The 72,089-nt window shown below is 33.7% G+C and overlaps 3 protein-coding genes and 1 long non-coding RNA gene across 8 annotated transcripts in view; 3 read left to right on the top strand and 1 right to left on the bottom strand.

Annotated features, from left to right (window-relative positions):
- LOC108662215 lies at positions 12,713 to 14,342 on the top strand. The gene is made up of 3 exons (XR_001928020.1): positions 12,713 to 12,752; positions 13,411 to 13,484; positions 14,305 to 14,342. It is a non-coding gene; the product is annotated as an uncharacterized LOC108662215 (long non-coding RNA).
- On the top strand, positions 21,308 to 31,202 carry LOC18598791 (condensin complex subunit 1). 2 transcript variants are annotated; one of them, XM_007028471.2, is made up of 17 exons: positions 21,311 to 21,587; positions 22,054 to 22,379; positions 22,470 to 22,630; positions 22,724 to 23,909; positions 24,066 to 24,257; positions 24,793 to 25,434; positions 25,573 to 25,749; positions 26,163 to 26,230; positions 26,328 to 26,550; positions 26,653 to 26,752; positions 26,840 to 26,955; positions 27,036 to 27,093; positions 27,868 to 28,019; positions 28,103 to 28,289; positions 29,254 to 29,427; positions 29,504 to 29,600; positions 30,949 to 31,202. In XM_007028471.2, the coding sequence occupies exons 1-17, from the start codon at positions 21,443 to 21,445 to the stop codon at positions 30,950 to 30,952; spliced, it is 4,008 nt and encodes a 1,335-aa protein (XP_007028533.2). In that variant the 5' UTR covers positions 21,311 to 21,442; the 3' UTR covers positions 30,953 to 31,202. The 2 variants fall into 2 exon arrangements, with proteins under 2 accessions (XP_017977201.1, XP_007028533.2); XM_018121712.1 differs by lacking the exons at positions 27,868 to 28,019; positions 29,254 to 29,427; positions 29,504 to 29,600; positions 30,949 to 31,202 and having other exon boundaries at positions 21,308 to 21,587; positions 28,103 to 28,190.
- Positions 32,453 to 36,691, bottom strand: LOC18598790 (eukaryotic translation initiation factor 2 subunit beta). Its single transcript, XM_007028469.2, has 10 exons — positions 36,537 to 36,691; positions 36,335 to 36,385; positions 35,856 to 35,964; positions 35,719 to 35,768; positions 35,585 to 35,639; positions 35,357 to 35,448; positions 34,752 to 34,897; positions 34,169 to 34,311; positions 33,976 to 34,061; positions 32,453 to 32,739 (listed from the first exon to the last, which is right to left on the bottom strand). Exons 2-10 carry the CDS (start codon positions 36,368 to 36,370, stop codon positions 32,662 to 32,664), a joined length of 795 nt encoding a protein of 264 aa, XP_007028531.1. The 5' UTR covers positions 36,371 to 36,385; positions 36,537 to 36,691; the 3' UTR covers positions 32,453 to 32,661.
- Positions 69,306 to 72,089, top strand: part of LOC18598784 (pyruvate kinase 2, cytosolic) — an 8,213-nt gene continuing 5,429 nt past the window's right edge. Inside the window, exons 1-5 of one of the 4 annotated variants that reach the window (XM_018121453.1) lie at positions 69,315 to 69,627; positions 70,575 to 70,672; positions 70,767 to 70,863; positions 70,955 to 71,052; positions 71,565 to 71,720. In XM_018121453.1, coding sequence (XP_017976942.1) covers positions 70,613 to 70,672; positions 70,767 to 70,863; positions 70,955 to 71,052; positions 71,565 to 71,720 — 411 coding nt within the window. In that variant the 5' untranslated portion in view covers positions 69,315 to 69,627; positions 70,575 to 70,612. Of the gene's footprint in view, positions 69,628 to 70,574; positions 70,678 to 70,766; positions 70,864 to 70,954; positions 71,053 to 71,564; positions 71,721 to 72,089 lie in introns of all 4 variants that reach the window. The other 3 variants (XM_018121454.1, XM_018121455.1, XM_007028462.2) reach the window with 3 other exon arrangements.

Below are 72,089 nucleotides of genomic sequence, written 5' to 3'. Positions count from 1 at the left end.
GAAAGCTTAGGGAAGATAGAAATTAGAAGAATTTTAGGAGAAAGTAAAAGTGATTTAGGAGTAATTTAGGAATCTAAATCTGACTCTGACGATATTGGGATGTTTATGTTATTTTGTGTGCTGATGGTTGAAAATTGGATGCTGATAACTTATTTTTATGGTTGTTCTACTGAATTGTGAATGAAAACTGTTTTAAAATGAAAATGGATGTTGCTTATGCTTTTATGATATATGATATTTCTGTTGGATGGTTAATGGCATTTATTTTTGGAATAGATATGATTTGTTAAAAATATGTTGATGACAGTGAATGATATTTCTATCACCTATAGCTAATTGTTCTGTAAGGCTATATAAAAATATTCTGCTAAATGGTTGAATCTATACCTGTTATTTTCTTTAAGAGATAGATAAAAACTTACTGAAGTGAATAATAAAATCATGCATACTCTAAGGAGGAGCACACACTCAAGGGGAGAAAATCCTCGTTTTGTGCAGAACAAAAAAGAACTAATAAACACTATGCTGTTAATCAAGGAATGTTTTGTCATCATCAAAAAGAGGGAGATTGTTGGCTCTATTAGTTTTTGATGATAACAAAACATTCCCACTCATTTATGTCCAACTTTACTACTTGAGTGTGCAAGATAAAAATGTATGTCATTAATAAATTAATCAGTAAAAAGCAAATATCAAAACTCATAAGATTGGGAAGCTACAATTGAGCCACAAAACAGAAGCCTCTTAGTCGGATAATCAAGGGAGTTAGTCAGCTAAAACTCAAAAATGAAAATGGCCGGTTCAGAGATAGAGATGACTTAATCAACCAATAAGCATAGCTAGTCAACTAAGAACTTACTGCCAAAAACTATGTTCAGAAACAGAGACGACTTAATCGACTAAGAAGCATAGTTAGTCGACTAAGAGCATTTTGTCTGAAGATTTGAATTTGAATACTAGAAGATAAATTAACGACTAGAACTGACTCCAAACTGTTTCCCAACTATCAGAAACTGTCAAACATCCATCGGAGTTGATTTTTCAGTATAAAAACCCTCCCCAACGATAAGAACAAGATTAGATGCTTCCAAGATCAAAAAGAGTTCAAAAATAGCAAAAACTCTTTGCATACTTTTTGCACTTCACTCCTATCCTTGTAATAGAGTTAAACACTTCATCTTGTACCATTCATATCAGGTTAGTGATCATAGGTACATCTTTATTTCTATTCTCTAGTCACTCTAAGGGGATTAATCAAGCGTGGGTTACTAGAGTGGTTGTATAGGTTCTAATTCAGCCTAGAAAAGTTAGTTTTGGGTTTTGGTTGATCCTGGGAAAAATCATTGTTAAAGGTTGTGACTGAGCCTGTGAAAAGCCATTGTAAAAGCTTGGTGGGAGCTTGAGAATTCCACCGAACCACTATAAATCTTTATGTATTGTCTGCTTTGTTTTATTTTTCATTTTCATTCTTTCTTAAATCATCCCTTCATCTTACATCAAATTTCTCATCATTGACCTTCAATTTGCCCTTAATTAGAAATCAAGTTTAGTGAGAGCCAAAAAATACTATTCACCCATTTTCTAGCACATTTATTTAGGACTAACAAAAGAGAATCAGGTTCAAGATAATTATCGTGTCATTGGCGTATTGTAAGTGGGTGACTTTAACTTCTAACGAACCAACATCAACACCTTTGATGAGTTGCTAATCATCAGCCTTGTACATTAGTGAACTAAAAACCTCAACCACAATGTTAAAAAGTAAAAGAGAGAGCAGACAATCTTATCGTATTCCTCTTTCTATATGCATTTCTTTAGTAGAGGAGCCATTGATAAAGACAGACATTGTGGCAGTAGTAACACAAGATCTTACCTTCATGTGTCAATTATCACCAAATCCCATGACTTTCATAGATAAGTCCAGAAATTCCCAAGAGAAGTTATCAAATGCCTTCTCAAAATTCACTTTAAGAAAGATTCCGCCTATGCTATTCTTCTTCATAATGTCAATCATTTCATTGGTAATGAAGGAATAGTCAAGGAGTTGTCTACCTTGAATGAAGGTAAATTAATTAATGCCCACAACTTCATTAGTCACCGTTTGTAACTGAAGGGCAAAAGAGAAACACAAAACCCATTATCATGTCCTCTTGTTCCCTTTATTGTGAGGTTCACACTCCATTTGCCGTTGACTTACCCATCCATCATTCTCACATTATGTATCTACTTATCTCTTTAGAATCAACCCTTTGTAAAGTCCTCCCTATGTGCTACATTACAACTCAAATCCTGCTCAATCTTGTATTCTAGCTTTAATTAATATTAAATTTCAAATCATATTAGTTAGTAAAACAAAGTAAAACATGAGTAAATCCTTAACCTATTCCCAACATACTTACACAAGTCCTTCTAATTTTGACATTGTTGATTTTAAGCCTTTAAATCACCCAATAACCATAGAGAAATTTTAAGAGTACACTTGTAACAGTTTCGAGGATTTTTGAGCACCCTTATTTGCAAGCATATTGTTGGGAACGGCATGAGGGAGTATTGAACGAATCATACATACGCAATAGAATAAATAAAATTAAAACAAACATAAAATGTTCATGCTGTGGTCCATGGATTACCTTGGTGTTTTAATACAATCATAACATTAAAATGAGTAAACTAAAAATTTTATTACCTTGCTAAGTGATGTAGTAACCATGATGGCACCCTCTTCTTTGTTGTAAATCATGCCAAACCATAAAAAAATGAAAGAACCTAAGCCACTCAAATGTTTGGCCTCTAATTGCACACACAGTTGTAATGAAACCTTCACCAAGGAAGGAGCTTTTCAACTATGCCTTTATGCTAGGAAAGTGGACAACAATTTGTCCTCTCCACACCTCACTTTCTAATGGCCAAATACCATAAGGAGAATTTCTTTTTAAAGAATTTTCTCAATAGACGACTAAAGAGTGTTTCTAGGTTATGTGTTGTTTAACATCACTTTTACAATATGATAACTCTAAGTTATAGAGTTATTTGGTCATGATTTTTAATATATTTTCTCTAAGTTCTTAAGATTTAGTTTAAATATTAATTATTTTTATTTGTTTTTAATTATTTATTTTATTTTAGTTAACTATTATGGGTTCAATTGTATTAGGCTAGTTTATGTTATTTTATTTAAGTTAAGTTTTATGTTTTTGTAAGTGTGCTTTGAAAGGAAAGCCAAATTTGTGAAGGAGGTGCATTTCAGGTGAAGACTTCATTTGCACGTGTTGCGATATTTCAAGCATACCTCTCACTACAAAAGTCCAAATGACGTGATTCTTAGATCATTGGAAATCTAAGAGGCAAAGTTACAACTTTCATATTTACCACTTCACCATTCAACCTGAAAGGTGGTCAAAAATCATGTTGAAGTTGGAGCATTGCAATAGAGCTTAAACGAGCAAAGAAGAGACTTAAGTGTCGTGGCCATGGAAGAGCCAACATCGCAACACCTTGATTAGAGAATGACACCTCAGCTAATAAAGGGCCTAGGTGCTGTAAAATGCCTAGCACTAGCTGCCCAAAAAGAAAACAAGAAAAAAAATAAGAAAAGCCACGACTCTGAGACACCCAAAAAAGCACGGTCGCGGTGCCCACCATGAAAGGGAGAATTATAGTGTAATCAGACTTCTATTTTGCACTTCTTCCTTGAAACAACTTCGAGCCCTATTTAATTCTACCTTCAAAACACGTTTTAGGCATCATCAACATTAATTAGCCATTAATTTAGAGTTTTCAAAGAGTTTTGTTCTAAAGAAAATAGAGGCATTGAGGCTAACAAGAGAGCATGAGAATTCAAAAGAAGAATTGTAGATCGAAGAATTAACAACTCTCAAGATTTTTTTCTTTTTTAGTTTTCTTTATACTTTCTTGTTTGATTTTAATGTTTGAGCTTTTTTGGATGATGTCTTTATTTATCATGTTGAATTAATTTTATTTATCTAGAATCATGATTGAACCCAATGCGTAGTCTGAGTTTTTAATATTCTTTCTTACTTATGATTGATAGTGTTTGAGTTGTTTATTTATCTTGTTCTTAATGCTTCTTATTGCCTAATCACCAATTAGATTAATTTGGAAACACTAAACTCCATGAAAAATGAAGTTTAGTGTAGGCTTTGGATAAAATAGCATATGTTCAATATCAATTGCATAAGATGATTGATTTGATTCACGTGTAAGGTAGACATATACTTACATGTCATGTGTAGCCAAAATTAAAGTATGTTCTTAATGAATCTTTCTTAATTTCAATCTGCAGAGACATATAGTAAATTAGTTAAGATAGATATTTTTATAAGAAACTCAACAAAGGCTTATAAATAAATGAGAACTCTAGGTTAAAAACTTAGGCCTATCTAGTAAATAAATAGAGAATAAAAGAAATTCAGATCAAACATTTTGGGGTTATCATGGTTCTAGGCTTTTAATTAATTGATTTAAGTTAAAATTTGTTATTTTGCTTTAATATTTAGCTTTAATTTTAAAGTTCTTTAATTTTTTAGTAATTTTAAATTTGCTTATTTGAATAAGATTAAATTATGTCAATTTTAAAACCTAGCAAAAATAGTCATAAATTAAGTCAATTTTCTATTGGATTGACACTCTACCTTTCCATCATATTGCTTGTTTACAATAGATGCACTTGCATGATAAAATCAACAACACAATCACTTGTGTAAAGTTAGTTGCAAATGATTTTTATACCTAGGTTAAAATTAACTATTATTTCATAATTAAGGCCTCAATATTATAACTATTTATAATATTGACTTCATCCTTAATTAAGCCTTTGGAGGATAAAAACCTAATGTCTGATTTAAGTCTATCCTAAATCATCACACTCCCAATTTAATCCATAATGCAACTTATTATGTGTGACACATTAGGTTCTTAACATATTGGCAATGGACTTGAATTATAACCCTAATGAATTAGATTTAAAAAATCATAAACATTATTAATACCAAATTGATTAATTCAATTCCATAGACCAAGATTGGCATCTAGCAATGCATCATGGTCACCAAATTGTTACAAAAGTAAAAAGTTCTTCGATAATCTTTTAGTGTACAACTATCAGTGTAATTCATTCTCTAATCATATATCTCAAAAATGATAAAAACATGGTGCAGTTTCTACTCTTATAGATCTCCATAATCATTCTTGCAAATAGATCATTAGCTTTATAGAGACTTACGAAACTCATTTCATAATCTCCAAGCTAATATCAATTAAGAAAAATTAAGATATGTTTCCTAAATGACTTAGGGTAATGATTCCTTTCTTGACCACCCATTTGCTTTCCCATACTTCATGTTATACCCAATAACATCTTGTTTTGGCATCCTTGGTTGAACCCGAAGGGACGAAATCAAAATATAGCATTCCACATATCAAACAACTTAGTGTCTCAAGTTCAAAGAGTACTTATGAAATACCCCATACTTTGATATGGTGATAAATAAAGTTGATCAGATGCAAATTGAGGTCAATTAAAATGTTTAAAAGTAATAAAAGGCGATTCAGAAGTCAAGTGACGCATAATAAGGTATTTTGGGTACCAAGGAGACAAGATAAAATTTTTAAAATAAAATAATATTTTATTAATAAAATAATATTAAAATATTAATATTTAGCCTGATGTCGAAATCAGTCATGAAGAAGGATCATATGGTTGATCCAAGTGGGGGAGAAGATGACAAGCCCGACTTTATAAAATATTTGTCATGACATACATGTGATGGATAGCATGTTTGCATGCTAAGAGAGTCTCGAAAAATTTACAAAAGTCGGTATTGTACCTAGACGTACAACAAAGTTGATTTAAGCCTTGAACTAGATCAAATAGAGAATTCACGAGGAAATTAAGAATTTTAAAGTCCCAAAATGGTTTAATATGGTGATTCAGAGTTCGAGGATCAATTTGGAGTCAAATTGAAATTTTCGCTATGAAGGGGTAAAATGGTCATTTGCCACCTGAGGACAAAATGGGAATTTTTAAAAAATATTTTTGGCCCCATTTGACTTATTGGAGTATGATTTGAGGTTTAGAAGTGAAAAAAATTTAATTCCGGTATAATTTAGAGAATAGGGGTAAAATGGTAATTTTACCACCCTAGGGCCAAACTAGTAATTTTCCACCACCAGGACATTTTTTCAGCACATGGTCATCTCTTATCCTCATTTTGACCATTGACTAATTGTGTGGTGGAGATAAAAATGATTAAAATTTTTAAAGTTTTAAAAACAAGCCAATGACATGATGCCACGTGTCATGCCTTTATTAATTTATTATTTTCTTTTTTAAAAGGTACAAAAATCAGCCCATCTTCCACCCCATGGCCGGCCAAACCAGCAAGAAGAGAGAGAAAATAAAAACAAAACCCTAGAGAGAGAAAATCAAAGAAAAAGTGTGAATTTTCAAGGAAATTAAGTGAAAAAGGTGAGATTTTTTCTATTAAGCTTGAGTTTTCTTATTCCCTAGCATTTCTCTTTATATTCCATGATTAAATTACATGCTTTCATGATGAATTGATGGCTGATCAAATGGGTTAGGAGAGAGAAAGTTGTTAGATTAATTTGATTTTAAGTTATGTTAGTGTTTTTAGTTAGTTTATCATATTTAGGAACAAAACAACAAGAAAAGAATTTATTTTCCTCCATTACCATTATTGGCCAAATTTTCTAGGGGAATATTGGCTGATAATCTTGATGTCTATTTGAGGAATTATGATGAATAATGATGAATTATGAGCCTAGAAAAATAATGGAAATTTTCGAAGCAAAAATACGAATTTTTACCCACTAGGGGTATTTTAGTAATTTGCTATCGAGACTGATAAATTGAATCTCATTCATAGTCACTAAGGTAATTTAAGTATAATTGGAGTGTAGAAAGTGAGAAAAATTGATTTGGAGTTAAATTGAAGATAATAGGCCGAATTAGGTTAGCACCGCATTTAAACGATAGTCTGATAAGTTGTATATCATATCATGTATATATACCGAGCCTGAATTGATTTTATAATGATCAAGCATTGATGTGATGAATTATGTATTGTACATTGTGGATAGGTAGTGGGCAAAGTACATTAGTAAAAGTACAGAAATTGTGCTTGGAGACTGAGATTAAGAGTATATCAACTCCTAGAACTGTGAGTGAACTTATTATCGTCTTAATTATCTAGAGTAGTTTTATACAATTGTGTGATTTTATGGAAAATGGGTTTAAATGGTAAATTGCTATGTTTTAAGAGAAATTGTGATTTTATAAAATAATTTTATAAATTTTTTGAAAATTTGAATACTGGTTTTGAAATAGAGTAATTGGAGACTGTCTGCTTGTGTTGTAAATTTATGGTTTTAAATTGAATGGCTTATGACAATATATGAGCATGAATGGCTAAACTGATTTTGGTTTAGAATTATTTGTACTGAGTATTCAGCCTTAAGAGGTTAGGTTGCGATAAATTGCCATGTCATGCTAGAATGAATTTTGTTGATTGGTGGAGTATATATTAATTATTCACTGCATAGGGGGTTCCGTGGACCAGCCTATTAGAGGGGCACGGTAAACTCCAGTATATTCTTACCCCGAACGGAGAGGCGCGTAAGGTATCTCCTGGGGTAAAGCTTAGAGTTCACTTCACGCTAAACCACCACGTGAAGGGGAACTCAGCCAACGTCAAGGAACGGCTGTATTTTCTCAAACTAAAAATATATTTTAAGTGTATACGAAATTTTAATAGCCTTGGCGGGCTCAGTTGGATGCCCTGCGTAAGGTATCACCGAGTATCAGTTTTAGCACGAGCCAAAGTTTTAAGGAATTCATAAGCCAAGTTGATTACTCGATTTATGTGGATTGATTTTATTTAGTTGAAATGAGTTGAAAGGTAATGAAATTACAGTATGATGACTTATTTTAATTGTCTCCATTTACTCGACTTTAGATAGTTTAGATGGTATCTGTTTACTCACTGAGATTCTATAATCTCACCACCCTCATTTTCTCACATTTCAGGCTCGAAAAATTTCATAGTTAGCTGACTTTGACAAAGACCTTCATTTGGACTCGAATCGGTAAAAGTTGTAGGTTTCCAGCTTCCGATGCATTTTGGTTAGATGTGGGCCCACGTGTCACTGTAAAAGAAATTTTATGCTTTGGTTATTTGCTTTATAGTATATATGAATATAATTAACTTTTACGCTATAAGAATTATGTACCGATAGTTTTATGAAAATTATTTTACAAGAAAATAGTTTATTTTATTGAATATTTGTATTATATTTAAATGGTCAAATTTTTACTTCAAATGAACGTTTTAGATACTTTATTTGTTTTTAAATTATTAAATATATATTTTCTGCTTACCTACTACATTTTTAGCAAGTTTTGAGATTTTCAAAAGAAAATGACGAAAATGCCCCTATGAGCCAGAAAACAATATGTTATGTTCTGATTTGGAAATGATTTGTAATCCTTCGAATTTTGATATTTGATAACTATTGCTCATCGGGGAAGTGCGGAAGCTGATACGAGAGCCTTGCGAGGTTTCGATCGACATTCAGGATGAAGAATGTTTGTTGAGGCCTCGTGGCGGTTGTCACGAGCTCGATGGGGAGTTCCGAGTCGTGACAGCTTACATGACTAACACATGAGAAGTATTGCATAGACACTAGAGTGAGTTACCAAATGCACTTTTCATGTCAAGTCATATTCAGTGAACTTGCTCTCTAAGGCAAGCGCCCACATGCTAGTTCTAAGTATCCCTATATTTCAACCAATGAGATCGGTTGCTTAGTTCACAAGTAAGGAACATAACACGTGCTGATCTTTAAGCATTATCGATACCCTATCTCGATATTACAATGATCAAGAACTCTTTAGGAATAATGCTTTGATGCATAAGGATCTCATAATTGTATCTTTATATAATTTCTTTATAAAGCATATATAGTTCCTTAGGCTTTATCTACGTAAACATAAATAATGATTAAACTATAAACTTATGGATAAAAAACTATCTCTATGTTATTATAAGTAACAAAATGTTATACATGAAGATCTTGACTTGTAGTTTTCGTAAAGCCAACGATTGGCTTGTAGGGTTCATATTAACAATCTCCCACTAGCATTAAAGTCAATGACCTATATAGCTAATACCAATGTTCTCAACATGGAAATCATGTTTCTGCTGGGTTAGTGCCTTAGTGAGATGATCAACAACATTGTTTTCAATGGGTACACCCTCTATACAAATGTCTTTTTTCCTAATGATCTCTTTGATCACATGGTACAGCCACAATACATGTTTGGATTTTTTATAAGACCTTGGTTCTTTTGCTTGCAGAATGGCTTTATTGTTATCGCAATATAAAAGTGTTGGATCAACAATACTAGGAACCACACCTAATTCAATAATGAACTTCTTGATCCAAACAACCTCTTTCATTGCCTCAAATGTATAGATGTATTTAATCTCGGTTGTAGAATCTGTAATCGTCCTTTATTTGGAACTCTTCCAACTAATTGCACCTCCATTGAGAGTGAATGCATAACCACTTTGTGACTTGCAATCATCTTTGTCAGTTTGAAAGCTTGTATTCGCATAACCCCTAACTTGGAACCTGATCTTCCATAAACTAGAAATACATCTTTCGTTCTTTGTAACTATTTTAGGATATTTTTCACAATTATCTAGTGACACTAACTAGGATTGCCTTGGTATTTGCTCATGACAGTTAGAGCATAAAATACATCTGGTCTAGTTCAAATCAATGATACATGATAGATTCTATTGCCAAAACATACGGGATCTTATCCATGTGGTCACTTTCTTCTTTATTTAGACATATGTCCTTGGAGAGATAGATACCTTGAACCATAGGCAAGTGCCCCTTTTTGGACTCCTTTATGTTAAACCTCTTTAGCACCTTGTCTATGTACATGGATTAGAAGAGACCAAGCAACCTCTTAAATCTATCTCTATAGATCTTTATCCCTAATATGTAGGTCACTTCTCATAAGTCATTCATGGAGAATTGTTTGGACAACCAAATCTTAGTTGATTACAACAAAGGTATATCATGACCTATGAGCAATATGTCATTAACATAGAGCACTAGGAAAACAATGATGCTCTTACTAACCTTCTTATAGACATATGATTCATCCTCACTCTTGATGAAGTCAAACCCTTTTATAGTTTCATCAAAACGAATGTTCCAACCTCCTAAGGCTTGCATAAGCCCATAAATGGACTTTTGAAGCTTATATACCTTATTGGCATGCTCCTTGGATGTTAACTCATCATGTTGTTTCATATACACTTCCTCTTGCAAATTGTCGTTGAGGAATGCAGTCTTCACATCCATTTGCCATATCTCATAGTCATGGTATGCAGCAAATGCAAGCAAAATCCTAATGGATTTAAGCATTGCCATTGGTGAAAAGATTTCCTTGAAGTCAACACTTTGTCTTTTATTTGTAACCCTTTGCCACTAGTTTAGCTTCAAAGGTTTGTACCTTGCCATCCACGTCAATCTTCTCTTAAAAACTCACTTACACCCAATGGACTTTATCCTTGCGTATGGATCCACCAAAGTCCATACTTGGTTAATATCCATGGCATCCATTTTAAATCTCATGGCTTCTAGCCATTTCTCAGAATTGATGTCCTACATTGTTTCTTTATAGGTTGTTGGCTCATTATTTATGAGCAATAGGTCCCTATCCTAAAGAAATCCATATCTCTTTGGAACTTGATGTATCATATTAGACCTTCTAACTGGTTGTGCCTATTGAGCTTGTGGTTGTACTTTTACATCAGATGTCACAACCTCAGGCTCTAGTTCCATAAAAATGTCAATTTATGGTTTTTGAACCTCTTCAAGTACAATCTTGCTCTCACTAGCCCTTTCACTTAAGAACTCTTTCTCAAGGAAAATGATATGCCTCAAGACAAACACCTTTTTCTTAGTTGTGATTCTTTAGGATATCTCACAAATTTGTAATTTTTTTATCTCGCTTTAAGCTTATTAGACATTGTATGTTTCACATAAGTAATACATCCCTAAATCTTAGTATAAGACATGTTGGTTTTTTTTCACTCCATATCTCATATGGCGTTTTATCAACAGATTTGGTAGGAACCTTGTTTAGTATATGAGCAGCACCCAAAAAAATATAGGAAAATCTGCATGACTCATCATGGATCGAACCATGCTCAACAAGGTTCGATTCTTTCCCTCAAACACCCATTGTGTTTTAGAGTTCCCAGAGGAGTCCATTGTGTGAGAATCTCATTCGGATCTACGTGTGAGAATACTTTTCACAATTTATTTCTCTACCTCTATTTTAAACTCCTTGAACTTTTCAAAGGATTCAAACTTAAACCTTACCGAATATACAAAACTAAAGTAAGACTGGGTTTTCGTAAAAGTGATTAAATAGGAAAATCCTCCTCTAGTATTTATGTACATAAGACCACATATATCCAAATGCATAAGTTCTAGCAACACCCCAGCTTGTTCACCCTTCTTGGTGAAAGGCGAATTTGTCAACTTACCAAGGAGATAACACTCACACGTTTCATAAGATTCATAATCAAATGGATCGAAATAACCTTGGTTATGCATCTTGGTTAAGCGAGTCTCATTAATGTAACCAAGTCTACAGTGCCAGATATAAGAAAACAATTGATCATCTTTGTTTGTTTTCTTGACCTCTACATTGAGCATGGGCCTATTAGGATCAAAGATATAGAAACCATTTGAATGTATCCCTACACTATAGTACATCTCTCCAACAAAGAAAGAACAACAATTGCCTTTAATGCTAAACTCAAAATCATGATATAGTGCCAAATATGACACGAATATGATGTTTCAAGAAATAAAAGGGACATAATAATAGTCTCGTAACTTCAAGATCAATCCCAAAGGTAGAGGTATGGAAACTGTCAAACCCTGCTTTGTAAAATAATTATAATGTCATTCACATGCTCGATAGAATGTTTGTATATTTAGGAAGTTCGAGAAATCTTTAAAAGATGATATTACCCCTAATGGTACCATTGAGTCGATTAAGCCTCGAACTAGTTCAAATAGGAATTTTAATGTGAAATTAAAAGTTTCACAGTTCAGGGATGACTCAAAATAGTAATTTGGAGTTCGAGGATCAATTCGGAGTCAAACCGAAATTTTCACTATTTAGGGGTAAAATCGTAATTTTTCCATCTGCGGACAAAATTTGAGATTTTGAGAGAATTTAGATCACATTTGACAAATTGGAGAATGGTATGAGTATAAGAGATGAAAAATATGTCTATGGGCAATTTTTCAGTTTTTGGAGCAAAAATGTAATTTTTCACTTTACGAGGGTAAAAGTGTAATTTTTAAAAATTTACACCACCAAAACTTTGGAAAAGTCTAGAAATTTCATGGAAGACATGGACAAGTGAAGAGGATTGAGTGGTAGAAAAAGAAAGTAAAAAAGATGGCTAGAAAAAAATAAAATAATAATATATTCAAAAGGTAAATAAAATAATAATATTTTATTAAGCCTATTAAAAGGCTTGAAAATTCCAGAATTCTTCATTGGGAGGGTCAGCCAAAACCAGCAGGAGAGAGAGAGAAATAAGAACAAACCCTAGAGTGAGAAAATTCAAAGAAAAAGTGTGATTTTTCAAGGAATCAAGTGTTTAAAGGTATGATTTTTCAAGCTTAGCTTAAGATTTATCATTTCCATGCATTTCTCCTTATTTTCCATGGTTAAATTATGTGTTTTGATGATGGATTCAAATCTGATCATATGGGTTAGAGAGAGAAAGTTGTTAGATTAATTTGATTTTGAACTATGTTAGTATTTAGTGTTAGTTTAGCATGTTTATGAGTAAAACAACAAGAAAAAAATTCATTTTCTCCATGAATTTTTCTAAGCCGAATCTAGCCAATGGTGTGTGAGGATGAGGTTGACTTTATTTTAAGAGAATTAGATGGAAAAATGATGAATTATGAGGTTGGAAATTAAATGGAAATTTTTGGTGTAAAAAAATTAAAATTTTTACCCACTAAGGGTAAAAGAGTAATTTGTGGTCCGAACTGATAAATTGGACCACATTCATAGTCATTGAGGTATTGTGGATATAATTAGATAATTGAAATTGAAATGGATGGAATTGGAGTTGAATTGGAGATTTTAGAAATTTACACCGTGAATAGGCGAGTTAGGTCAGACACTAGGATTAAGCGATTGTCCAAACATTTCACACCCTATCTAGTGCATACGCATGGATAAGAGCCTGAAATAATATATATTGATTTGACATAAATTATTAAATTTTTTGTGTCATGTATTGTGGATAGGTGGTGAGCTATCTGATACGGGTAAAAGACTACACCCGAGGATCGAGAATAGGAGTATATCTACTCCTATTACAGTGAGTAAACTTACTATCGTCTTAATTATCTAGAGTAGATTTATTTAATTGTGTGATTTTATGAAAAAATAGTTTAATTGAAAAATTATTGTGTTTTATGAGAAAATGAGATTTTATAAAATAATTTTATAAAATTTTTAAAAATTTAATAATGATTTCAAAAATAGAGTAATTGGAGACCTATACTATGATTGTGTTGTTTATCCATGATTTTACATTAAATGGCTTATGATAAATGTGGATATGACTGGTTATTTTTATGATTTAAAGAATATGTGAACTGCTTTGATTTGCCTTGAATGTGTTAAGTGAGTCATGTCATACTATTGTGATTTTATTAGTTGGTGGATTATAAAGTGGGCACTGCAGTGACGGGGGTTTCGTGGACCAACCTAATTAGAGGGGCACGGTTCTCAATTATTGAGCTTACCTCGATTGGAGAGGCGTGTAGGATAACTCCCGAGGTAGGATTTGAGTACACTTCACGCTGGCCACCACGTGAAACTGGGACTCAGCCAACGTCGAGGAACGGCTGTGTTGTCAGAGGTGAAATGTGTTTGTGTGTGTGACAATAAATAGCTTTGGCAGTCTCGGTAAGATGCCTTCGCGGGGTATATCCGAGAATGAATTTTTGGCAAGGGCCAAGTTTTTGAAAAGTACATAAGCCATGTTGAGTAATTGGATGAAATCCAATTATTTATATGGGTTGGGATGAATTATTTTAATTGTCTCCTATTACTCAGCTTTAGATTATTTTGATGATGTCTGTCTACTCACTAAAATTTTATAATCTCATCCCTTCTTCCTATACATTTTTCAGGCTCAGAATAGGCAGTAGACTGTCAATTGCATCGAGAAGTAAATTTCGGAGTTGTATCCTAGAAAGCAAGGTTATAGACTTAAACCTTCTCAGTTATTTGGGGGCCCACGTGTCATTGTAATTTAAATTGCATACTCCAGTTTTCTATATTACAGTATGTATAAATTTATTTTGTTTTTATGTGCAAAAAATTAATTTTTGATGTTTCAAAAATATATATATATATTGTTTTACATTAAAATAGATTATTTTAATTAATATTTTTATTTTATTTTATTATGCAAAAAAAAAAAGAAAGAGTGAGGAATGGAAAAACTGGTACAAAAGCCTTGCGAGGTCTCAAAAGGCATTCAGGGGAAGAATGTCTGTCGAGGCTTCACGGCAGTTGTCACGGGCTCGATGGGAGTTCCGGGTCGTGACACCCTCACTCCAGAAAGGTATCAGTTCCTCTTCTTCTTCGAAATTTAGAAATAAGCTGCATGAGTATAGATTCAAGAATATAGAAAATGCACCAATCTCCTACGAAAAGTTTATTGATTAGAAGAGTTTTAAGGAAAATATAGAAATCCAGACCAGTCTATCTGAGTACTTTGATGAGCTTAAACTTAAAGGTTACAGCACCTTTAAGAATAAGTCATATAGTCCAAGTCTGGTTAAAGAATTTTACTCTAGCATTGCTCTGAAAGAAAAGGAATTAGTAGATTCTGATGACTATGTAGAAGATGGCTTGAATGTCTATTTGAATGGAAAAGAGTTTGTTGTGACTGCTGGAGATTTAGGAAACCTGCTAGAAATAGAGGGTGAAATAAATGAATTTGAACTTCAAGAAAAATATGATCCGTCCTCACTGTGGGAGATCATCACTGGAAGAAAAGAAAAATACTCCTCTAAAAGTAATTCAGGTATGATAATCAATCCACATATTAAGATACTGCATTACTTTATAGCAGTAAATATTCAAGGGAGGAGTGGAAGTCTTAGCTACATCAGCCTCCAGGATCTTTGGTTGATGGAGCATGCTTTTAATTAAGTGTCTCCAAATCTGGGGAGATTTATGATTAAGAAAATGAGAAGTTCCTACAGACTTGATAAGGTCAATCTGCCATATGAGAATGTGATTACATCTCTTGTGCAGAAGAAAGAAATATGGGCTAAACGGTATGATATGGACCTGGTGAAAATCAGAGACCAAGCCATTTATTATGGCAGCTTAGTTAAGATGGGGTATGTGCTCAATGGAGAGAAGTTTATCAAAACCTCCAAAACTGGCCCAAGAAAATATCATAGTCTACCTGCTCAACTTGAAGAAGCTCTTTCCAGATTTTTGAATGAGGTGATTTTTAATTTGCTTATGAGGATTGATGGTAAGCTAACTGACCAAGGAGTGAAGCTACAGAAAATGGAAGATAAAATCACTAAATTGGAAAACAAGCTGAAAAAGAAGGAAAACATGGCGTCTGAACCTATGGCTGTAAACAGTTCTGCCACATCTAGCACTACACCTGCACAACAAGGTGCTGAAGGTTCAGTAGAGCCAGCAGAGAAGTCTACAAGTTCTGGCACTCAAGCTGAAAGCTCTACCTACAAGTTTGCCAATCCTGTTTTGTAAACTGAGGACTCCCCATAAGGAGTTGAACAGGCAACCAAATCACCCTCCCCTGAACCTCAAAGCAAAAATGACTCAGAACAAGGGACTGAAGTAGCTGGTGCAGAAATTGAGAAACATTAGGCCTCTTATCCAAATTCAGAGGAAGTTTCCATTATGGACATTTTTTGTCAAATGGTTAGAGAGGAACAAGCTGAAAAAGACACTGTCAAGACAGTAACTCAAAAAGATGGTGCAAATGTAAGAAAAGGAAAGAAACCTGCTTCAACTCCCAAACTAAAGGCAAAAACAAGGAAACCAGAAGCTACCACAGCACCACCAACTAAGGCAAAACAACCAACCAAAGGAATGAAGACTATGGCAACCAAGACAGCCTTTCTCAAAAGAAGAAAGTCTTCTAGTTTAGTAGAGAAGTCCAAACCAGTTTCAGCCTCTTCTCCTCACAGTCCAATTCATGTTTCAGACAAATCTTCTCCAGAATCTTTTCCTAGAAAGTCATCTCCTCTCCAAGAACCCTCTCTGTTTTCTCTTAACCCTTTCTATGGAACTGAATCCTCACCCTCTACTTCATCCGATGAGTAGAATTCTTCTCCTTTGATGCTGACAAAAAGGGGGAGTAGTATGGTGCCAGGGGAGCAGGAACTAGAGAATAATGTTTAAAAAATAAAAAAAGTGTTAGGGTAGAGGAATCAAGAACCTAGGAAAGGAAACAAAGCAAAACCAGGGGTGCATGAAATTAGAAAAATAGGAGATAGGAAGCAAAACTAGTCTATGGGCATTTTCGAAATACTTTTTAATCAACTGTTATTTGTGCCTTGGTGGCACTTAAACACTCAGCTCTAATTTTGATTATTTATGTGGATGTATGTGAAACATAAATGTTGATATGCTTATGATATTTAACTACTGTAAACTAAAGTTTGCTGATGTTTTGATATGTTGACTATCATAAAAAAAATCTGTTGCTAATATGCTGATATGGATTTACATGCTGATAGATGATGTTTATATAATGTCTGATGAGAATAAGTTATAGATGAAGCATATAGCATATCAATTGAAACATGAATAACGTATACAAATTCTGAAATCAATAAGCTGATTGACAGCTGCTGGAACTTTGATGAAAATTTGACAACACTTACTATTGAAAATTTAATGACAAATCTATTAATACTTACTTACTACAAATCACTCTACATTGATGCACATCTATATACTCTAAATGTGCAATGTCATTTTCTATATGATAAGAATAAAATTGGCTAAAACAAAATAAGCAAAATATGCACACACTAAGAGGGAGCTTATACTTAGGGGGAACAATCCTCAATTCCTGCAGAAAATTAAAAAAAAATTTAAAATGACATTATGATGTTAATCAAGGAGTGTTTTGTCATCATTAAAAAGGGAGAGATTGTTGGCTCAATTAGCTTTTGATGATAATAAAACATTCCCATTTATTTGTGTCTAATTCCTTTGTTTGAGTGTGCAGGAAATTAATATATGAAATTAATTTCTTAAATCTTCAAAGAGTATTTTTGAAAGAAAAAGAGGGATAAAATCAACAAGATGTAACTGAATAACAAGGAGGAAGCTTATTGGTGAAACAAAGAAGAACATTGGTTGACCAAATTTCAAATTGGAGAAATAGCGGGCTAAAAAGTTTAAGAAACAAAACCAACTTAGTCAACCAAGTCAGTCGACTAAATGCCCTCTGCCAGAATCTGCAAACTAGAAACAGAATCAACTTAGTTAACCAAGTTAGTCGACTAAGAGCTCTTTGTCTGCAATTTAAACCAAAGCACTACAAGACAGATTAACGACTAGAACTCATCCTCAACTGTTTCCAACGGATATAAACTGCCAAACTGCCATCAGAGTTGCATCTCCAAGTATAAAAAGGTCTTCCAACAATGAGTAACAAGTTTTTTGAAGCCTTGAATGAGATTTGAGCTATAGAAAGTTGAAAAACCAGAAAAGCTTCACTGCACTTGTCTGCACTTTAACACCTACTATTTGCATCTGTGATTAGCACTCAATTCTGTACTAATCAGATCATCTAATGATCATAGGTATTTTCTTTTACCACCTCTTATTGTATACTTAGAGTAAGGGAGTTACTCTAAGGGATTGTTCAAGCTTAGGAAAGCTTGAATGTTATAGGTTGTGATTGAGCCTTGGAAAACCACTTTGGGTTTTAGTTTAGCCCATGAAAAACTAGTATAAAGGTTGTGGCTGAGCCTACGAAAAGCCATTGTAAAAGCTTGGTGAAAGCTTGTGAATTCCACTGTTTTAGTGATTTGGTTTGGAAAATCCTTGGTTGGATAATCAAGGTAGTGGATGTAGGTCTTGGACCGAACCATTATAAATTGTTGTCCATTGTCTACTCTGTTTTTATTTTCTTTGTTCTGAAAATTAGTTCCACACCTTGTCAAGAGCCAAATTGTGCTATTCACCCCCCCTTTAGGACATATCAACGAGACCAACAAATCTATTGGACAAGAAACAACAAACAAGAACAAAAGATGATAAAGTACAGCTGACTTAATAACAATATGTAACTGCCTTAGTTAATTCAACAATAATCCATTTTCAAATATAGTTTTTTATGTTGTTGTACGTATAAAAAACATTAAAAAAGTAAACTTGTTTTGTATCACACAATTTAACCTTGAAATGTTAAGAAGAGACTTGAATTCCAGTTTCCACCAACAAGCAGCCTTTAATGTAGTATTAAATGTTTAAAACTAAACATAATTGCCAATAATCATATTATTGTAGCCTTACATCATTTATGGGTCTAGTAGGTCAATTAACAAGCTTATAATCATTCAACCCATTAATTAAAATATAGCTTAATGGGGGAAGCTTTGCTCTATAATTATTAATCAAAACTTATATGCTAATAAAAGTTAAAGAAGTATTTGATCCAAGCAACTTTAGTGCAATGTCTTGGAATTTTGTTACTCAAAACCCTAAAAATAAATCAAAAAAATAATTTGTCCAATACCAACCAAATAATCTTAGTATAAAGAATATATAATGAGATTCACGAAAGGAGTTTACATCGACAGAAAGGATGCACACGAAGGACAAACCACCATTATGGAAGAGGAAAGCGACAGGTGAAAAGGTGAAACAATGGAAATGTGGTGGAGAGAGGTGGTGGTGACAAACGAAGCTAGAAAGGAGGAAGATGGAAGAGAGAAAAGAAACTGGAATAGAGCTAAAAAGAGAAAGAGTGAGAGGCAGATGAGGAAGAGAGAAGAAAAAAGGAGAAAAGAATGTTTTTATATAGGTAGGGTTGTAATTTGTAACACTTACTAGGGACATTTTAATCCTATCAATTTTAGAGGTTATTCCATTAAAAATGGAATAACAAATACCATGGGGTAGGTAGGGAATGGGTAAATTGAGATTTTGGGGAATAGTTATTTTTGAGAATGGCTATTCCCCACCCCATTTGGCAACCAAAAGAAGGAACAAACTCTTCAATGAATAGTCTTCCCAAGTAATTAATATTTCTTCATCTACTAATATTTCGACAAGATATAGAATTTGGCTCGATGTCTATTTTATATTATTTTTGCCACATTAGTACTTAATACTTGTAATCAATTCTATAATGAGATTTGAAAAACTCATTTTCCAATCCTATTTTGGCTAGATCAATGACTCATTTGAGTTATTACTTATTAAGATGCAATTGGGATATTCCCTTTAGTATTACTTAAGGTGAAGAATCCTCTATCGATCATTCACCTTAGTATCACCATGCATTGGTCTCTTAATTTTATTGATTTTCAATCTTGATAAAACATTGAATAGGAGCAATTTAGGAATAATGCTTTGATGCAATAGTGATCCCACAATTATAACATTTTATAATTCCCTTTGTAAATCATATCTTATTGTATGGACTTTATCTTATTAGTTAATAATAAATAACAATTACAAACATAAAGATAAAAAAGCCTTATATTAAAATCAAATACTTAAAATAACATTAAAGTATAGATTTGTACTTTTAAGAGGAAGAGAGGGACAACTTGGAAGAAAGAAAAGGTGGAGGAATAAAGGGAGGGGATCATCAATCGGCCAAGGAAGAGGAAGAGCTAAAGAAATAGAGAGATAAATGATGAAGAGAGAGAAAATTTTGTATGAATGGAGGGTTAATCTAGACCAACATTGGATGGACATTAGGTTAGGTTGGACCAGTTCCCTTTACCTCTTCCTTGTCGATCAAAGAAAACCAAAGGGAAAAGAAAAAAAGGAAAAAAAAGATAGAAAACAAAATGAAAAATATGTGTCCAACCTTTTTTTTTTTCGTTTTCCAAGTTTTCTATATTCTTTGCCTTTTCATTGTTTTTTTTACTAAGCATATATTGAATTGCTGTTCTATTGGCATACCAATGCTATGGCAACTATCGATAACCCGAGTACCATGTATTAGCAAGTAATATGTGTCCAACCTTTTTTCTTTTTTTTTTCATTTTTCATGTTTTCTATATTTCTTTGCCTTTTCATTTTTAAAATATTTTCTTATAAAAATAACTGAAGATAAAAATTTAGCAAGTAATATAATTTAGTCAAGTAATTTATTTTTTAAAATATTAAATAAAAATATTTTGGGTTACTAGTAAAAGACTAAGAGAAATAGTGGAGAAAAAAATATATAAAAAGAAAAATTTTGAAAATTCATATATTTATTCTCTTATTTTTCATGTTTTCGTTCTTATTGCTTCTTCTTTTTAGATAATTCCATTTAAAAATCATAATTTAGAAAAAATTAAAAAATGATCAAATATAATATTTGACCAACAAATTTGTATTTTTAAAAATTAAAATAATTTGCAGAAGGAAAAGGAAAGATAGAAAGTAAAGTTTTTGACTTTAGGTAAGAAAACATGATTTTGGTCCTTTGTGAAATTAAAAAAAAAGGGTTTTGGATCTTTTTCTTTTTCTTTTAGCCTTTTCTCCTCTATGTTCTTTAAAATAAAAGTTTATGGTTTAAAATAATTTTAGAAAAATATTGTGAAACACACGTATTTGATATATTAATTTTATTTATAAATTGAGTAAAGAAATCTTAAATTTTTGTGAACAAAAAGAAAATGCTTATTAAATTTCTTATCATTCTAAATTTTCTTCTTTGTTTAATTATTTTCTTTTAAAATGTTTATAAGTTGCAATAATTTATCTAAAAAAATTTTAAAAATAAAAATTTATTAATAATATATTTTTAAAAATAACAAATCTACAACGAAGATTGTTCTAGCAGCGGAAGTGAGAAGGAATACGGATCCGAAAAATAATTGCAAAATATATAACCCGGCCCGACCCAAAGACAAGTTGCTCTACAAAATATTCCCGCCCTCATTCTGTAAAGTTTGATTTGAATTTTTTCGCATGGTCCTCACAACCTGAAAGATGAGGAAAAACCAGAAGTAAGAAAAAGAAGATAGAGGTAGAGAGGCTCTCTCTGCAGTTTGAAGATCTGCAGCTCTCTCCAATATTTGCTAAAACAAAATGGCTCCTCACTTTGTTTTCCCCCCAAATTTGCGAGCCCTAGAAGAACAAGAAGAAGACGAACACCAGCACAATCGTCTCTCCGTTCAAAACCCTATCGACCTCGATCCACTTCGTCCTGCAGAACTCGAAGAGTTTGTCAAAGGTTCAATTCTGCTATTTCATGATTTTTTTTAATTTTGTCCAAAATCAGTTTTTTTGGCTAAAATGGAAGGATTTTAATTTGGCTAAATTGCTTCAGCTTAAAGGAAATTCTGGAAAATGGAGATGGACTTTGTTTCTTCTTAAACTTTTGACCTCATATCTGTTGAAATTTCATTTTTTTATGGTTTCCTCCTCATGAAAAGCCCTAATTTTTTGTTTGATTTCTTCTTCTTCTTTTTTTCCTAATTTTTCCGGCTGTTGACAAAATGAGTCGACCAACGCGGTTAAGATAATTCTATTTTGCTGATTTATTTGGAAACATCGGTTTAGTTTCTCGTTTTTCTAAGCAAATATTATAGTAGAATTTTTATATTCAATGTTCTTAGTATTTACAGAAAGTAAGTTTTATTATGTATACGTGATTTCATAATTTTATTAAATTTTTGTATTTTTTCCTTACTGTACAGGGGTATCCTTTGATCTGTCTGATAAAGAGCTCTTCTGTATCGAAGAGCAGGATGTGTTTGATCGCGTATACACTTTGGTCCGAAGTTTTTCCAGCCTCACCCCATCTTGCAAGTTCATTCTTGTAGAAAGTCTTCGGTCCAATCTCAGTGTTCTCCTCCCAAATGTTGACTCACTCGTGCGTGTTTCTCAAGGTCAGGATGATAATGAAACTCCGATGCTTGATCGTGTCACTTCACATCGTAATGCTTTTAAAATTTATACATTTTTTCTCCTCCACATTATTTTGGCCGAGGAGTTCAACAATGGTTCTAGTAACAATCCTAAGGTATAATCCCTGCTGCCCCCCTTCTCCCTTGCTTTGTCATTGCTGTTGTTGGTGTTATGTTTTGATAGTTTTGGTTGGTCATTGGTTTAGGTGACAGCAAGTAGCCGTAAGAAGCAACCAGTAAACTTGTGGAATTGGGAGTTACAGAGAGGCCGGATGCTTAACCTGATTGCTAACTCACTAGAGATCAACCTCGCGTTGCTCTTTGGATCAGCTGACCCAGATGAAAATTATCTATCTTTTATTGTAAAGTAAGTCAAGTTGTCTACCTAATCCCACAAGCTATCATAATCAATTTCTTTTGTGTTGAAATGAAATTAATTTTTCTGATTTTGGTTTTGCAGAAATAGTTTTTCTATGTGTGAGAATACCATGCTTTTAAAAGACTCAGAAACAAAGGATGCTCTATGTCGTATCATTGGGGCTTGTGCCACAAAGTACCACTACATAGAGCAGTCATCTGCTTCAATCATGCACCTAATTCACAAATATGACTTTGTTGTTATCCACATGGCTGATGCTGTTGCTTTGGCTGAGAAGAAGTATGGTGATGGAACACTTGCAATTTCTCTTATCAGAGAGATAGGGAGGACTAATCCCAAAGCCTACGTGAAGGATACAGCAGGGGCTGAAAATGTTGGGCGCTTCTTGGTGGAGCTTGCTGATCGACTGCCGAAGTTAATGTCTACTAACATTGGACTTTTGGTCCCACACTTTGGTGGAGAATCTTATAAGATAAGGAATGCCCTTGTAGGTGTTTTGGGTAAATTAGTTGCAAAAGCATTTAAGGATGTTGAAGGTGAAGTGAGTTCTAAATCTGTTCGTCTTCGGACCAAGCAAGCCATGTTAGAAATTTTGCTCGAGCGTTGTAGAGATGTTTCGGCTTATACAAGGAGTCGAGTTCTTCAAGTTTGGGCTGAACTATGTGAGGAGCATTCTGTTTCAATTGGTTTATGGAATGAGGTTGCAACTGTTGCTGCTGGGAGATTGGAAGACAAGAGTGCCATTGTTAGAAAATCTACATTAAATTTACTAATCATGATGTTACAGCATAATCCATTTGGTCCACAGCTCCGAATAGCTTCATTTGAAGCAACTTTAGAGCAGTATAAGAAGAAGCTAAATGAGCTTGAACCAGATAAGTTGTCTGAAGGCATGAAGGATGGTGTCCCCTCTGATAATGACTCTTGTAATGATGAGGGTGAGGTTGATAATGCAAATGCTGAAGAGGTGGCCAACCACCAGTCTGACAGTTTAACTGATAGTTTACCCCATATGGAACAGGAGATTGCTGATAAGGATAGTTCTGTGCCTGATGTTGGGAACTTGGAGCAGACTAGGGCCTTGGTTGCCTCCCTTGAGGCTGGTTTGAAGTTTTCTAAGTGTATATCTGCCACAATGCCAACACTCGTTCAATTGATGGCTTCATCTTCTGCTACAGATGTTGAGAACACAATTCTCCTGCTGATGAGATGTAGACAATTCCAAATTGATGGTGCAGAAGCCTGTCTCCGTAAGATGTTGCCACTGGTAGGCTTCATTGTTTGTCATGCCTTCATATATATGTTTTCTTCTATTTCATCTTCCTTTTCTTCCTTTTGTGCTTTTGAAGTTGGGTATACTTTGAACATGATTTTTTATTAACATTTGACGTGAACAGTATGTGATACGTTGTGGATTTTTCAGGTATTTTCTCAAGACAAATCCATATATGAAGCTGTAGAGAATGCTTTTGTAACAATTTATATTAGGAAAAACCTGGTAGAGACTGCTAAAAATCTTTTGAATCTAGCCATAGATTCAAATGTAGGAGATCAAGCAGCCCTTGAGTTCATTGTTGGTGCCTTGGTGTCTAAAGGTGATATATCCAGTGGTGTGGTATGTTCTCTTTCATGTATGTCTGGAATATCCATGTTCATTTGAATTAAGATCATTCCTTGGTTTAATATGGAAACCTAGGAAGGTCAACTCTTCCTTGGAATTGTGGTCTTGTTTGTTGCCATGAATGCTAAACTATTATAGGCCTCCAGAAGGTGATGGAAGTTATGAACTGAAGTACTGTATGGTTTCTTATGAATCCATGCACATTGGAATCATTTGCTGTTAGATTTTAAGGCATTGTTTTATTTTGTAGGTCCACTTACAGAACCAGATTCACACAATATGTTTTATCATGATTTTCATTGCTTAAGTTTCTTTGTGGTTACTCATAGGAGGGATTGTGGTGACTGAGTTTAAGGAGGTGTTTAAGTATTGTCAAAGACAATTTAGCCCAGAGAGGGTCTGAATGATATTGTTGATTAATTTAGTTGTGTCCTTCCTTTTGAGAGTTTTAGCTATAATTATCTCATAGTTAAAAGTCTGCTTTCATAGTATCAATGATTCTTTTCTCCATTGTGCCATTGTCTTGCAGATATCAGCACTATGGGATTTATTTTGCTTTAATGTTAATGGCACCACTGCTGAGCAAAGTCGTGGGGCTTTAGCTATCCTCTGCATGGCAGCAAAATCATCCACAGAAATTCTTGGCTCTCACTTACAGGACATAATTGACATTGGGTTTGGGCGTTGGGCTAAAGTGGAACCTTTGCTAGCGAGGACAGCATGCATTGCAATCCAGAGATTGTCTGAAGAGGACAAAAAAAAGCTGTTACTTAGTAATGGCAGCCGCATTTTTGGTATTCTGGAAAGCTTAATTACAGGCTTTGGGCTTCCTGATAACATATGGTATGCTGCTGCTGATAAAGCAATAGGTGCAGTATATATGATTCATCCAACTCCAGAAAACTTAGCTGCTGATCTTGTGAAAAAATCTCTTAGTTCGGTTATTGATGGTAGCACAGTAGATGCATTACACAATGACATCAACAGTGGTACCTGCAGTGTACTTACCACTGTTCAAGTAGCAAAACTTAGCAGATACTTATTTGTCACAAGTCATGTTGCCATGAACCAACTGGTATATGTTGAATCTTGTGTTCGGAAGATCCAGAAACAGAAAAGTAATAAAGAAAAAGTGGATGCTGAAGGTACAGCAAATGCCGAAACACAAAAGGTAATGTCAGCTTTTGAATATTCCATTATTAGTGGAGTAGAGGACAGTTTAACCTAATATTTATTTTGTAATTATGAATTTGTAATTTGAATTGAGAAACCTATAATTATGTCTTTGTAATCTGATGACGTCTGACAGGATAGTAGTATCAATGCTGAACTAGGTCTTGCTGCTTCTGAAGATGCAGTACTAGACACACTTGCTGAAAGAGCAGAGAAAGAAATTGTTTCTAGTGGTTCCAGTGAAAAGAATTTGATTGGAGAGTGTGCACCTTTCCTCTCTAAGCTCTGCAGAAATTTTTCTTTGATGCAGAAGGTGCATTTTTCAGCTTTTCCTCTTTTTTCTCTTTCATTTTTCTAAATTCCTATTGGTTCCATTGTCTACATTCTCATTAAGAGCATTGTGCACAACAGTATTACTATTTTCTATACCATTTGAACTATGACTGAAGTCATTTCCCATCATGGGATCATGTTAATAACGATTCATGATTCCAAAAAATTAATATCATGACATTTTCTAAGTTCTTGAGAGTAATCTCATTTATATAGATGAAATATAAAATGTAATTGTACAATCATTAGGAAATAATTAAATCAACAAATCTTAATTTCTGATCAAAACAAAATGAAGCGGTTTTTCTTCTGTATTAGATTGCTTGTATGCTTGTTACTTTCTAGGTGTTAAAAATCTTGTTTAATTAATTGACTTGACTTTTGTGTTCTCAGTATCCAGTACTACAGGCCTCTGCAATGCTTGCCTTGTGTCGATTTATGATTATAGATGCCAATTATTGGTAACTCTCTCAAATCTATAAATCTTTCTATCTGTTATCTGCTGTTTTGAGTCGAAGGAGGCTTTATGCCTGAGTTTTTGATTGAATGAATTTCCAGTGATGCAAATCTCCAGCTTCTCTTCACTGTTGTGGAGAATGCACCATCAGAAATTGTTCGTTCCAATTGCACAATTGCTCTTGGAGATTTGGCAGTTCGCTTTCCTAATCTGTTAGAACCGTGGACAGAAAACATGTATGCTCGGTTAAGGGATCCTTCAGTTTCTGTTAGGAAGAATGCTGTTCTGGTTCTTTCACATCTCATTTTAAATGACATGATGAAGGTCTGACACACTGGCTAGCAGCTGCATACTCTTTCTTTTTATTAAATTCTTTTAGAAATTTATAAAGCTTTAGGGTTCTGATTTTGGGCATGTTTGGATCAGGTAAAAGGCTACATAAATGAGATGGCTGTACGTGTAGAAGACCATGATGGGAGGATCTCTAATCTGGCTAAACTCTTTTTCCATGAATTGTCAAAGAAAGGTGAATTGTGATATTCAACTACTAAAATTGTGGAAATGACTGACATAGATTTCCTAGTAACAATTTTCTTTACACTTATTTTGGCAGGAAGCAATCCAATATATAATTTACTCCCAGATATACTTGGCAAATTATTCACCCAAGATCTGCAGAAAGAGTCTTTCTGCAACATCATGCAGTTCTTAATTGGTTCCATCAAGAAGGTATACATTGCTTTGTTATGTTAAAACTGAAATGACTGTCTCTATAATGTCATTAACTTAGTGTCTATAACATTTTTCAGGACAAACAAATGGAATCGCTTGTAGAAAAGCTCTGCAATAGGTTCAGTGGAGTCACAGGCATGTATTCTTGGATTTCGTTAAATTCTCTTCCTATTTATTGATCTATGATGATATCCTTCTGGTAATGTCATCTTTTGAATGTTACTATTGCTGTGTTGCAATAATTAAGACAAAGGCATGACTCTCTAATGTTAGCAAACTAGCATGTTCTTGGGGCAATTCTAGTCTTACTGCATTTACCTGTGTTTAATCTAGGTGCATCATATTGCATAAGAGAAATTGCTCTTTCTACTTGTTTGTATAATGTCTTTTTTATTTATATCTGTAATATGGATACTGTGTTCTTATAGAGCTGCTTTATCCCATTGCAAGCTATAGCTTTCAGTTTAAGCTTCAAAATTTGTGAATGTTTTTTCTTGAGACCATTTCCTTTCTTCCTTTTTAGTTTGTCAATTTTTAAAATGCTTTTCTCTTTTCTCTGGGCTGAGAAAAATTGTATGAACATAATCTTGCTGGTGTGGCTGTCTATTTAGTTGGAAATATTAAAATTATTGTAGAAACATCGTTTCGGTCATCTTTTGCTGCCTCGTTTTGTGCAACCAGTTTATTAATTTAGTACCATGTGCAGGATCTAGGAAGCACTACATCTTTTTCTCTTTAATTACAGTATATAGAGTTCCAGAAGCTGCAGCCTCCATATTTTCTCTGCCTCTCTTCTATTTGTTACTACTTTTCTTCATATTGCAAACAACCAATAATGGTTTGACACTACTTTATTACGAATGATGGAAGTTAATTTTTGCTTACAATAGGGATCATCTTTTGCTGCAGATGCTAGACAATGGGAGCATATTTCTTATTGTCTTTCTCAGTTGTCGTTCACTGAAAAGGGAATGAAAAAGCTCATAGAGTTATTTAAGACTTATGAACATGCTCTATCTAAGGATTCTGTGATGGATCACTTTAGAAACATAATTAACAAGGTACTGAATTAATCACTAAAAAAACAAAGCCTCTCTTTCTGAAGTCAGATGATACATTTTCTCTTCACATTGGTTGCAAACAGGGTAAGAAATTTGCAAAACCAGAACTCAAAGTATGCATTGAGGAGTTTGAGGAGAAACTTAATAAGTTCCACATGGAAAAGAAGGAGCAAGAGGTGACTGCAAGAAATGCAGAAATACATCGACAGAAGGTTGGCAACATAGAAGGTTTTCCTATGGCCAGAAATGATGGGGAAGAAAGTGCAGAAGGTTGGTTCATGTAGTTTTAAGCCATAGGCCTGTGGCTTTATCTAATCTCTCGCTACTTCTACTATCTTCTTTTTTTTCCTGGATCTCTAACCTGGAAGCTTCTAATTATGGTGTGTGGAAAATTGAATCACTATATACTTAATTTTATTTTCAAAACTATAGAGCACCTTCATATTGGTGAATACAACTATGCAAGATAAATATAGTAAAATGTCACGAGTTAGGCCTGCTCTCTGCTGTAAGGCAATTTACTTTGATACATCAAGCAGTCTAGTAAACAACTAGACTCTTAGCATCTTTATTAAGGATTCAAAGGTACTAGCCGTTAGGTGAATATTTTAATTTGCAAAATATTCAGATATGCTTTAGTGGTACAATTTATATGATATTTTAGGAGAAAGGATTAAGGCTGGTGTGACTTTATTTGCATAGTAGCATCCTGATTTTTCTTTCAGCGCTCTAGAGAAAGAAAATTAAAGGAAACTGTTATACTAGGTGACTCAGCTAACGAATTGATCAGTGAAAGACAGTGGTTATGAAAATCATCTTCCAAGTTCCAGGCTTTTTCCCCCTTCTGTGGTCATGCACTCTAGCACTACAGAGACCAAAATTTTCTACAAAGACAAGAAAGGGAACTACTTTAAAAAGTCTGCTCTCCCTTTTATAGAGTAGATGAAATAATATTTGAACTAATTTTATAATTATGATGTCATAATACCATGTGATACATTACAAATATAAACAGATGTAGATATGTTAGTAATATCTTATTTCCACTCTTATGTTAATATGTTAGCAAGTGTGCCTCTAAGCACATGTATAGCTGTAATTCTTCAAGATGTTATTTCCGTTCTTTGTAAGCTTAGCTGCTCCCATATGGATATAGTAGTTTCATATATTTACTTCTGATTTCTAAAATTACGTTCGAAGTAGTGAAGCTGGTATTAAACATTCTATCTTTTAGGTGTTCAAGATGGTGAGGTCATTAATGCATCCATAGAAGGGGAAACTGAGTCTTTGCATGATGAATCGGCATCAAAAATTATTGAGTCAGAGGAATCTTCTGGAGCTTCCAGTGAAGTGACTGAACAGGAAGAGGGGGAGACTGAAATTCAATCACTGAGAGTTAATAGGAAAGGTAATTTGCGCTTTATAGCTCTGTTCGTTTTAGTTTATTGAATGTGTGCAGTAACAATACTATGCCACTGTTATAGGGATCTCCCAATCCCAAGATAAAGAAGGCCACGTAAAGGATCTGAAGGGTGTGTCTGCAACCACCCGAAGAAGTACCGGTTCCCGGTCTAATAAAAGGTAACTTCACTGTGTTTGTTGTGCATGATTTACTACAATATCCTTTATAATGTCTTCCCGCACTTAATTTTAGTTCACCCTATAAATAGAGTTACTTATATCAGTGACTTACGGTTTTGGCTATGGTTGTTGTCATGGATTCACCCTATACTAGTGCAAGATATGGCCAATGAATGGTGGAATTGAGACAGAAATGCTTGTATCGTTTTGGGCAAGATGCTACTTGGTTTTTGTTTTGTACTTCTAGTACGTTTTATTGCACCTGTTACTGAATGCTAAGGGGTTAGAGTAGCGGGTCTATATTTGGGGCTTGTTACCATGTTCATTGAGAAATAGCATTTATGTTTTTGGTTAATAATAGGTTAGAAGCTTGATTTGAGGGCCTTGTTGGTAAAAATAAGGTAATATGGTGGTAGACATATGGGTTTAAGGGGAAATGAGGTATTCAAAGATGATCGTTGTTTGGGTTGTCAAGGAGGAGAATCTAATCAACCAAGGCAATCTCACTTAGGGGTTCCGGGGCAATCACACCTAGGAAATAAGACATTCATTCTCACAAGAATTCAACATGCTGAAAAAAAAGGAACTCTCTAACTATCTTTTCTGAATAAGAAATGTGGTAGTAGGGATGCAAGATCAAAACTGCCACCAAACATGCTACTGGGCCACATTATGGGAATTCAAAAATGCCTAGATCAGTCTTAGGTACCGATAAGATTCGTTTCTAGAAAGGCTAGAGATTTCAAAGATACGCATGAACCAAACAAAATTATCATACTCATAAAATTGTAACAGCCACAAAAAAAAAAAAAAAAAAAACTTCAAAAAGGAAAACACAGTTAAGCTTTAATCACTTGAGTTCCTGTATCGACCCTAAATCTTTATTGGAATCCCAAAGCAACCTGGATTCGTAACCAGCTTTTCTCTGTTGTTTAATGCAATTTAATCTAATGCTACTCAAGTAGAGTTTCCACCAGCCTTGTTGCTGGAATTTGGTCCTCCTGTTTTGGATGGTTGGTTTACAAGCATTGGAAATCTAGGCGAGGAAGAAATCATTTGAGGGAGAAGAGGTGTCTCTAATGGACTGTGTAAGAAATGATGATGGATGCAAGACAGTCGTCATTCTTTGGAGTTGCCCAATAAGGTAGTTAGACCAATTGAGGGGTGATCCTGTTCTCATGGATGTTACTTGTTACTACTAATGTTAAGATCAACCATCTTTTGATTCCTAAGTCAAGGAACAAGAACTTAGTTTTTTTTTTTTTCCTATTGTTGTTTTGTTTTCTCATGGTAGCCATAGTTTCTTCTACCACCAGGTTTTAAGGAACAAGTATTAATGATTATGCAGGTAGAGAGGTCATCATATTAGTGTCATTACTGAATGGGAGGAAAGCGAGAAGTTTGCTTGTGTAAAGTCGTATGCAACGCTGTTTGTAAACATACATAAAATGGAATACGCAACCCGTTTTAAAAGAAAAGAGGCTCTGGTGATGCTATTGTTTTGGATGGTAGTGGTAGAGAAATGAAAATGGACATATCATAAATCTGCCTTGTTTGCTTTTCATACAGTGTTTCAATCTTTTACACATTAAGGAGTTGTAATCCCCTTCTGCTGCACTAGTTTTGGCCTTTTTTGTGAGCCCATAGACGAGGAAATGTGTTTAGGATATTTTATTTTTGTGTCAATTTCATATTTATGAGGTTAATCAAGGGGATTTTCCCTTTTCACCTTTGCTTGAATCCTTGTACTTTCATGGGTTCTTTGACACGTGGCAGTGGCTGCATCCTACACCTCCTCATAATACAACGCATAAGAAAAGTCAATCAATATTATACGAGATTTTATAATCGGATGAGTATTGAATTGTGTCGCTTTGCACGGAAATGCTGTTACCCCAAAATTCATTTCAATGGCATTTATTTTGTATCATTCGACTCGATTAAAAAAAGATTATGGTATTTTATAATTGAGTTTTGATAAAGTTGGAGTAGTGATTTTAAAGCATTCATTACTTGATTTTAATTATAAATAATAATTTTTAATTTTAAATATTTATTTATATATTATTTTTATTTACAAATATTCTATAATTAGTTTAATACTTACTAAAATTCTTTAATTATTATAAATATGATTTTAAATTTTAATTTTTTTATGAATTAATTTTAATTTATTATCATTATTCTCATTAATATGCATAAAATTTGATTTTGAATATATTTTAATTGGATATTTAGTCGGTAGTGTAAGATATTTGAGTATGAATTTTTATTGGGTTTGGATATTTTATAAAAAATTTGAATTTGGATTAAGATATTTTAAAAATAACGACTGTTGATATTTTGTTACTTAACAAACAAAGCAAAATATTTTCTGGAATGCCTAAGTTGCTGAAATAACCAAAAAATAAAAGAAGGAAATTCTCCTTCCAACCAAATATTATTACGCCAAAAATATTTTGAATAATGAATTGTCCTTTGGGAGTCAGAAGAAGCATTAATATTATTGCTTTTGGGTGAGAGTGTTTCGTGGGTTAACATTTAACAATTTGTTGGAAAGGAGGAGGCAGCATCTATTCATGTCGGGCACAAACGAAAATAAGTAAAAAGGTAAACAATGAACATTTGATCCTTTGCCTGTTTATTTTTCTTATTCGTTGCTGTCTGCACGCACTTTAAGTTAATCCTATCCGGATTTGAATAAATCTTGAATTGCATTTAGGCATTTGGATTTAGGATTTTAATACTCGATTTTCTCAATGTAATCTTTGGTTACTCTGTTAAATGTCATATTAATACTAAGCACTTGGGACAGCAATTGGTTATAAAGCACTTTCTCAGAGAAACAAACAAGCAAGCAAACAAACCAAAACTTTTATCACAGGAGGAAAAACCAAACACATACATCCCTTCATTTTAATATCCGTATTACCCAAAATGACAAATTACAATTATTTAACCTCTATTCAAAACCTCATAATAACAGTACCAGTAGATACTACAACTTCAAATGAGGTTTCATAAACTTCCCGCGATATCCTTCTGGCCCAAATCAAACAGTCTAAGTGCCAGTATTTCTGCGGCCAACACGCGCAACAAAACCAGCTTTTATTGGAGCAACTGATCGTCCAGACCCACACTGCCAAAATGATATCACAAGTTTTTAGAACATCAGACAAGCACAAGACAGGAAAAACAATAATAACAATAATAGCCAAGACCGAACTTAATTACAATAAACGCAACATCCAGTACAAGCAATTCTAACAAACATGGAGTCCTCAGAACTTTCATTTTCTCATTCACAAGTGAGACAATCTGGCAATGTAGGCAGTTGTCAGAACATCATAAGCCTCCTTGGCAAGAAAACTATTAGAAAACCCAATAAAATTTTCTTAAAAACAAAAATCTATTTGTTGTCAATTAGCAAGCCAAAAATTCTACCCTAATTCGCGCACAAGACAATCTTCCAAGAGTCTTCAGAACAAATTCATTTCTTGCTCAAAAGACAGTCAGACAATGTAGGCAGTTCTGTAAACATCTTAAGCCTCCATAGTGAAAACACTTCACGGTAATGCAACTGCTAGAGACCCATAATAAAGATTTTATTTTAAAAAAAAAAATTTACAAGCCAAAAATCTGAAACATAGAAAAGACCAAGCTGGTTCCACCCACATAAGAATGGGCATCCAATCAATTTAACTTAAAACTAAACGTAATATTCCAAACATGATAAGACCTAATAATATCCACTATCCGATATCAGTTTTATGTAATAACCAGCAGCACTAGACCTCAGATTTGTTACTTTCATTGTCATCAGAGTGAATATCTGACAATGTAGGCAATTCTTAATCATCATAGGCCTTCTAATCTGCACAAATTTATTATTTATTACAGACTTTAAACCAAAGCTATATGCAGGCTATCATTCCAAATAAGCATGACCAATTAATAAAACTTTAAAAGACTAGAAGTACTAATGCAGTGACAAAAAAAGACAGTTTATCCAACTATATAAGCATGAGCACCCAAGTAGTTTCAATATATATGAACTTTAACTTATTCCCTATAATTGTCAAACATAATAATCTCAACAATAAGAAAACAGTTAATGTGATACTGCCACCAGTAGGGCTCAGTCATTTTTTTCTTTGATTTTTATCATCAATGTGACAATATGACAATGTAGACAATTCCTAAATCATCACAAGCATTCCTCGAGAAAACCATCATTACTCATTACGCAATAATTACTAAAACTTAAGCCCTATCCAAAATTTAAAAAAAAAGAAACTAAAATGATACATGGGCTATCAAGCATGTTTAACATGGAGAGATGGAGGGAGTTGGAGAAAAAAATGAACTTTGTTACCTTCTCACATCTGAGAAAGAAAAGACGATTTTCCTTTGAGAGAATTGTATCTGGACTTTTGCATCCAAGGCAAATGACATACTCATCTGAGAAGAGAAAACAACATTTTATGAAGTCAATAAATATTCCACACTTCAAGTTTACATTTCTATCATCTCAACATAAGTTAGAATAAAAGAGATAAGGTACATACTAATATAACGACGAAGGATCCCTTCAAAATTTTTCGGTGCAAACCTGCCCTTCACAACCAACCTTTGCTGCCCATCAAGCGATCCACTTGTCCCCAGCTCAGCAAGCAAGAATGCCATGACATGGTCGGGTTGTCGATGCATTCTAGAAAATTTTCCAAGCCAAGAAGTTGTTAGCGGAGATGGTGTTTGTTATGCAACTCAGTCAACCAACATTGCAAGTAGAACATCAAATGGTAAACTCATCTCATAAAATGATAGCTGCCCAAGGTCCTAGTACAACCAGGAGAAACAATATTTCTAGTTTTCCCCTAAACCTAATAAACTTCTGAGTGCTGGGATGAGGACATCAGGAAGTACTAGCAAGTGAACAAAACCATACTTGAGAGATAAGTGATTATAAGTTAAGTCATTGCAACAAGACCAACATGCAAGCAACGTATTTTTATAGAATAAACAACAAAAATTCAGAATCTAAAAGTTGCCTTAAAAGGGATATCAAATCGTCATCCACCCAAAATAACACAAATACTGTATTTATAGCTGAATATAGTACAGAATACAGGACAAAGAACAATAACATACGTCTTGCAGAGATCCATGAAATTCACAAATACAGTTTTCTTGGTGCCTTCACGAAGAACTTGTGGAGGCCTCATAACAGTTCTACGTCTATCTCCAGCAAGCTCAGGGTTATTCTCCCGGAGGATGTTAAACACCCGACCAAGAAGCTACATGCATCAAATTGAGCAAAGGTTAAACAATTTATCAATGATAGAATGGGAAAGATATAATGATAGAACGGGAAAGATAGCATGTAAACTCTAATGTTCAAGTATGCAGTAATAAGTGAAGAGAAATCCCCTTAGAGCTCCGGTAGCCACCAATTACCCCTTCAAAGCCAAATAAGATCAAACTTTCCAGATTCACACACTGACACTAAGACACCTATTAAATCAATAGCCTCAGAGATAGATAATACCATCCTCCAAAATGGATGGTTGGAATTGGTGAAATTCGTAAAACCTTGAATAAAAATTAACTAAGATACTCTCAAGAGGAAGCACATGAAGGTTCCATCAAGAACAGATTCATAGCAACATTACCAAGACAAGTTGCAGAATACCCAATCAATCAAATTAACAAGATCAAGCATGCAATATCAGTAACACAGTCAAATACATGTATACCTCTTCATATTCATAATCACGATCACTTCCTTCCCAAGGATAACGTTGTTGCAAGACAATGCCATCACCTTCTTCATCCCCATCAATATGATCTAGATAAGAAGTCAAAAAATAATATATATATATATATATATATATTAGAAGATGTTACTTGCAGATTTCAAGCAAGACCAGTGTTGATATACTTCACATACTACCAATCACTAATCTTTGAAAGAAAATTCTAACCATCAAAATCGTCTCCAGCATCCCCACTTTCCTCATTCAATGTACTGGCCTCTACCTACAATATCATAGTAATCACAATTAGTTGATCAAGAAGAAACCTCACATATCTATTAATTTAAAGCATGCTTGCTTACTTGTTTCTTCTTCTTCTTTTTCATACTGGTAAAGTCAAGCCCATCAGAAACTGAGAGTAAAGAGAATAAAAAATGAGTCTCCTAGCAAAACACAGTGTATGTTCTTGCGAATTGTGCAAAAAAATTGGCAAAAGTACCCGACAATGCTTCAGTCTTCTCAGCCAACTTGTCAACAGAATCATCTGCAGGGTCCTGTATCACAACCTTCTTCTTCTTCTTCTTTTTAGTAGGATCAAAGGGCGTAATCTAGAGCGAAGAAATTCAATAATAAAAGCAAAAATGAGTTCAAAACAGTTCATTTGACAACATTTTAAATTGAATTGATAATATAGATCAGGCTTTAATGTAAATAAAGCATATTTTCTTTTCATATTTCATTAACGAGATTACTTTCCACAAAATCAAACAATTTACAACTTAGAACAGAAAACGAAAAGTACGCCTTTAAGTGGATTGAAGTAGAGAAAAGAAATTCCGTCACATAAACTAACACATTTGGATACACAATCTTACAAAAATATAATAAACGGACCAATTTAATCTTTTTATCCAAATTAATTACAGAAGAAAGACAGCCAAACAAGAAGTTAGTTTAAAGAGAGAGAGACAGACTTACTTCCGCCACCTCATCCTTCACTTCATCGTCTGCCATGATTGCTGCGAAACCCTAAAAAAAAAAAAAGAAACAATTATTCAGAACAAAGGGATTGATAATAGATTCTTTTTTTGGAAACGAGCAAACCCTAAAAGCTATGAAGCAGGGACAATCGCCGCTTCCCCGTATAGAAAAAGAAACAGGCAGACCTGGGGGTTTTTACCTGTTTTGAATGCGAAACGCTAGCCTGAAATCAGAGAAAAGAGAGAGTGGAGGATTCGGAAGAGAAATGAAAGAACAGGGTTAGAGACGGCTGGCGTTGGAACTTGGAAAGGAAATGTATGGCCCTTCTGCTTGGGTTACACCCAGTTACCCAATAAAGTAACTTAGGTATGAATGTATTTATTGATAGGGCAAAATTAAACTTGGGCTTGGTCTAACGGATCAGCCCTTATTTCCATGCAAATTTGTTCTGTTCAGCCCATTAATTAATTCTTTCTAAAACAATGGAGAGTTCATTCAAAGTATGTTTTGCTTAATTTAAAACCTTAGATCAGTGTTTGGTTCTCATAACCCAACGCTTAGATAACTTCTTTTGCCCATTTATGATGTTAATAAAAAAAATATATTACATGTATATAAATTTCATTACCAATTCTCGCAACGTAGCGTAAGCCCTTCTTTTACTTTACAAGACATTTAGATACGACAATATTTTTTTTCATATTGATTTTATTTATTTTAATTTTTAAAAAACCTTATATATATAATAAAGTTTTTTTTGACAGATATATATAGTAAAATTAATTAAATTACTTGTAGATGTATCTCCAATGTCATAATAATTAAGTTAATATTTATATCAAAGTGACTTGTGGTTAACCCCTCCATGGGCTAGGTGACTTGTAGATCCACAAATCTGACTTGACTCGATATATTATTATATTAATAAAAATATTTTTATTTAATTTTAAATCTAAAATATATTTAAAAATATTAAACTATTAACATAAAAATATTTTTTTATATTTTAATATTAAATTTAATTTAAATAGCCTTGAATGGGTAAATCAACTCAAGCCTCGCTTTTAAAATTGTTAATTGAACTTAAACTGATCTAATTCGACTCATGAACACCTCTACTTATGAATCATAATAATGCATTTTAAACAAAAATACTATATTTTATTAGTCATAAGTAAGAGTGGTAAAGGAGGGTGGATGACTGGACTTGTTAAAATAGGCCGAACTTATTTTTTATTAAAAGTGGGATGGGGTGGGGGTTGAAAATTTAGATCCATATTAAAATCGAGCTTAGATGGGCTAGTCCATCTGATCAGTGAGCTATCTTTGGTTGGTGCGAGCTAGAAGAAAAAAATTAATAATTTTAGTTAATTTAATAATTTTATATATTTAGCTATATAAAATTAATAATTTAGCTGCGAATTATATTTTTTATTTATATATTTCAATGTCTTTAATCTTTACTTGTCAAATTAATAATTTTAGTTAAGATTAAAACTCACTATTTCTTTTTCTTTTATGGCAATGAATATTAGATGATAATTATTCAAACTTTGAGACATCATTGCTGTACAAACAAGATTCAAATGTTTTTGCTCGAGAATGGGGATTAAGGAAGACATAAATGAGTTTTAAAGTTTTTATTTATTTGGTTATATACTTATGTTGATGGGATTGTAGTTTGTGTTAAAGATTGAAACTTTATTTATGTTTGATGTAATTGATTTGCTTATTTATGTTTAGTGTAATTTATTTGTTTGCAACATGTTTTTATCATTCAATTCATGGATTAAATTATGGAATAATTTTATTGATAAGGAGTTTGTTAGGTAGAATTGTGGAAATGAATTTACTCTTTTTAAAAAAAGAAATGGGCTAGCCCAGTTTGACCCGTGGACTGACAAGGGATGGGCTGGGTTGAGGTTTTGACAACCTTTGTAAAAAATGGGTTGACTTGGCCCAACTCATATTTTTCCAACCCATAATATTTTGGGTTAGATTGGGTCAATTCAGCCCATATTGACACCTTTATGGATGACACTTTAAAGAATTTTGTAAATTTGATAACTTAAAGAAAGAGGAAACTTAATGAATGGAAGTAAATGGATAAGGAAGTAAATCAACCAGTAAGGGAGAGTTTAAGAGAAAAAGACAATGCATGCAAATTTATAGTGGGTTTTTTTTTGGAAAGATAGTGATTTTGTAGTAATGATGATAGCTATAAAGAAATACACAAAGGGGGTGTTTGGTTTTGGGAAAGTGAAAGACATTCTTTAAAATTTAAATGGTTGTAATGATTTTATAGCGTTTGGTTTGTAACAATGAGAAGGAATGTGATAGCAAAAGGAAAGTGATTGCAATCAACTAAGTGAATATCATTCCCTTATCTCACGAAGGGAATGTTACTTTGCCTCAGATAAGGGAAAGTTAGCTTTTTGTTTTTCCTTAAATTATCCCCGACTTTTTTTTCTTTCTTCTTCTTCTTCTTCTAACTTTCTTTAAGCCAATTGTTGCTGGAAAAGATGCATACAATGAGGAAGGTGAGAAAAAAAAAAAGAAAAGAGAGAAAAAAGAAGAAGAACGAAAAAAAAGAGAGGTGGAGTTATTTTTTTGAGAAAAATTTGTGTTTTTAATGTTGAAAATTGAGAGAAAAACACTTTAAATGTTTAGAATCAGGGAAATTTATTAAGGAATTGAGAGAATTTAAGAGGGAGAGGTGTTTGGGTACCGTCGTTATGAGAGAAATGAAGCGTCAAGCACACTTAAAATAATATATCTATTGATAGATGAGAACATTTATCGATAGATTACGTTATAAGTTTTGGACACGAGTATCTATATATTGATAGATAATGTGATCTATTGATAGATTTTTCTTTGGATAATGTTTGTTATTATTCATATGATAATTCTAAGCATTATTATTTTTATTTTTATAAGTTTAAGGTACAAATAAGTATTTAGTAATTTTGTATATTTTAATATTTAAATAATTAATATTAAAATATAATGTTATTTTTGTCATGTTATTATTTATTATTTTAATGGATAAAGTTGAAAAGTTAAAATTTTACATTAAAAAATATAAATTTATTCAACTTTATATTTTTATACGTAAGGGTAATTTTGTAAATTTACATTACATTCTCAGTAGAGTGCTTTCAAATTAAACACTACAATTTAATCCTTTCAGCAATCACATTTCTTGCAATTATCACTTTCCCATGTTATACTAAACACTGCAAAGGCATCTTTCCAGCAATCACATTATCAATAACATACCAAACACAACCAAAGGGTGGCCTAAGTAGCCTTTCCATGTGATCTCAAAATTGTAGGTAAACAAAAAAATTCTACAGTAAAAATTGAATAGCTTTGTTAGCTACCTCTCTCAACTAAACTCCTTATGATACTTCAAATTTACATCATTTTAAGAACTCATAATTGGTTTTCCTCTTATACTTGGCTCTCATTTACATTGCAAATTGTCAAACCCTGTTCTATAAAATAATTACGATGTCATTTACATACTCAATAGAATGTTTGCATGTTTAGAAAGTTCGAGGAATTGTTAAAAGATGATATTGCCCCTAATGGTGCCATTAAGTCAATTAAGCCTCGAACTAGTTCAAATAGGAATTTTGAGGTGAAATTAAGAGTTTCACAGCTCAGGGATGACTCAAAATGGTAATTCGGAGTTCAAGGATCAATTTGGAGTCAAACCAAAATTTTCACTATTTAAGGGCAAAATAGTCATTTGCCACTTGGGGACAAAATGAAAATTTTGAGAAAAGATTTTTTTTGGCCCCATTTAACTTATTAGAGTATGATTTGAGTATTGGAGTATAATTTGAGGGTTTGGCAGTGAAAAAGGTTAATTTTGGTTATTTCTGGAGTGTAGGGGTAAAATTGTAATTTTTCCACCCACAGACAAATTTTGAGATTTTGAGAGAATTTAGATCAAATTTGACAAATTGGAGAATGGTATGAGTATAAGGGATGAAAAATATGTCTATGGGCAATTTTTCAGTTTTTGGGGCAAAAATGTAATTTTTGACTTTTACGGGGGCAAAAGTGTAAATTTCAAAAATTACTCCACCAAGACTTTGGATAAGTCTGAGAATTTTATCTAAGCTATGGATATGTGGGACAAGTGTATGGTGAAAATTTGGAAATAAATGGATGGCTAGAATTTAAGGAATTAATAAAACAAAAAAAATGAATAAAATAATATTATATTATTTTAGCCTTTAAAAATGTCAAAATTCCAGAATTCTCATCTTCTTCAGCTGTCCAAACCAGGAGGAAAAAAGGGGGAAAAGAAATAAGAACCCTAGCTGAAAAATTTGGGGAAAATCAAGAGAAATCAAGAAATCAAGCATTAAAAAGGTAAATTTCATTGATTTTCCTTGTGATTTTCACTACCCATGCATTTTTTTCTCATTTCCATGCAAAATTAGAAAGTGGGTATGGACACCCATGCTGGCCAAACCTCCATGGATGAGTTTTGAGCTTGAGTTTTGGTTGATTTTAATTGAATTAAGTGATTTTAGTTAGGTTATATTGAAATATAGCAAAAATAAGCTAGAGAAATAATTTTCTCCCATTGAAACCCATTATGCCGAATTTTCTAGGGGAATATTGGCTGCTGATCTTGATGTTTATTTGAGGAATTATGATGAATAATGATGAATTATGAGCCTAGAAAAATAATGGGAATTTTCGGAGCAAAAATACGAATTTTTACCCACTAGGGGTATTTTCGTAATTTGCTATCGAGACTGATAATTTGCACCACACTGAGGAACATTAAGTCAATTTGGGTGCAATTGAGGTATAGAAATTGAAAAAAATTAATTTGGAGTTTAAACGGACGCGTATATCGATTTATCGGGTAAAAGACCGAAATAGGCTAACATCTCGTTTAGGCAAAATTTAGACATTTTGCACTTCATATCATGCATTAGTAGTATAAATTAGTTTATTTTGGTTTAGTACCAAAGTAGTAAACCTCTTAATTGTGCAATTTGTCAAGGTGACGAATCCTCTGGCAAGGGCAAAGAAATCGCACCCGAGGAGTAATAGTTGGAGTACCCGAATTTAGTTTTCGAAAACTGTGAGTAAACTTATTATCGTCTTAATTATCTAGAGTAGTTTTATACAATTGTGTGATTTTATGGAAAATGGGTTTAAATGGTAAATTGCTATGTTTTAAGAGAAATTGTGATTTTATAAAGTGATTTTATAAATTTTCTGGAAAATCGAATACTGGTTTTGAAAATAGAGTAATTGGAGACTGCCTGCTTGTGTTGTAAATTTATGGTTTTAAATTGAATGGCTTATGACAATAAATGAGCATGAATGGCTAAACTGATTTTGGTGTTAGAATTATTTGTACTGTGTATTTAGCCTTGAGAGGCTAGGTTGCGATAAATTACCATGTCATGCAGAAAAAGATTTTATAAATCAGGTGGTAGAATAAAAGATTAGTTACTGCAGTAGTGGGGGGTTTTCGTGGGCTAGCCTATTAGAGGGGCACGGTAAACTCCTTTATATTCTCACTTCGGTTGTAGAGGCGCGTAGGGTATCTCCTGAGGTGGGCTTTTTAAGTGCACTTCACATGGACCACCGCGTGAGAGTGAGACTCAGCCAACGCCAAGGAACGGCAATGTTTCAAAATAAAAATATGATTTATGCGAAATATGAATTTTTAACAGCCTTGGAGGATTCGGTTGGATCCCCCTGGTCCAGGTGTCACCGAGTACAGGATTTGGCATGAGCCAAGTTTTGAGTAATTCACGAGCCATATTGATTATTTGGTTGAAATGAATATTCGTGATGTAAAAAAATTTGCTGAAGTTAATAATTTTTTAATTGTCTCCATTTACTCGCCTTTAGATAGTTTAGATGGTGTTTGTTTACTCATTGGGATTTTATAATCTCACCACCCTCAATTCCCCACATTTCAAGTTCGGGATAGCCAGTAGATAGCCGATTGCATCAAGGACTTCAGTTAGCCTTGCATTGTCAAAAATATAGATTCACAAACTCATTTCTTATTGGTTAGTTGGGGGCTCACGTGTCATTGTAAAAGTAATTTTATACTTTAGTTATTTGATTTAAAATATGTATGAACATATTTAGCTTTTACACCATGTTTTTGGCGGGTTTTGGTATTTTTAAAGAAAAATGACGAAAATGCCATTGTGAGCCAAAAAATAATATTTTATTGATTTGATTTGGAAATGAATTATGATTTCTTGAAATGCAAGATTTAATAACTGTCGCTCACCGGGGATATGCGAAAGCTGATGCTAAGCCTTGCGGGGTTCTGATCGGCATTTGGGGTAATGAGTGCCTATTGGAACGTCGGGCGATTGTAACGGGCCCGATGGGAGTTCCAAGTCGTGACACAAATAGTCCACATCAGATCACCTTGTTTGCGTATGCCTGTTTTAGCCAAGCTATCTACAATTTCATTTGTAAACCGAGGGATCTTACTTATACTTCATTTAATAGCTTGGATTCTAGCCCTTCAATCTTCAGACGGTCTTTTTAAGTTTCCATGGGGTATTGTGAGGGTTCAGCACCCATGACACAGCATTGGAGGAATCACTCTCAAAAATAACTTCGTGGGAGTTGGCCCATTTTGATGTAGCCATCACTTGAAAGCCCTTCCAAAATGCCATCAAGTCTGGTGTATTAGAATCGGTGACACCCACTGAAATTAAAAATAATAAAAGTATGCTCTATTTCTTATCCCTTAAAACCTTTTTATCCCTGTCTTGCCAAGGCATCCACTTGCAGCTACATCGACATTAAACTTAAGGCTTCCTAGGGGTGGTTCTTGCCAAGCTATTAAACTCTATATCTGCTTCTTATTTTAAGGGTTCAAGCCAAGATTTGGACTTCTAGTCACATCTATCAAAGAAAGGTTAAGGTCTGACCATTAGGCTTTTATCCACCATTCCAGCCTCAACTTAATTGTGTCAAAGGTGTTAAGGCTTCTCCACTATTTAGCTTTGAACACAACATCAAAGGTTACTAATCTCATTCCAAGCTTGAAAGCACATAATAGGATCCTCATGCAATACCTTTTTGACATTCCAGTAATCACAACACTATAAATTTATAATGGTTTGATCAATCTAAACCTTCATTCATTACGTTGATAACCCTTGTCAAGAATTTAGCTTAATTCTTGATTAAACCAATTGAATTAACAGCTTTTAGCAAGCATTTATAATGTGTTTCGCTTAAATCCCAATTTACAAACCCATTTAATATCATAACCAAGGAATGTTTTCCACATTGGGTTTCACAAGCTTACAGCTTGAAAAAATCATGTGCAAATGATCACTAAATGATTTGAATACACATTTACAGTGCAATAATCTTTTGTTTTTTTAAAAGACATGAAGTGAAGCACAAAGAACAAATGAAGTAGAAAAAGAGTTGTTAGAATTATTAATCCAAATTTGTTCAATTTGATCTTTATAGTTGTTAATGAAACCCTTTTTTAATCTTTTTTATAGTTAGGTTTGAAATCTAGCCGTTCAAACCAAATTTGCTTGTTGAAGTGTTAAGATTTGATAAAAAATGTAATTTCATATGATTTGCCTAGAGTTGTCTGACACGTAGATTAATCATTTAGTGTTTTGCATTAGTGAATTAAATAATTGAAATCTTGGACTCAATTGTTCGTGTTGATCCCTTGACAAAAATTCTTTGATCAATTGAAGTGGTTCTTAAGAAACTTCAATATCTTTAGCCTAGCTCTTGAGCGCTTGACATGTTCAATCGCTTAACCTTGTTACCTTAATGGATTAAGCTAGAACTTTAGATTTCTTGATATTCTCTAGAGTGGTTTAATCACTTAAAAATAGACACTTAATTGATTAATTTTCCTTTGGGCTAACTTCTAGTTCATAGTTTTAAGGCACTAATAAAAGCTTATCTTTATCTTTTTTTTTTAATGATGACAAAACAATCTTCGATAAAATGTGCAAAATCTTATATTCAAAACTCATAAATTTAAATAATGTGTATACTATGTATCGAAACAATATATCATTTTGATATGTATAGGTATAATGTATCAAAGTAAAATAAGGTATAACAATATATCAAAGCTTTATCAATGAAGAATGTATTAGAGCAATAATATGTAGAGGTCTGTAGATGCCTAATTTTGGTCAACTATTTTTTTTGAAGTATTGCGTTATAGAAGAAAACGATATCAAGGGCGTTCCGAGCATGGAAACACCCAAGGGCATTTTGAATGTGAAGGCACCCAAAGGCGTTCCAAGCGTGAAAGTGCCTAGTGATGTTCTAAGCGTAGAAGTGCCCAAAGGTGTTTTGAGTGCAAAATTACTCGAGAGCATTCCGAGCGTGGAAGTGCCTTGAGTCGTTTCAAGCGAGGAAGCGCCCAAGGGCGTTCCAAGCTCAAAAGCGCCAAGGAACAAATATGAAACAACTATTTATACGGAGAAGTGAAAGTAACTCAGAACAAGTGACAGGATTCATGATTTACCTTCATATTTAGGATGTTCTAGAGAGCTTGACTTGGTGGCTCAAATATAGAGATAGTTAAAAGGACTTCTTTTTAACCTTGCCTTGAAGTACATATGCTTGACCTTGTTCTTTCTTTCTTCCTTAAGAGTACACGTGGTGCAATATCAAGTGTCACTACTCCATTTCCCAAAACTAACGCTCACTACCCAGCTATATGGTCATTCTTTTAATATCCTATAAGCCATTATTCAACGTGTTCTTCCATGACAAGCATGTTCTCCCATAATTGATCTTCATATCCAATAAGCCATTCTTTAATGTGCTTTTCTATGACAAGCTCACAAGCATGTTCTCCATGATTGAACATGTTCTCCCAACTACTCCTAAGAAAATGCTCCTATTTAGTATAAATACGAGAGCCTTGGAGGTTAGAGGAAAAGAGAAATAATCATAAATTTAGCAGAGACTATCTTCAAAATTCTTTAAAAGCTCTTCCAACTATTCTCTTTACTCAACTCTTCTCATCCTCAATCACTTTCTCCACCACATATCACTAAAGAACTTATGGGTTAAGGATGGCTCTAATCTTTCTCTTTGCTGCCTCCAGCGTAATCCGTTTCACTTATTGCAACACCTCATCTTTCTTTTTAGTAAAAAAATCCTCCATATTTTGGTGACTCTACTAGGGAGGAGTGATTGCAAGAAGTGAAAAAATTTTGTAGAAAATTTTATCAGAAGATAAAGAGAGTTTTCTAGACAACCTTGAAATGAGCGTTCCTATCTATATCCAAGAGCTCATGAAAATGCTGTAAGCTTCTCAAGAAAAGATGCAAGTTTTGGAGGAAAACAACAAGTGGATGATGGAGATCATCACCCAATTTGTATCCTCAATTGCCACAGCCTCTCAACCGCCACCTATGCTAATAAAAAATGTTGCTAATGTGGTCAACAATAATGAAAATAGAGGAAATGGAGAGAGCACGCCTGACCCACTCCTCAATACCACCAATCCCTCTGTTATAGGCAATCTCGTTATGATAACTTATTCCACTAGCATTCAGAGTTTGGTCACAAAGGAGGAATTGGAGAAAATGCTCGATCAAAAGAACAAGAGTCTTAACTTTTTGGAGTTTGACCTGAAATTACTTTATCTTGTTGAGGTAGCCACTAAGCCGTACCTTAAGGATTACGCAAACTCCAAATTCAAACCATTCAATGGCAAGACTAGTAATGCTTAAGAACATGTCATGAAATTTGTGGAAACCTTGAGAGTCATAAGCTGGATGATGATTTAAAGCTGAAAGAGTTCTCTAAGTCCCTCACTAAGAAAGCCTACACCTCGTACGTGAATCTCACTCCTGACTTAGTTGACTCTTGGAACCAAATGTATAGGATGTTCGAGGAAAAGCTTTTTTCTACCTAAGAAAAGGTGACCCTTATTGACTTGGGGAAAGAACATAAAAAAGCAAGAGAGGATCTTATGGAGTACATCATGCGATTTAGGGAACATGTACTAGATATACAATATTCTAATGATGAAAAGGAGTTGGTCAAAGTATTCATCCAAGTGTTGTTGATTTCCCACACAAGTGCACGTATCGTTAAAAAGTAATATAATAGTAAGTAGAATTCGTTCCCATGGAGAATTGAATTAATTCCTAATTGCTAACTACTAAAATTTTAACACCCTAATCTTATCAAAACAACTTAATTATTAAAAAGAAAAATTGAAACTAATAACTAAAACTAATCTAAAATCTATCAGCAAAATTATTTTATTAAATTCGAGTGACTACCAGACCTAAGATTATGATATCCCTAAATACTTCACTTGAATATTGTCTTTCTCTCTTAACTCAGTTTAATGGATTAAGTTGTTAACCTAGAGTCATAAATTATTTACAAGCCTCTGTCGAGTTTTTTATAAAAATACCTCTTCTAATTAATTTATTATATGTCTATGCAAATTAAATTAAAGAAATATTTATTAAGTTCGTGCTCTAATTTAGGCTACGTATGGCTTATAAGTGTATGTTTACCCTATATGCAAATCAAATCACTTAATCAACTAAATGAATTCGATCATACGCTATTCTATTCAAGATCTACCTAAATTTCTTTTGTCAAGGTTTAACCTAGGTTTCCAATTTAATCTAATTGGTGATCAGACAATTAAAAGCATTAAGAATAGAATAAAATAATCAACTCAAATCCATCAAACCTAAGTAAAAGAGAGATAAATAAATCAAACTACACATTGAGTTCAATCATAATCTTAGATAAATGAATTAGTTCCCCATCAAGTCACACATCATCATTAAATAAAATTTAAACATTAAAAGCAAAACCAAGAGAATAAAAGAATAAACAAAAGATACAAAAACTCAAGAACTGTATTCTTGATCTCCAAATCTCCTTGAATCCTTCAAATTCTTCTTAGCTTCAGTTACTTTGTGGCTTGACTCTTAACTATCAATCTGGTGTTTCGTTCTCCCCCAAAAAGTCCTCTGAAAGGTTATTTTTATAGTGCTTTGAAGTTAGTCCAAGTTGGGTAAAAAAAGAAGTCAATTCCACTCAAGATTTCCTTATCAGACTATGTTGGCCATGGCATACTTCGTCCAAAGCCGTGGCCTAGACCATTTAATAACAGAAATCATAATTGTTCTAGGACTACTATAGTGCTCCAATTTTGATAAGATTTTGACCACCTGCCAAGCCGAATTGGGTAAAGTGGTAAACTTGAAAGTTGTACCTTCTTCTCTTCTCTTTCAAATGGTTTAAGAATCACTTCATTTGGAGCTCTGTAAAGAGAGTTATGGCTAAAATACTAAAACATGTGTAGTGGAGGTTTGTACTTAGAAATTGCTCTTATTCTTCCATTAATATTCTTCTTTCATCAAACACCTACAAAAGTACAAATAAATCAATAACAATCTATCTTAATCACATTAACACCAAATTAAACATGAAATTAACTAAGATTAGATTGACTCCCCTAAATTAACTAATTTAAAATAATTAAATAAAATTTACTAATTTTTATGCATTACTACAAGAACTAAGCTAAATTACTATCAAAATTAAGCCCAAATAACTCTATATCAGAGAGTTATCACCAAGGTATGTTTGATGAATATACAAATAGCTGTTTTGCAGCATGGAGAGTGCAACTTTGTGGGACAACCTATGAGGAAAATGGCAAGCGGATATGAGAACGCCATAATATTCTTAGAAGTAGACGTGCACATCACATCCCTATCACAACAAGCCGCTCTATGCAGAGAGTAATGTCAACGGATATACAGTGTGAATAGCATTCATTGATGATGGTTCCTTGGTAAACCTCATGCCATTGTCTACTCTGATGGCTGTGAATATAAACCTAAGGAGTTTGTGTCGTTCTATGACTGTTACTTCTTTCGACAACAAAGAAATTAAAACTTTGGGACAAGTTATGGTAAACTTCAAGATGGGACCTAATCAAGACCAGACTTGCTTCCATGTTATTGAAGCTGATGTGGCCTTTCACCTTCTCATATGAAGGAAGTTCTTGCACACTCATAATATCATTCTCTCTTCATGTCATTAATGCATCAAGAGTTATTGGAAATGGAAAGAAATCTTTATTCTAGCAACCAAGGCATCATTTGAACATCATGAAGTAAGTTACACCGAAGCTTTTTTCTTTGAGGAACCAGTAGAGGAAGGCAAAATTGCCAAAGCTAGGCCTATAAGTGTTCCACTTCCACGATGGGAAGAATACTCCCAAAAAGAGGAAGAAATCATATCAAAGTAGAAAAAGCGAGGAGGAAAGAGAAGAAATTCCAAAAGAAAGAAGGAAAACCCCAAGATGGGAAGATGGTTTACTACTTATAATGGGGAGCGAGGTTTGAAAAAGCATCTTCTTCTGACTCTATATCACATGGACCACCTGATATACCATTCTCTTGTTTTTAGGTGGAAGAAGTAAAAAAGGATCATGAAACATCATTTGCAGTAGAACAACGTCAAGAACAACCGAAGCCACAAGGTAACTAATTGGAAGAGCTTAACTTAGCTAAGGAAAAAGAGACTCTCAAAACTTTCTTTATAAGTAAGAGCCTTTCAAAAAAACAAAGAATGACAATTATTCAGCTACTAAAGGAATTCCAAGATGTGTTCACTTGAATGTATGAGCAAATACTTGGATTGGATGAGAAACTTGTCACTCATGAGTTGCACATCTCTCTCGGAACCAAGCCAGCGAAGCAGCATGCACAGGTATTTCACCATGAAATAGAAAACCAGATAAATGAATAATTTAACAAACTCCTTAAAGTTGGATTCATCAAGCCAATCCATCACCCAATTTGGCTAGCATACGTGGTGCTTGTAAAGAAAAAGAACGAAGCAATTCAGGTGTGCGTGGACTTTAGAGATCTAAATAAAGCTTGTTCCAAGGATGATTTTCATTTTTTGAACATTGATACTCTCGTGGATGCCACAGCTGCTCATGATATGTTCTCGTTCATGGATGGATTTAGCGAATATAACCAGATAAAAATGACACTTAATAATGTAAAGGAGACAGCTTTCCGAACTCCATTTGGTAGTTCTTACTATCTAGTTATGCCATTCGAGTTAAAGAATTTAGGTGCAATTTATCAATGTGCCATGACAGTAATTTTCCATGACATGATGCACGATTGCTTGGAAGATTACACAGATGACATAGTAGTGAAGTCCAAGAAAGCCTTACACCATATTGGAGACTTAAAAAGGGTGTTTGAACAATGTCAAGAATACAAGCTATGCATGAATCTTTTGAAAGTGTGCCTTTGGAGTAATAGTTAGTAAGTTTTTAGGTTTTGTGGTTCAATGGAAAGGCATAAACGTGGACTTTGAGAAGATAAAGGTTGTTCAATCAATGCCACCTCCATCGAACCAAAAGTAACTCAAAAGCTTGTTGGGGAAAGTTTCTCACATCCAGAGGTTCATTTCAACCTTAAAAGAGAATTATGCACTTTCAAGCATTTCTCAAGAAAGAGGTCCTATTTTCATGGGGTGAGCAACAACAACAAGCTTATGAGAAAATCAAAGGTATTCTTGCTTCTCCCAAGACAATGACTATGCCAATCCAAGGGGAACCAATGATGTTATACTTCATCTCAACTCCACATTCAATTGGTGTTATACTTGTTTAAGAAGTGAAGGGGCAAGAACGACTTGTATATTTCCTGAGTAGATATTTGCATGGGAGTGAATTGAACTACCCATCGATGGAAAAGTACTGTCTTGCACTTGTGTACGAAACTCAGAAACTTCACTGTTACTTCTTGGCTCACAAACTTAAATTGGTAACCAAGTAAGATCTTATCAAATTCTTGCTTTTTCGGCCAACCTTATTTGGGAGGATAGTAAAGTGGTTGCTTTTACTTAGAAAGTTTGACATTTTAGTTGTGCAACCCAAGGCGATCAAGTCTCAAGCTCTCTTAGATTTGTTAGCACATTTCCCATCTTAATTTGAAGAAGTAATTCCTGATTCTTTTTTAGGAGATCTCCACGAAGTATGCTTTGTCAGCATAGAAGAAAGAGAATGGGATTTATATTTTAATGGTTCTTTTATTATGTCTAATAAGGGTGTTGGGATAGTCTTAATTCCCCTAAGAGAAGTTCATGCGAAAGGCGAATCATCCTCAAATTCTCACAACAATCAAGCTCATTTGGAGGGAATGGATAAAGTGAATGTAACAAGTAAAGAATATCCTCTTTTTTTGGCCTTCAAGCTGGATTTCCCCTGCACCAATAACCAAGCCGAATATAAAGCGTTAATTCTAGGGTTGTATGCGACAGTTGTTGTCAGAGTCAATAGCTTGTGCATTAATGGAGAGTTCAATTTTATCATAAAACAGACAAATGGTGAGTTTTCTCTTAAAGAGCCCGTGCTTGCATCCTACAGAATTATTGTTTAGTCATTTTTATAAAAATTCAAAAAGGTGAGATATGAATATAGCTCAAGATTGATGAATAGACATGCAGATGCTCACTACCCTACCTTCCAAAATACTAATGCATAAGGAAGAACAAAGTATTATTTCAGTATTATAGAGAAGTGTCACAGCCCAAATCCCGAGCCATGACCGGTGCAAGGACCCAATAGGCACAGCCCACTAGGCCCAAGCAAGCCTTTCTATAGGAACTTGTACATTAGTCCATCTATATCCATATTTCGTTAAGATCTATAATTCATAATGTTCAAATGATAAATTTTTCGAAAACAATTCATAGAACCCAAGTATATACTCATAATGGCCTCATTAATCAAAATATACATAGATAATTTGCCAAATAAGTCTTAGCAATTCACATCAAGTATACATGTACACATACAAAAACCCTTGACTGCCAGCGGAGTGACTCTGGGCGTGGGTACTATCATTGAGTGTCATGGTAAACCTACCAAAAGATGAATATGAGGAAGCATCCCAACCTTGGATCCAACTACCTTTGAACTTGAAAACTAAAACATGAAGTTGAAAAGAATGAGTATAAACCCAATGAGTGAACATAAGAAGGGAACAAGCAAACGATACAGAAGGGTTTTTGGAAACACGATGCACTTGTGTTAAAACAATGTAATTTGTATATCATAAGCAAACTCGATGCCATGTTGTCTTTTAACTCATTTTAAAACATTAGGAATTTCAACTTTCAATATTCGGTGCAATCACATCTCATTTTCCAAACATCTCTACCCTACAAGACAGGTGCACATGCGTATAAGAATTCATGTATATATATTATGTATATATATATATATATGGACATTTTTATCATACATCACATACATCAAGGTCATTCCCAAACTAGTCAACATGGCTCAATGCATATAACCACCATCCTCAACTCAGCTCATATGCACTTCTACACTGCACATAGCTAATATCCTCATGTGCACTCCCACACCGCACATGGCAAATATCATGTGCACTCTCACATCGCACATGGCATATATAATCAGTGTGTGCACTCTCACATCGCACGCCACCATCACCGTCATGTGCACTCTCACATCGCACACCACCATCACCGTCATGTGCACTCTCATACCGCACACGCACGGTAATAGTTATCATTCAATATTACCTTTCAAGCATAGCAGACATAACAACATGTATCAATAATCTTTTCATAATAATACATTCCACAAAGTTCATTATTTTATTGGTCATACACATGGTTGCACAGTCCAACATTCAAAGAAAATAATATCAATTGCTATGCCATTAGTTTATAACATCACAAAATTTCCAATGCATCACGTGCCACAACTTAATTGACAATTCAACATAATATTTCAAAGATGTGATTCGTCACATTTCACGTTTAACAACATAGAAATATCACTTGTAAAAGGCTTGTTCTCATGCAAGACTTTTAAAAAAGTCAACCAAGAATATTTAAAGACTTTATTCAAACACATGCACATTTCTTCAAAACGTTTTAAATGCAAGTTCACTCACTCATTTTTTTTTATCAACTCCAAACCTCGACTAGTGCTCCAAGTGGAAACGTGGGGTCTCGTTGGAACCTATCACACACAATTAGCATCACAACCAACTTAATTCACATGAATATAAATCCAAATGCTATTTCCATAATTAAATTTTACTAGTTCTTCCTAACTAGTTTTCAATTACCATTTAACTACTCAACCTAATACTAACTCCATTTTCATAACACTCCATTTATTACTTCCATTTTCTAGCACTATATCATCCTTATAATTTATAACTCCACACTTAATTAATTTCCTTAGTGACATCTTACACCAACACAATGCACTTTACTAATTTAGTCATCCACACCACTAGTTAAACCATGAATTACCATAATTATTAATCATTTCTCCCTCCAACAATCTCAACCCATCAAAATAGCCTCTAATTCCCATTTCAAATATCAATTTACTTATAAATTAACAAAGCCCACATTCTAGTCATTAGCTAGTCATTTATTTTCACTACTTTAGTCACACTATTAATAAACACTCACCTTTTCACCACAACATAATACATCAACAATAAAACAACCCACAAATCTAATTATTAACCATCACTAACAAACTTAGAAATTAACCCTAACCCATTACTCACCTTGGTGGACTTGTAGTTAATTTTCTTTGGTGATGATTAAAATGAGAAAAATTCCTTCAAGAGTTTTCAAGCTAGTTGAAGAGTTTCTCTCTTTAAAAACATTCAGCTAGTGAGAGAAAGTGTAGAGGAAAAACTTTGTGAGGGTTTTTGAGGTGAAGAAGTGAAAAAGCGTGAAAAATTCGATGACAAAGTGTACAAAAACACGAAATTTGGAGTTAATATGAAAAAATTATGGAGGTTTCAAGGATGGCCTCCATGAAAGATGAAAAGTTTGAAATGGGGAGGAGAAATGGGAGGAAGAAGGAGAAGTGCTGAAAGGTGCTGGAAATTGAGATATTTATACCTAGGATTGACAAAAGTTTCAATTATTTATGAAAATGCCATTAACAAGTTTACTTTGTCTTCTTTTTCTTTTTTTGTGTGCAATATTTTTACTTTTTTCACATTGAGAAAAGGTCCACAATAGATTAGAGGTACTTGAGTTTATGAAAACTTAAAAATTTAGACTCGAGATGTAAAATTACCATTTTACCCTTAAAGTGAAAATCTCTCTCTTTTTCTTTTTTTTTTATTTTTTATATAAAAATAATTTATTGAATCCCGAATATAAAATATTTGCTAAGACTCACCAAGAAGAAGACGAAATCTACCCTTGGTCCATGTCACCACTATTATGCTATTTTACGCGTATATTAAAATTTTGGGTATCACAAGAAGACTTACATGTCCATTTAGTGAGATGTTACAACCTCCCACTTATGAAGAAAAGGATTGGCGCACAGTTATAATAAGAGACCTGCTCAATGCAAGCTTTACTGCTATCTCACAATTAAAGCACTTTACCCTTATCCATGGTGTGTTATATTACAGGGGAAGCAATGGAGTATTAGTTAGATGTATTTCCAAGCATGAAGTAGAGGAAAGATTGAAAGCAAAACATGAATAATGGTGTGGAGAAGAATGACCACTGTTGCATCGGTTACTCTAGAGAGTAAGGTATTTTTGGCTGACTATGTCCAAAGATGTGCTTCAATAGTCTTGTCCCAAGTGTTCAGAACCTTCAGATGTGTGTGAATGTCATTTTGTAGGAAGTGTGATGATTGGCCTAGACCTTACATTGACTATTTTTAAAATAGAGTTCTTCCAACAAATTTTCAAGATGCAAGACAATTAAAGAGAAGAGTTCAACACTTCTTCCCTAAAAGAAATGAGTTGTTCCGAGTATCATTCGTGAGATGTCCACTGAAGTATGTTTCTCCTACTGATATAAATCCTTTCATGGAATAAGTTCACGCTAAAAGCAGTAGAGAACATGAAAAGGGGAGAAAGCTTTGTTAAAAATTGTTGGATCTTGGATACTACTAATCTACTATGGAAGCAAATGCAATAAATTGCGCAAGGAAATGCCATGAATGCCAAGTCCATGAAAATGCCATACATGCTTCAACTGTAGTACTCCATAGCATCATCACACCTTGACCTTTCCACACTTGGGTGTTTGACTTGGTTGGGCCTATCAGTTCCCCTTCTAGAGGACATATATGGATACTTGTAGCAACGAAGTGCTTCACCAAATAGGTAGAAGTTGTTCCCTTGAAGAAAGCAATTGGATCGATTGTGGCCAACTTCATTGAAGAGAACATCATATGTAGATTTAGAATACCCAAGCATATCTTGTCAAATAATGGTACTCCATTTGTTAACTTTAGTGTAAGAGAACACTTAGCCTTTTACGATGTCAACATGTGAAGTCACTTATTACCTTAAAGGGAATGGTCAAGCTGAGGCCACTAACAAGACTCTAGCTCAAAGTATTGAGTAGAATGGTACATGACGATCCTAAGATATGGCATGATGCTGTTCTTATGGCACAATGGGCATACAGAACTTTTAAACGAGCAGCTACTAACGTTCCTATTTTTTCTTTAATATATGGGACATAAGCTATTCTACTAGTGGAAATCCTATTTCCATCAGTAAGATTGGCCCTAGATTCTGAAATGGACAATGATACTTCTCCACATTTCAAAAAAAGGATAAAACTAAGAAGAACTTCTTCACGTATCAAAGAAGGTTGAGTATGGCATGTGACAAGCTGATAAGGAAAATAAGCTTTGAAGTGGGTGACTTAATACTCCATGCAGCAAAACATATTAGAAGAGGAACATCTATAGCTAAGTTTAGTCCAAAGTGGGAAGGACCATACATTGTTCCTGAGGTGAACAAAAGTGGATATTACAAGTTAGAGAATCCAAAGACCAATGCTGTTATAGCACCAGTCTATTTCTAGTACATTAAGAAGTATCATGTATGAGAATGCCACCCACTATTTGTCTTTTTTCATGAATGACTTCTCAAACTCAGCTTTCGTTTAAATTGTCTTGTATATTTTAAAGCAAAGACATTTTTAGCCGCAGCTTTATCGTTTCCATTTTGGCTATCTTGTGATATTTTAAACTAAATTCATTTTCAGTAGCAAGCTTTATCTCTCTTACTTTGGCTGTAATATTATTGTTGCACTTGGTCGCAAGCTTTGTAGCTCAAATCTTTCACCATATATTTCATATTTCAACCGTAAGCTTTAATGCTCATAATCTGGCTGTAATGATATTATGTTATTGACCACTAGCTTTATCACTCACTTCTTGGCCATATCTTGTTGTTCACAAATACGTCGCAGCTTTAAATGCTCATATAAAAGATATGTTATTCTCCTTCATACTAGGTTGAGAATTATTCTCCCTAAAATGATGTTGAGAATCCTTTTTGACTGCACATAACTATACTTGTGAAACTTTCATATGTTTGCAAAGAATAAAATGTGGAATAGAGTATCTCAATAAAACCACAAAGAAAGTAAAGTAAATATTTATGATGGAAAACTCTACAATGTCAAAAAAAGAAAAACAAGAACAAGTTAGTTAAGTATGAAGTTCAGAAGGGAGGAAGATATGTCATTCTCAAAATTGGAGAGGTTGTCTAATCTCCTTTACAACTCCATATTCTTTACATCAAGCTCTTTTATCGCAACCATTATGCTAAGTTTGTTAATCCTCATCATAATGTATCTTTTGGCCTTGGCTATACAAGTGTCAAGACATTTAATTCGACAACCAGAGTTGAGAACATTTTCCATAAGAACAACCATCTACTGCAATTCTTTAAAAGGAATGATTACCTATAAGAATAAAGCAATCTCGAAGGCATTACTTAATCTATCCATAATAGTTTTGTTCATGAATTTACCTTTAATATGTCGAAATTTACCTTCTACTTTATAGATATGCTCTAAAAGCTGCAAGTGTTACAACAAGACTGAAATGCCATTAACGAATTCCAAATGAGTGTTAGAAGCATCATTTCCATGTTCTACCACTAAAAAAAAGATCACACAGTGAGTAGTAAAAAATAGGCATAACAATATTTAAATAAATAATATTTGAGCTATTTTGAATACCTTTAAGAGAAGAAGAAGCCTTACGGGTACTATTCAGAACACTCCAGTAGAAGAAAAAAAATTGTGAGTGGAATTTAGAACACCCCCAAGAAAAAAAGTATTGCAAGTAGAATTTGAACACCCCTAGAAGAAGAAGCATTGCAAATAATATTCAGAACACCCTTAGGAGAAAAAGCATTGCATGTAACATTCGAAACACCTCCAAAAAAAATCGCAGTGAGTAACACCAAGAGTAACATCAATTCCAAAGTTGTTATGAATGCTTTGAGTAACTCCAAAGGTTCTTATAGAAATGATACTTGCATTGTTATGCTAAGGTGTTCCAAAGCCATACCCAAGAACAATCTAATCAACTTTAGTAATGGCATCCACATCATCACCATCGACTCCAATAGTGACATTCATTTCATCACCACCAACATTTTGTATAGTAGAAGGTAGAAAATCGGTTATACCTATCAGACCTTCTTATATAGCATTACCATCCACTTTGCCTCCTAAACTCAAATATTCATGCTTGGGAAGTCTTTCCTCAATTGACTTATCACTAGACTATAATCATTCGTGTGGTCACATGATTCTTCTCCACTTTCAAACTCTGAGATATTTAGTCCTTCCACCTCTCCACTTGGAGTTGACTTTCCCTAAAAAAAGAAAAGAGGAGTTCAATATCAAAGTGAGGATGTAATGAAAAAAGAGATAAAAAGAGTAAGAAACAAGCTTACCTGACTAGAGGTTTTATTCCTCTTAGAGTGAATAAAGCGAAGCCACACATCATTACTACTAATGGAAGAAACATGTAATTGCACCTTAGGATTAGGTACAACAAATGAGTCCATTCCTGAAGACAATCTCCCCAATAAACATACCAACCAGCAGTATAAGCACCTATTATGTCAAAGGCTAGGGCAACGCTATTTTAGAACTTATCCACATTATGATTAAGCACGCAAATAAGAAATAGGGAAGTACAAGAGGAGAAGTTTTCAAGAAAAGGGGGTTTAAGTGGAGCTAGTTGATCATATCCAAATTGGCGCACCACTCTATAAAAAGAGTATACTTCGACAAACAATGAATCCCTATCAGCACCTGAGCTAGTTGTTTCAATCAAGGAAGACAATTGACAAAAATGAATCCACACTAAGAAGTTTAATCAGCACGAGCTCAGATTTCCAGTCTTAAATGGTCGCCTATTGTAATAAATAGTTGGATCACCAAAACCATTATTTGATCTCACATATGGCTTTACATTAACTCGATCTACCTCAACCAACACCTTAAGAATGTTGTCCCTGGAAGTTTGGTAATGCTACGCTCAAGCCTTACAATTGTCCATTAGAGCTTGACTTGTAGAGGAAAACACAGAAGGCTGATACATGTTAGGAGTGGGGGCATAACTACGGAATCTCTCCCATAAACACATTTGAATAAATAATATATATACATAAGTTAATTCTCTGTAGCAACCAATTGATTCAACAGTTTTAGAGTGATACAAGTCTAACCTCTTATACACAAATCCCAAGTATAGTGGAGCAAGAAGAAAACTCATACCCTTAGCAATCTTAATCGCATAAGGAATAAATGAAGAAGAGATCTAAATATCTGGACAATCGAGGAGGACATATCAAGCCAACCATATGATTAACAAAGCCACTAACTCATGAGCGTGATTTGGATATATAGGAGGATTGCTCTATCCTTTAATATTGAATTTCTTATAAAAGAGTCCTAGCTAGTTGAAGAAGTGCGCTACTTTGGAAGCTTTAACTTGGCTCTTAAAAAAGTTTATAAAGAATTCTTTGACACTCTATACTTCCCTCGAAAGTATAATGGAACGAAAGTCGTCTCGCCTAGCACAAGGAAGTTCCAAAAGAATGCGCTCATTTTCAAGAGTAAAAGTAAAATCTCCCTAAGCAGTAACCATAATATGTGAAAAGGTTTTCCATCGTGCAAGAATAACAAGACATACTTCAATTCTAGTTTCCCTACAAATACAGAGTTTAGTGGTGATTCTTACAGTATCAAGGACTTTAGCATTGTTATTAGTAGTCACGTAAGCGGGATTTTTCAATACTTTCTTTACTCATTCATCATAACCTTAGACCAATAATGAGTAGGATCCAAATTTAGTGACAAGAAGTGAGAATTTACTGCATTCAAATATGAATTTCAATAATAACGCTTCTAAGATGGAACACCTTTTATCTAGAGCAGTTTAATTATAAATATGATCCCAATGATAGCCAGCAGACGCACATGGATGCCTATCCACTTATTTTTCACGCATTGTTTCCCAGAAGCTATCTTCTCCTCCTTCCCTGATGACACCATCATCCCAATTTTCAGGTATAGAAAGTACTTCACTAATTCTCGCTACTTGTATTTTCTTAGAAAGAGAAGCTGCAATGGTATTCTTTATTTTTTTTCCCAGAGTAGCCCTACTAGACTCACTATAACTAACTTTTAGGATAAAACTAGTCTTGGCCATAAGATGAGGCAACAAAATTCCTACAAACAACAAAGACAACTAGATAAGTATTAATTCATTATCATTCTTACCTATGCATTAATATTCCATGTTCATTTGCTTATTTTTATCTTTGCCCCATATTTGTTTGATTGCTCCTATCTTTATGCCAAACAAAACAAATAAAGATATATGTGTATAAATCACTAAAAAAAATCATGAAGTTGGGTTTAGGTATTTTTCTCGAAATTACAATATTTGAGTGGATAGTTTTCTTATATGTTGAATTAAAATTACCTACTTTTGAATAATACACTATTATCGATATCAAAGCGTTTACACCATCAAAATACACAATAAATTTGGTTTTACTCTATGGATATCTTAAAACTCAAGGTTTGTCATTAATTCATGCATGAAATTTTTATTTTTTTAATAATAATATTTTCATGCAAGGGACAAGCTAGACTAAGTGTTTTGGGCGTTCCAAGTAAAAAAGCGTCCAAGGGCATTCCAAGTGAGGAAACTCCCCTAAACATATACATAAAAAAAAATCCTCTATAGGGAAAGCTATCTAGTAGCATTAATAAAATTTTCCCCTTTCTTCCTTATGAAAGCTGCGTTACTACAAATGAAATAAAAATAATAATAGTTTTTAAAAAATGAGAACAAATAGTATAAAAAACACAATATTATTGTAAAGAGAATTTACTTGTTTAAAAAAACCTTAGAGAGAAATTATAGAAAAATTGATTGTGAATTCCTACAAAACTAATCTCTTCTATTTATAGACTTGAGGAATTATTTTCCTAGTAGGAGTTTAACATTGACACGACTCGAAACTCCCATCGAGCCCGTGACAACTGCCACGAAGCCTCGACAAACATTCTTCCCCCGAATGCCTTTCGAGACCTCGCAAGGCTTTTGTACCAGTTTTTCCATTCCTCTCTCTTTTTTCTTTCTTTTTTTTGAATAATAAAATAAAATAAAAATATTAATTAAAATAATCTATTTTAATGAAAAACAATATATATATATATATATTTTTGAAACATCAAAAATTAATTTTCTGCACATAAAAACAAAATAAATTTATACATACTGTATTATAGAAAACTGGGTATGCAATTTAAATTACAATGACACGTGGGCCCCAAAATAACTGAGAAGGTTTAAGTCTATAACCTTACTTTCTAGGATGCAACTCCGAAATTTACTTCTCGATGCAATTGACAGTCTACTGCCTATTCTGAGCTTGAAAAATGCATAGGAAGAATGGGTGAGATTATAAAATCCCAGTGAGTAGACAGACATCATCAAAATAATCTAAAATAGAGTAATAAGAGACAATTAAAATAATTCATCCCAACCTATATAAATAATTGGATTTCATCCAATTACTCAACATGGCTTATGTACTTTTCAAAAACTTGGCCCTTGTCAAAAATTCATTCTCGGGGATACCTCGCGAAGGTATCTTACCGAGACCGCCAAGGCTGTTTATTATCACACACACAAACACATTTCACCTCTGACAACACAGCCATTCCTCGACGTTGGCTGAGTCTTAGTTTCACGTGGTGGCTAGCGTGAAGTGTACTCAAATCCTACCTCGGGAGTTATCCTACGCGCCTCTCCAATCGAGGTAAGCTCAATAATTGAAAACCGTGCCCCTCTAATTAGACTGGCCCGCGGAACCCCCATCACTGTAGTGCCCACTTTATAATCCACCAACCAATAAAATCACAATAGTATGACATGACTCACTTAACACATTCAAGGCAAATCAAAACAGTTCACATATTCTTTAAATCATAAAAATAACCAGTCATACCCACATTTATCATAAGCCATTTAATGTAAAATCATGGATAAACAACACAATCATAGTATAGGTCTCCAATTACTCTATTTTTGAAATCATTATTAAATTTTCAAAAATATTATAAAATTATTTTATAAAATCTCATTTTCCCATAAAACACAATAATTTTCCAATTAAACCATTTTTCCATAAAATCACACAATTAAATAAATCTACTCTAGATAATTAAGACGATAGTAAGTTTACTCACTGTACTAGGAGTAGATATACTCCTATTCTCGGTCCTCGGGTGTAGTCTTTTACCCGTATCAGATAGCTCACCACCTATCCACAATACATGACACAAAAAATTCAATAATTTGTGTCAAATCAATATATATTATTTCAGGCTCTTATCCATGCGTATGCACTAGATAGGGTGTGAAATGTTTGGACAATCGCTTAATCACAGTGTCCGACCTAACTCGCCTATACACGGTGTAAATTTCTAAAATCTCCAATTCAACTCCAATTCCATCCATTTCAATTTCAATTATCCAATTATATCCACAATACCTCAATGACTATGAATGTGGTCCAATTTATCAGTTCGGATCACAAATTACGCTTTTACCCCTAGTGGGTAAAAATTTCAATTTTTTTGCACCAAAAATTCCCATTTAATTTCCAACCTCATAATTCATCATTTTTCCATCTAATTCTCTTAAAATAAAGTCAACCTCATCCTCACACACCATTGGCTAGATTCGGCCTAGAGAAATTCATGGAGAAAATGAATATTTTTCTTGTTGTTTTACTCATAAACATGCTAAACTAACACTAAACACTAACATAGTTCAAAATCAAATTAATCTAACAACTTTCTCTCTCTAAACCCATATGATCAGATTTGAATCCATCATCAAAACACATAATTTAACCATGGAAAATAAGGAGAAATGCATGGAAATGATAAATCTTAAGCTAAGCTTGAAAAATCATACCTTTAAACACTTGATTCCTTGAAAAATCACACTTTTTCTTTGAATTTTCTCACTCTAGGGTTTGTTCTTATTTCTCTCTCTCTCCTGCTGGTTTTGGCTGACCCTCCCAATGAATAATTCTGGAATTTTCAAGCCTTTTAATAGGCTTAATAAAATATTATTATTTTATTTACCTTTTGAATATTTTATTATTATTTTTTTTTTAGTCCATCTTTTTGACTTTCTTTTTCTACCACTCAATCCTCTTCACTTATCCATGTCTTCCATGAAATTTCTAGACTTTTTCAAAGTTTTGGTGGAGTAAATTTTTAAAAATTACACTTTTACCCCCGTAAAGTGAAAAATTACATTTTTACCCCAAAAACTAAAAAATTGCCCATAGATATATTTTTCATCCCTTATACTCATACCATTCTCCAATTTGTCAAATGTGATCTAAATTCTCTCAAAATCTCAAATTTTATCCGTGGTTGGAAAAATTACGAATTTTGCCCCTAGATAGTGAAAATTTCGGTTTGACTTCGAATTGATCTTCGAACTTCGAATTACCATTTTGAGTCATCCCTGAACTGTGAAACTCTTAATTTCACCTTAAAATTCCTATTTGAACTAGTTCGAGGCTTAATCAACTCAATGGTACCATTAAGGGCAATATTGTCTTTTAACGATTTCTCGAACTTCCTAAGTATATAAACATTCTATCGAGCATGTGAATGACATTATAATTATTTTACAAAGCAGGGTTTGACAAACACTTTAGGTCTTTCTTAACAAATCTTTTTATATCTTTTTGTTATTTAACATTTATTTGCCTAACGGAATAAACAATTTTAGAATGATTTCATAGTACAAAAATAAATAAATAAAACAAGAATAAATACATACATGCATTATGGACCACATCAGAAAAATATAAAGAGCAAACATAATCTACAAGTCATGGCACTCAACATAAGATGATGAAGGTAACGTTGTAATAACAACTTTACTTACTTTGGCAACTTTAAAAGGTGTTTGTTTTGTCGAAACTCCCATATCAAAGTACATCTTTATGACATTACAATTCTTGTATAAAAAAATAAAGAAAAGACTAAATAACATAAAGAATTGAAAAATCAATGAATAAAAGAAAAAATATTGATCAACTAGAAATAATGATGTTACGCAAATAATGAAACTATAAAGGTGAGAAAAGGGTTTCAATGCATGAGATATTGAGTTGAGATAGCCCATGATGTTTCAACCAAAGAGAGGAAGGAAATTGTTGAGCAAACAATGTAGTTTGATGCTGTCATTACCAACAAATTGGCTAGGTTACACAGCTAAAAGGATAACTGAAGATTGATTCTTTAATGTTGACTTCACCTTTTTAATAATCTATTATCAATTACGAAGTTTCAGCACTTTGGATTAAATCTTTTTTAAGTCTTATTTTGACTTGAATCACATGTTGTTTTATTATGATTAAATCTAATCACTTTTATCTAATTTAAAATCTACATGATTGATATTTAAAAAAATATTATTTTGATTGAAATTTTTATTTTTTATTTTTATTCAATAATAAAATTCTCATGCAGGGGCATTCCAAGCACAGAAGCGCCCAAAGTCATTCCAAGAGCGAAAGAGCCTAAGGACGTTCCTAAATGCGTAATGCACAATAATAATAATAATAACAATAATAATAATAATAATAATAATAATAAATGTATAAATTTGCAAGCTATTCTTTATTCTTTAAAAACAAATATATATATATGTACATAAGCCTTGCTTTGCTTATTTTATGTGCATCTTCTTATTTTATGCATAAAATTCCTTATAAGAATTTTTATGTAAAAGGCAAAATGTAGATAGTCAATTTTGGCTAACTATTATTTTTAAAGTATTGTGTTATAGAAAAAAAAAATACATTAGGGGCATTCTGAGCGCAGAAATACTCAGGGGTGTTTTGAACGTGAAGACGCACAAGGAAATTTCAAGCGTTAACGCACCTAAAGGCGTTTCGAGTGTAGAAATGCTCGAAGGCGTGTTGAGCGAGGAAGCATCTAAGGGCATTTTAAACATGGAAGCACCCCAAGTTGTTCCAAGCGCGAAAACACCCAAAGGCGTTCCAAGTGCAGAAGCACCTAAGAACAAGCATGGAACAACTATTTATACGGGAAAGTCAAAGGAACTCAAAACGAGTGACAAGGCTTATGAGTTACTTTCATATTTAAGATGTTCTAGAAAGCTTCGCTTGATGGCTTGGATATGGAGATAGTTAAGACGACTTTCTCTTAACCTTTCCTTAAAATACATATGCTTTACCTTTTTCTTTCTTTCTTCCTTAAAAGTACATGTGATGCATTATCAAATGACAATACTCCATTACCCAAAACTAACACTCACTACCCAACTATATGGTCATTCTCTTAATATTCCATAATCTATTCTTTATTTTGTTCTTTCATGATAAGCACGTTCTCCCATGATTGAGCTTCATATCCAATAAGTCATTCTTTAACGTGCTCTTCTATGACAAGCACGTTCTCCATGATTGAACATGTTCTCCCAATTACTCTTAAGAAAGCACTATTGTTCAATATAAATATGAGAGCCTTTGAGGTTGGAGGACAAGGAGAAAGAATCATAAATTCAGTAGAGACTATCTTCAAAATTTTTTAAAAGCTATTCCAACTATTCTCTCTATTGTGATACCCGAAATTTTAATATACGCGTAAAGTAACGTAATAGTGGTGACGTGGACCAAGGGTAGTTTCATCTTCTTCTTGATGAGTCTTAGCAAATATTTTATATTCGGGATTCAATAAATTATTCTTATATAAATATAAAAAGAGAGAGAGAGATTTCCACTTTAAGGGTAAAATGGTAATTTTAGATCTCAAATCTAAATTTTTAAGTTTTCATAAACTCGAGTACCTCTAATCTATTGTGGACCTTTTTTCAATGTCAAAAGAGTAAAAAGATTGCACAAAAAAAGAAAAAAAAAGACAAAGTCAACTTATTAATGGCATTTCATAAATATTTGAAACTTTTGTCAACCCTTGGTATAAATACCCTAACTTTCCATCATTTTCTTCTTCTTCCTCTCATTTCTTCTCCTTGTTGCAGACCCTTCATTCTTCCATGGAGGCCATTCTTGAAATCTTCATAACTTTCTCATATTAACTCCAAATTTTATGTTTTTGTACATTTTTTCATAGGATTTTTTGTACTCTTCAACTTTTTCAGCTCAAAACCCCCCAAAAGTCTTCCCTTTGCATTTTCTCTCACTAGTTGAACATTTTTAGAGAGAGAAACTCCTTAAACTAGCTTGAAAAAAAACTCTTGAAGGACTTCTTCTTCATTTTAGTCCTCACAACACCTTCAAAAGCTATCCTTACTAAGGAAAATTAACTACAAGTCCACCAAGGTGAGTAATGGGTTAGGGTTGATTTTTAAGTTTGTTAATGATGGTCAATAATTAGATTTGTGGGCTGCTTTATTGTTGGTGGATTATATTGTGGTCAAAAGGTGAGTATTTATCACTAGTGTGACTAAAGTGATAAAAATAAATGACTAGCTAATGGCTAGAATGTTGACTTTGTAAATTTACAAGTAAATTGATGCTTGGAACTAGAATTAGGGGCTGTTTTGATTGGTTGAGGTTGTTGGAGGGAGAAATGATTAATAATTATGGTAATTCATGGTTTAACTAGTGGTGTGGATGACTAAATTGATAAAGTGCATTGTATTGGTGTAAGATGTCACTAAGGGAATTAATTAAGTTTGGAGTTATGAATTATAATGATGATATAGTGCTGAAAAATGGAAGAAATAAATGAAGTGTTATGAAAATGGCGGAGTTAGTATTAGGTTGACTAGTCAAATGGTAATTGAAAATTAGTTAGGAAGAACTAGTAAAGTTTAATTATGAAAATAACATTTGGATTTATATTCATCTGAATTAGGTTGGTTGTGATGCTAATTGTGTGTGATAGGTTCCAACGAGACCTTACATTTCCACTTGGAGCACTAGTTGAGGTTTAGAGTTGATAAAAAAAAATGTGAGTGAACTTGCATTCAAAATGTTTTGGACAAATGCATATGTGTTTGAGTGAAATACTTGAATATTCTTATTTGACTCTTTTAAAATATGCATGGGAACAAGCCTTTGTTGAGTGATATCCCTATGTTGTAAAAATGTATAATGTGATGAATCAAGTGTTTGAAATATTATATTGAATTGCCCATTAAATTGTGGTGTGTGATGCATTGAGAATCTTGGGATGTTTTAAACTAATGGTATGACGGTTAATATTATTTCCTTGGATGTTTGATTGTGCAACCCTGTATATGACCAAAAATAATGAACTATGTGGAAGGTATTAATATGCAAAGATTCTTGTTACGTGTTGTTATATATGTTATGGCTTGAGAGGTATTATTAAATGACAGTTATAACTATGCGTGTGCAGTGTGGGAGTGCACATGACGGTAATGGTGGTGTACGGTATGAGAGCTCATGGTGATAATAACTATGTACGGTGTGGGAGTGCACATGACGATGATAACTATGTGCAGAGTGGGAGTGCACATGACAATAATAGCTATGTGCGGTGTGGGAGTGCACATGAACTGAGTTGAGGTCGGTTGTTGTATGCACCAAACCATGTTGACTATTTTTGGGAGTGAGCTAGATGTCTTCGATGTATGTTTGAAAATATCTATAGATATCTATATATATATATATATATATGTAATATATATATATATATATATATATATATTAATATATATATATATATATATATATATATATACATAAATTCTTATACACATGTTTACACATACTATAGAAATGTTGGAGAAATGAAATGTGATTACATTGAATGTTGATGGTTGGAATTCCTAAATGTTTTCAAATTGAGTTAAAAGACAACATAGCATTGGGTTTGGTCTTTGAAATATAAATTGCATTGTTTCTAACTTAAGTGCATCGTGTTATATAAAACCTTCCGTATCATTTGCTTGTTCCCTTCCTATGTTCACTCACTAGGTTTATACTCATTCTTTTCAACTTCATGTTTTGGTTTTCAGATTCAGAGGTAGTTGGATCTTAGGTTAAGGTGCTCCCTCATACTCATCATTGGTAGGTTTACCATGACAATCAGTTATAGTACCTATGCCTAGAGTCACTCCGCTGGTAGTCAAGAGTTTTTTGCATGTGTATGTGGTTGTTTAAATGTAAATTGTGAGATTTGTTGTAAACATTGTATGTTTAGTTTGATTAATAATGTCGTCATAAGTTGGCAAGTAATAACATTATTTTGAGGATGGTATATGTTTGATGGTCAAGATTTATTTTCAAAGAAATTATTATTGAAAAATTACGAATTATGGATATTAAAGAAAGACGGGTGATAGATGAACTAATGAACAAGTTTTCTTATAAAGGCTTGCTTGGGTCTAGTGGGTTATGCCTATTGGGCCAACACGTCGGTCATAGCTTGGGATTGGGCTGTGACATCTACTCAGCTCTTCTCATCGTCCATCGCTTTCTCCCCTACCTGCCATCAAAGCACATACATTTCAAAGACTGCTTTAGTCTTCCTTTCTACCGCCTTTAGCGCATTATGTTTACTTATTGCAACACGTCCTTTCTCCTTAGTAGAACTACAAGGTCTAATGAGTTACAACTGTTTGTATCAGAGTTTTAACAAGAAAATACCGAAGCTTTCCCTAAATATATGCAATAGGGGTAAGATTGAGAAACCAAATAAGTTTGTGTCTTGTGTATGTGCATTAAAAAAATTTCCCTCTTTTTGTTTGATTCCCATATAGTAACAATACAATATGAATATCTACATATATTTCTCCCCCTTTATCCATGTCTCCATGATCTCTCCCTCTTTTTGTCATAATAAAAAATGGGCAAAGTAATGAAGATAAGCATAGAGTGTAGTGAATAAATTTCAAATGATAAGGCAAAAGTTATTAAAGTGGTCATTTGCCTTAGTATCAAGGAAACAGAACTCTTGAAACTCCATTTTCTTTGAACGGGCTACTAGAATGAGTAAAAGTGTTTCAAATGCAATTTTACACTCTTTAAGCATTTAGAAAAGTTTGATATGACAATTGAGCATGTCTAAATGGTTTTTCATGCCTAAATTTGTCCCAAGGCAAGATTTGTTATTGAAAGCTCCTTGAAAACTTGCATTAAGAACTTTCAGGAATTAAAATTATTGCAAGTTAGTTTGCTTGTATAAGCAAGTTTTGATCATTAAAACTTGCTAAAACAATTTTCAAATTTTAAGACTTTTATCTTTGCAAAAATGGTTTTCAAAGTCTCAAGATTATTAAGCTTCATATGCTTCCCTTAAGTTTATGTACTAATACAATTTAATCAAGTAAGCACAAATAACAATTTCATAACGTATGGTACCATCAATATCAAACATTCATGTGTAAAGTCATGCTTAAAATCTCATGCTTCCTCTAAATTGAAGCATAAATATATTTCTCAAGACAATAAGGAATTTTTATCACCAAGTATGTGTGTATATTTATATCAAGATCCTATCAAGCATTCAAGAGCAAGGATAGATGCATACTCAATTTTAAGCTCATACATCTTTCGAGATTATGCAACTTGAAGCATGAATACATAAATCAATTTTACATAATCAAGAGATATCAATAAAACTCAAATGAGTGTCACGTAGAAATTGGCAATCAAATTTCTGATTCAAATGAGTATATACAACTTTTGACATAAAAATTACCCATTCTTTATTTTGTGTTCTAGAGCATCTAACCTTGAAGAAAATATTACTTCTTCCTTGATTTTGGTACCCAAATTGCTTTCTTTGGTTGAAAGTATTAGGTTGATATAATCCATTCAATAATAAAATATGATTTGGTTGAAATTTTAGGCTTTGTAAAGAGAAATGAACATAACCTGTGGGTCATAGAGATGCAAGTGTTGTAAACGAACTACATCTGGCCAATGTCTTTGGTTAATTAGGCCTTTACCACATTTGCCTTCAACTTAAATGAGTAAACCATAGGTCACTTCAAGTTAAATGCATAAACGATGCAAATAATTGCATCTGACTGAGTCAAAGGATCACATCATCGGATCAATCGGTCCAATTGCTAGACCTATCCAATTCTAATTAATAGGTGACACAAATGAATACGATCTAGTGCATATGCATACAACATACTTAATTCTCAAACAAGGTTTTTCCTTCTTTTGTTACTTCAATTTCGTCCAACTTTATATTAATTTGTTAAATTTATTTGCTGGACTTGTTTTTAACTTTCTTTTACTAGAATTATATTATAAGTTATTTGGTTATATTCTCTTACTTATTAATAATAATTAAATTCTTTTTTGATATACATAAATTATCTAAAGCTATGCATTGTTTTTGGTAAGAAGCAATGCATTTGAGTCCATAAGATGCATGCAGCTACCCATTTTTCGTGGGTCCCATGATCCAAATTCTGAAAAGAGAAAGGAATAGTTGGCTGGGGCTTGCGGGTAGGTGAAGCGACAGGTTGAAACATAGACCTCCAGGGCCAAGGGCCAGGGGGCGAAAGACAGTTGGACTTGCGTCCGTATTTGAGCGCAATAATAACAGTTGAAAGGGGAGCGGAGGCACGGGGGTGTTTGGTAATCTGATTTTGTTCCCCATAGACGTACCTGCCCACCTACTGCCTATATAGTGTTCATTTGGCTGCTGTGGTTTTTTACCCGCCAAAAGCTACCTCCTTACTCCTTACTCCTTACCTTAACTAACTACCTACTTCTTCCTCTTCGCCTCTCTCACTCCGAATTCTGTGGACAATGCAAGGGGGACAAATGGTGGTTGAAGGCCCTGTCAGGCTCTCCTCTGTTCTAACTTCTTCCAAATTGGTATGAACTCAGCAGTAATTCTGCTTCCTTTACTTCTTCGGCTTTTTTTTCAGTGAAGGGTTTCTCTTCTTGCAGTTTCGATATGATGGAATATTACTAAAATGTTTAAAGTTTTTGCTTCATTTCTCTTCTTGCATTTCTCTTTCATCAGCAAATTAGAGTGTTTGAGTAGTCATAATAGGCTTATCTTGGCATTGCCATGCTTCTCTAGCTAATTGTCTTTGATTCGAGTTTAGAGTGTTTTTCTGCGAAAATATTCAATGCAAGTTAGCATTATGTCTTAGTTTGTGTAGAAAGGTACTTCAGCGGTGTTGCAACTAAGTGAGGTGGATGATGTAGGGAGGATAGATAGGAGGATTCGGGTAGGCTTTAGAGATTTGAACGCTGTGGCAGGTGAATTGAAAATTGGAAGTGGGAAATAGAGAGTTAAATGTAGAAAGTAGGATAAAGGGAGTGTGAAATTGGAAGTAAGAAACTGAGGCAGACAGATCAGGAGGTAAGAATTAAGTTTCCAAAATGAGGCCAAGGATGCCATTAAGTAATGCAAATATTGCAAGCAATGAAAAAATGCAAATATTTCAAGCAATGAAAACGTGCTTGCTTACCTTCTAGTAAAGAGAGTTGGGGTGTATTCTACTGACAACCTGTTAGTGCAGACATTGTGACAGAAGGGTAGACGTCATCCAATGTGTGAAAAAGGTATAAGAAATGACCTCTTAACTAACCCCATCCTGCCATCAAACCAAGATTCTCTACAACACTCTACTAATATAAGATTAACCTTAGACCCTGCCACCAATACGAGGTTAATCCTATCATCTTGACTTCAGATTTTATTCCTCTCATAATACTGCTGCAAACTACTACAAGAACGATTTTAGGGTCAAGGACGAATTTCTAAAAAATATACCAGAAATGAGTTTTAAAGTATGAAATTTATTTAACAGATTGAAGGGATGCAGCTATTGACAATTGGAGAGGATAAATGAAAACATGGTTGAAACTCAGTCTACGTTGCGTTTTGATTACTTCCTGGCTAACTCAAGCTAGGTTTTTTCCTAATTATGCCTTTTTTATTACATTAATTGGCCTTCTAATCGTTAGTTGTTCTAATAATTTTATTTGTGTGAACTTGGCAGAGCTTCCTGCCATCACTGACAAAAATAGTTGGCACCCTTGGACCAAAGTCACGTTCTGTTGAGGTAATTGAAGCATGCATAAAGGCTGGAATGTCAGGTAATCTATATATGCTTCTTCCATTATGCATTTTGATTTTCTAGGCATCTCCTATTTATCCTTCATGTCTAATTGTAGTCTTCATTTACAGTTGCAAGGTTTGATTTTTCTGGGTTAGACAGTGACTATCACCAAGAAACTATTGACAATTTAAGAATAGCGGTGAAAAGTGCCAGGAAGCTTTGCGCTGTAAGTGATTACTTACAAAATTAGTTTTGGAATGCTGTTATGCACAAAATTTTGGATGATAAAGCTTTCAAGCTTTATTTACCTTTTGCATATATATCAATTGTGAAGAACTTGACTGTGTGCTTGATTGTCTTGTTGCACATTAACATGTTTTTTCATGAGTAGGGGGAGAATAATTTTAATTTGAATAAACTTTTCATGTCAAGCTGATAAATGCATACTTGCACCCGAGCATTTGTCTCATTGGTTGGTGCATAATCCCCCTGCTTAAAGTGCAGGGTTCGAATCCCCCTTCCCCCAATTATAAAAAAAAAAAAAACCTGATAAATGCATACTCGATTAGAACAAGCTTCTAAGCTAGATGTCTTTTGCTTGCAAAACTTTTGCCACTGTTTTAGTAATATCCTTCACACTTTAGTGCTGCACGAAATCTCATATTGTCTGATTTGATTTATTGGTCATTTTAATGACCCATATCCACAATTTTACTGCATTTTTTGCATAATTTTCAGGTTATGCTGAACACTGTGGGTCCAGAACTTCAAGTTTACAACAAGACAGCTAAACCAATTGAGCTAAAGGCTGATGAGATTGTGACCATCACCCCAGATGCTACAGAAGAACCATCATCAGAAGTGTTACCTATTAGTTATGCCGGACTAGCTGGGGTATGTTATGCATATTAATGTCAAATGGTTTTACCCAAAAACTAAAGAAATGCTAACTACAGGAAAAAATTGGAGCTCAGTAAAAGGGGAAAAAGAAAAAAAGAAGAGTTAGGAATGAAAATTGTGCAATAGAGATCATGGATTTGATGTTGTTCTTATATCTGGCTGCATATATGAGGAAATCGATTGATTTAGGTTTAACACCTTTATTGTCCCCTCTTCAGCAGAAAAGCAACCATCAGATCCACTTCAAGTTCTCTGTTTCTGGTTTTAGTCCTCTGAGACATTGACTTCTTATAATCTCTTAGAATAGATACTCTTTTATCTTAACAGTTTGTTTATGCTATTTTCTTTTTCTCTCTTTGTTTT

Source organism: Theobroma cacao, chromosome 5 (assembly GCF_000208745.1).
Source record: "Theobroma cacao cultivar B97-61/B2 chromosome 5, Criollo_cocoa_genome_V2, whole genome shotgun sequence".
NCBI lineage: Eukaryota > Viridiplantae > Streptophyta > Magnoliopsida > Malvales > Malvaceae > Theobroma > Theobroma cacao.
This window is presented reverse-complemented; position numbering and strand designations above follow the sequence as displayed.

Coding starts and splice junctions, on each gene's coding strand:
- LOC18598791 (XM_007028471.2), top strand. CDS start 21,443: ATGGCTCCTCACTTTGTTTTCCCCCCAAATTTGCGAGCCCTAGAAGAA. Junction 28,020..28,102: donor TTAGAAACATAATTAACAAG/GTACTGAATTAA, acceptor GGTTGCAAACAG/GGTAAGAAATTTGCAAAACC. Junction 28,290..29,253: donor TGGGGAAGAAAGTGCAGAAG/GTTGGTTCATGT, acceptor TCTATCTTTTAG/GTGTTCAAGATGGTGAGGTC.
- LOC18598790 (XM_007028469.2), bottom strand. CDS start 36,370: ATGGCAGACGATGAAGTGAAGGATGAGGTGGCGGAA. Junction 35,640..35,718: donor AAAAGAAGAAGAAGAAACAA/GTAAGCAAGCAT, acceptor ATGATATTGTAG/GTAGAGGCCAGTACATTGAA. Junction 34,062..34,168: donor GATCCTTCGTCGTTATATTA/GTATGTACCTTA, acceptor TTCTCTTCTCAG/ATGAGTATGTCATTTGCCTT.